Source organism: Homalodisca vitripennis, unplaced genomic scaffold (assembly GCF_021130785.1).
Source record: "Homalodisca vitripennis isolate AUS2020 unplaced genomic scaffold, UT_GWSS_2.1 ScUCBcl_3286;HRSCAF=8731, whole genome shotgun sequence".
Classification (NCBI taxonomy): Eukaryota; Metazoa; Arthropoda; class Insecta; order Hemiptera; family Cicadellidae; genus Homalodisca; species Homalodisca vitripennis.
In genome coordinates, this window is record NW_025779398.1 from 1 (window position 1) to 59912 (window position 59912).

The 59912-nt window shown below is 34.4% G+C and overlaps 2 protein-coding genes across 2 annotated transcripts; one reads left to right on the top strand and one right to left on the bottom strand.

Moving 5' to 3' along the window:
• Positions 1-2792: 2792 nt before the first annotated feature.
• Positions 2793-21177, bottom strand: LOC124372454. Its single transcript, XM_046830856.1, has 7 exons — positions 20796-21177; positions 18358-18455; positions 13730-13888; positions 12807-12880; positions 8475-8636; positions 3726-3912; positions 2793-2809 (listed from the first exon to the last, which is right to left on the bottom strand). The coding sequence occupies exons 2-7, from the start codon at positions 18437-18439 to the stop codon at positions 2793-2795; spliced, it is 681 nt and encodes a 226-aa protein (XP_046686812.1). The 5' UTR covers positions 18440-18455; positions 20796-21177.
• A 188-nt stretch (positions 21178-21365) lies between these two features.
• On the top strand, positions 21366-33057 carry LOC124372455. Its single transcript, XM_046830857.1, has 2 exons — positions 21366-22706; positions 29173-33057. Exon 2 carries the CDS (start codon positions 29768-29770, stop codon positions 30980-30982), a length of 1215 nt encoding a protein of 404 aa, XP_046686813.1. The 5' UTR covers positions 21366-22706; positions 29173-29767; the 3' UTR covers positions 30983-33057.
• The last annotated feature ends 26855 nt before the right edge of the window (positions 33058-59912 follow it).

The window sequence follows — 59912 nt, forward strand, 5'->3', positions numbered from 1 at the left end:
GGAGACCTCATTCTATTTCCCACAAGGGACTCAGCTATAGATTTTCGACAGCGCTTTAAAAGCAAACATCCAGACTATGCCCAATCAGCGTGTAATGACACATTCCGAACTGTGCATTCATTCCTAATAAACTCAACACAACACCTAAAACGAGGAAACACCTACAAGAGACTTTACATCGATGAAGCTCTAATGCTGCACGCGGGAGAGATATTGTTTGCAGCTGTCCTATCAGGAGCTGATGAAGTGATGCTTATTGGCGATTGCAACCAAATACCATATATAAATTGAATAAACAACATAGAAGTCAAATACCACAACATAACAGAGATAGCCAACACCACGAAAACACTAAACACAATCTACAGATGTACAAAAAGTACTACAGCCATAATATCAAAGTACTAAGAACAAGGAATTAAAACAACAAACAAAATAGAAAAAGAGCTTGAGATACGACAGTACAACGGACTGGAGGGTCTGAATCTCTGATTAATTTCTTGGGGCTCAACATCCGAGGCCAACCTTAACAAAATCCTGATCCTCCAAAAAAAAGCTATTAGAACACTTGCAGGCCTAGACCCTACAGATAGCTGCAGAGAAGCGTTTAAGTCACTTAAGATCTTAACCGTCACATCACTCTACATACTTGCAGTTGTCATCTACACCAATCAGCTGGACCTTCCAAGAAATGAAGACATACATTCATACAACACTAGGAGAGCAGCCGACTACAGTCTTCCTATTCACCACACAACAACATTTAGCAAAAAACCTTCATACATTGGCCGCAAAATCATCAACTCATTGCCACAAAACCTTAAGGACAAGAGAGGAAACCAGTTAAAAAATGACCTTCAGAACTGGCTAGTGGAGCGACCCTTATACTCGACCAAGGAGTTTTTTGACCTTTTATAAGATGACAAAACATTACACAAAATTAATAAACAAATAGATACATAAAATTGTAAAGCAAGATTATCACATGTTGACGCCATTGTATTTCTTAAAGAAATTGCAAATAAAGAATATTGTCTATTGTCTAATCTCATCCCCAAAAAAAATGAATATAAATACCTAGCATTTAAACAGTCAGAGAATAGGGAATTAAACAAGCTGGGATTTAAGGCATCCACAATTCATGAATTCCAAGGCAGAGAAGCCAAAAACATAGCTGTTGTTCATCCTCTTTGTTAATGACCTGCCTGGATGTATAGGTGAAGCAGGCCACAATATAATGTATGCTGACGACACAGTACTCACTTTCGCCAACAGAACAACAGAAAGGCTAGAACTAACAACCAGCATGCACTTCCACAGAACAAAACTCTACTGCTCCTCCAATGACCTGGTCCTAAATGAGAACAAAACCGTACAAATGACATTCACCACTAAGTGCAACAACACAAATGTATCACTACCCGGACTACAGACACAAACCTCTACAAAATACCTAGGCATCATAGTTGACTCCAAACTATCCTGGAAACCCCACGTCGATCAGCTTAACAAGAAATTATCCACTAGCATGTACACCATAAGAAGAATTAAGCAAGTATGCAGTCTAGACGTGGCCAGAGTTGCTTACTATGCCCTTTTTGAATCGCACCTCAGATATGGCATTGCAGCATGGGGAGGGGCAATTTAGATAAATTACTTGTAAAGCAAAAAAGAGCAATTAGATGCCTAGCCAACTTAAACTACAGGGACAGCTGCAGGGAGTCATTTAAGGACCTAAAAATACTCACAATAGTATCACTTTATATAAGGGAAGTCATCATTCACACAATTAATTACAACAACACAGCCAAGACACAGAGACCTACATCAGCCCCAGACACGCAGCAAACTTCACTATTCCGCAGCATTGCCTGAGCCTGTTCGAGCGAAAACCATCTTACAAAGGTGCCCTCTATTACAACAACCTTCCAGAGCAACTCAAGAGAGAACAGCCAAAAAACTTCAAGAGGCAACTCACAGCATGGCTTATGGAACGGCCGTTCTACTCAGAGGATGAGTTTATGGACTTGATCCAGTGAATTGCTGAAATTTATTATAATTTTATTTATTGACCATTTGGCGTGTAACTATTCTCAAAGAATATGTTAATAAAGAAATTGTCTAATTATTATATTTTAAAAATCCAAGGAACTCTTTTTTTAGAGAATATACCAATGAAAGTAAAAAACATTGGTTTAATTTGTTTTGTAATTTTATTGAATTCATAACATTATAATTTATTTCTTTCATAAGGTTTTTAAGGGTAAGAAACTTAGAGATTTTGCAGAATTCATTTATATTGGACAAATTTGACTACTTAGTACAATTTTTTATTTAAAAATAGATTTTCATATTTTAAAAAATCTTCCATGATTCATAAGCCAATTGAAAGTTCTGTTGAATTTGAAAATTTTCTTTACTTTTTGAAAATTTATTTTTTAAATTTCATGAAAATTTATAATTTGATTTGAAGAGAAAATAAAAGAGTTCAAATTAACAAAATGGTTCCGAAAAATTTTCTGTTTGGTTTACAAAATTCACTTTTGGTACATTATTTATAGATGTTTTACTCATTTTTTGATGGCTCTGATAAAGTCAAAGGAACATTTTTGCTATATGATTTTATAGATCTGTTTATGATATTTTACACATAATTTACATTTGAATTAAAGAATATATATATATATATATATATATTATATATATATATATAAAAGAATAATTATACATTTTTAAACAACTTGTCTGCGTTTCATTTTATGTTTACTTTTAATACATTTACTACTAATGTTTTAAGGTATACTTGTTTCTAAACTTCTGTCTTTGTTTTCACTCTCCCAAAAAGTTCTGAGGTCTGAATATACATGTATGCAATATACATGCATATAACATGTTTGCTATAATATTTTTAAAAATCTGAAATTATACTCGATTCCCAAATGTGTGGTGACTGGATTCTACATTTAGAAGTACTGCTGCACATCAGTGGCACTTGTCTTATTAAAATAGTCTGTCAATACACATTGTGGTACTCACCTCTTGTCAATCAATTGTGTATTTTAGAACACTAGTCTATTTTACAAATTGGAACATTTCGTACTAGTCTATAGGGATGTCTGATGCACCTGTTAGTTGGGTATATAGATCATACAGCACTTGGCAAAGCTGTTGTATTCACTGTTAGTTCTAGCTTTGCCCTTGTTGACAAAAAGCTATCATAACATTTATATTTATGAATTGAAACTAGCCTTTATTACATTTGCCTTGACATTACTATAAATGAGAAAACTTTCAGTATCATAAATATGCATCATTTGGTCAAAAGTTAAATATTAATGTATTTTTAATGTTATTGACTAAACAACACAAATATGCGGTACTTTTACAAAACCTCAAATTATAAGAAAAAAGTAGTTATACATTGGAACTTAGATATGTGGTAAACATTATACCATTATTCCCAGTCTATATATATAAATGTTGTCTATTTATCCAACAGTCTGTGGGAGTGGACCTAGCTTTGCACATATACAGTGTTCAGAAGCTAAAGTGTTAAAATCACTTATCGTGCACAAATTTATGTGTTTATGGTATTATCATGTTCTAGATAATTAAAAAATTTTTAAGACAAAAGTATACTAAAAATAAAATACTTTATATCTTCAAAATGTTAATATTAGTTCACAGAAGAACACATTTTAACATAATGATTACCAAACACATACCAAATATGATAGCGGAAAATCTTGCAGACATATACAGAGAGTTGTGCATTACTTGTAATAAGCCTTGCAGCATTTGCAGTAACTGAAGATCCGACATCATATTCCTTATTATGCTTCCGAAAAATACATGTATTTTTTGTTGATAATCCTTATTTTGTACATAAGATTGACAACCTGACTTTTTAATCTGAAACAATAAATTACAATTTACATTTAAGTTAACACTTTAGTTATAGTAGGAATGAACAAACTATGTGACAAGGAAAGAGAAACAGAATCCATTATTAACAGGGAAAATCACATAGGAGTATAAAGTACATCGGTTAAAGACATCTTGCCAAATGGTATATTCTTTGTTTGAAGTTTACTTCTGACAATGGGTGGATTATGAAGGAAACAGGATTTTTCCTGACATTTGCCATCATTCAGTGATACAAAACAATCAGTTACACTACATTTAAAAATCTGATCTCTTCTTCAGGTAAATGATTAACTAATGTATGACTATAACCTAGGTTAACGTAAACAAAACATACCAGAGCGTTGTGACACGCAAAGTCATGCATTAGTTAGTCTTTACGTGAAGAAGAGAATAGAATTCAGATCTCGAAACTTAGTGTTACTGATTGTATTGTATCACTGAATGATAGCAAACGGTATATGGTCTACAATATTAATAACTACAATTAAAACCTTAAGACCCTTCCACTAAACAATAATATAGAGTATTCAAATCTATATCATTAAAAAATTACAAAGGGGAAAGCATTTAAACACTATAAGAATTGTATAAAGATTGTTTAAAAGATTATATAACTTACAACTTGTATTGAGAGGAAAATCCATTTTAATGTATCAGTAACATAGAGATTACTTGTTTATTGTAATGTATTCATATATAAGAAAATGATAATAGGTCATTATATAAGGGAACATAAGTACAACACAGTAAAGTTAAAATATTTGGCATTTTACGGTGGAAGAGTGGTTTATTTTATGTTTCAGTATTCTAACAAAGCTTGAGAATAAAAACTGGGAAGATTTCCTCGTTCACTCAAAAGGAGCAGTTACTAGTATAAACATTACGAGAGTAAAAATGAGTATACAAAATATTTAATTGAAATACTGTTTTACAGTTATTAATTTTTATTAAAAAATACTTAATCAGAGGGAATGCAGGTTTATCTAGATACAATATAACTAAATATCCGGTAATACAATATTTACATAACTGATTACAACCTTTTTTTATAATACAGTGTTTTAACGCTTCACTCATGGTAGGCAATATCGTATAATAACGTAAACAAAATCAGAGCGTTGTGACATGCAAGTCTTTACATTGCGCACCTACACTAAGCCTAGGTTTACGTTAACTTAGTTTATGGTCATGAATTAATTTAGTCATTTACCTGAAGAAGAGATCAGATTCCAGGAGTCAAACCTGTGACCGCATAATATCTTAGCCCAATCGTAATTTTCCTGTAACGCTGTGTTTTTTCTGTCAGAATTCGTGAGAGTGCTTGTTTGGTCTTCCATTGTGCCAGTCATACATTAGTTTTTATTGGCTTTTGACTGCCTGAACAAGCACTCAACTTGCCATCTCTATGCTCAAAGCGAGTACTCTCGCTCGTGAAAGATAACAGTTGACCACGCATTGTTTGTTTACATACCTTTATTTTTGCTTTCTGTTAGGACTGTTTACATTCCAAGGCTATAAACAGCGAATGGTGACCCTCATTGTAGGCAGATGTGCATGATGCAACTACTCAACTTTAGATTTGATACTAACTGGAAGTAAGATTTTAATGACAATCAGCATTATCTTAACCCTAGAGTAGACGGGTAAAAAAAGTTATGTATCAGGACGGGCTGGGTTTGACAGACCCAAATAAAAACAATGAAAATACTTAAAATACTACAAAATACTTAAAATATTAAATGTTTTCAAAAACACGTTATCCTTACCATGACGTGTGTATAAAAATTAAACTATACATAATTTTGAAATAAGAAAGACCTAAATAATAAAATAAAAATGTAAAATCTTTCTGAAATAAAACCGATTTCTTATTATATAGGCGTAAAAATTCTACTTTTGCAAATGTACATTTCCGTATACAGAAAAGCAAAATGAAGACAAGTACTGTTCTTACTCTACAAATAGATATTTACACAATAAAACTTATCATTTAATCATTATAACTAACTTAAGAAGAGGGAAAAAATACTAAATTACCTTCACACTCATAGATACAAGCTGTAGGTGTCGGTTGTGTCCTTTTCTTAGATCTACTCAGCGCAATCCCGGCACAGCAGTTCCGCGTGAGACAAGCACAGCCACGCTTTACACTGCTTACAAAAATACTTGGTTTTGCTGTCTTTGCACAAAGAGCACCTGCCTCGTTTTCCTGGTTCAGGGTTTTCTTTTTCAGGAATAGGAGTTCCCGAAAATTTTGCAGCTAAGGCTCGAATTTCCCTAGGTAAGTTGCATTGTTGTGCCCAAAGTGACATGTAAGGTTGTAATAGTGACCGTCCTAAGTCCTTGATAAAGGTATGTCTCACAATGTTGTTTTGATTCCCTTCTAGGACCACATAGGCGTTCAATGCTGTTATGTTCATAAAGAAATAAAATAAACATAGTGGCCAATGTCGTGTACCTCTTGCAACTGTATACTCAGCACACATAGCATCTACAACATCTACACCACTTTTGGTGGAATTGTAGTATGTTATTATCAAAGGTTTTTTTCTGGTCACCTGTAGTTGGATCTATTTCATTGCTGTGGTGCATCGTTGACAACATCATGACACATTTGTTACGTTTTGGTACGCAAGAGACCAAGGTCATATGGTCTTGACCACTCAGCACACATAGCATCTACAACATCTACACCACTTTTGGTGGAATTGTAGTATGTTATTATCAAAGGTTTTTTTCTGGTCACCTGTAGTTGGATCTATTTCATTGCTGTGGTGCATCGTTGACAACATCATGACACATTTGTTACGTTTTGGTACGTAATAGACCAAGGTCATATTGTCTTGAAATCTGAAAATGCTGGAGTATTGTTCTCTTCCCCTTTTTCCACAAAGCATGGGGGTATCTGGGGTTTGTTTTTTTTTTAAAGTCCCAACATTGGTAGTTTTTGGTTTTTCATCATTGGCAGACTCATATGAGGTGAACCAGTTGTCTACGGTAACGTTCCGATTACTTCCCTTGATAGGTCCAACCATCCTATCAACAACATCCTTGACTTTGTTACTTACTGCATAGGGGCCATCCGGTTGTTTTGCACAATAAACCTCCAGGTTTTTTACGTAGTAAGTTTTCGAGCATGCCAGCGTAAATACCTTTACACCATATTTTTTTTGGCTTACTTGGAATATATATCCTAAATTTACAGCCTCCCCTGAAAGGAACAAGAGACTCGTCTAGTGTTGCACATTCCGAAATTGAATAATATTTTCTGCAGTTCAAAAGGAACATATCACTCAATTCTCTGAGTGGAGCTAAATCGTCTTGGCTTTTTCTGAGCCCCCTTGTTTCAATATCGTCAAAGCAAATACATCTAGTCAGGAACCTAAATCGTCTCAAGGACATTCCCGCCCTGAATATTTTCACTCCGGTTCCATCAGTACTCCAAAACTCTTCAATGGTCATTTTACTTCCATGTAAAAACCCACTAATGTACAAAATCCCAAAGTAAGCTTTTATTTCTTCAGTTGTAGTAAGTCTTGCTACATTTCGATCATGAACATAATTTTCTTTTACAGTATTTATAAATATATTTGTTGACCCTACAACCAAATCAATCAGTGGTTCGTTGAAAAACAAAGACCATGCTTCGATGGGATTTTGTACTGTCATTGCCTCTCGTATGCTTTCCGGTAAATGAAGAGTAACAATATTGTGAGCTCTTGTTCTCACATTTTGATTGGGTAGATTTTTTAGCCATTTTGTTTTTTTATCTTTCCCCATAAATTTTGGTTCCCTTCGTTGTCGTACTGGATCAGAATTACGCGCTGTAAAGGGCCTGGTAAATTTATATTGATATCTCTACTTTCTTCACAAACCTGATCGTCAGTATTGTCTTCTCTTTGCTGTCCAGCTTCATTGTCAATTTCCTTTTCATGTTGTCCTGCTTCACAAACTTCATCCAAATCGAATTCACTTTCTGTATCATGGTCACTGTATATTTCAAAGTTTGGATCGGCGTCATCAGATTCACTCTCACTGTCTCGTAACAATAGTCTGTCAATTTCACTGCTTCTTTCAATATATCTATGAGCCATATTTATTTAAATGGTCTAAAACTTCATTACAATAAAAAACAATCGTATATAAACACTTTTTCCAATGTAAAATAGGTGATGAAATAAAATAAGAACAATTCGAAATACCTGTAAAAACGTGGCACCAACGGACGGGCTGGGCCTACCAGACCCAAAACGTAATCAATCACTTACTACGCAGAGACTGAGACGTAGGAAACAAAAGCAATGACGGCAGAGCACTTTGTGGAGTGTTTTGGAAAGTTACACGGAGTCTCGCCACCGTGAGTCACTTTGACCTTGAAGCTCTGAACAAAACAAAACCGCCTAGGTCTCACACACCCAACCCGTCTACTCTAGGGTTAAGTTTTGTTTATCCGAAATAGGCATAAGACCTATCAACTTTATCTTTAAATTAACATAATAGTAGCTTAAAATTATATTATACACCTTTTTAATTATAAAAAAACTTACCCAATCATCAAACATATCTATAGTCAAGTTCTTAACATTTTGAGGTGTAATAGTAAGTGGTGGATCATGGATGCCAGTACTGCGCAATATGACTTCAAGTAGAGACTTTATAGCAATACGCTTATTTACTTTGTACTTCTGAACCCAACCATAAGCCAGTCTCTGAAACAGCATTATTATAAGTTATTTCAGTACTTAAAATGAATACAACAGAATTCATTAATATGATGCAAACTAATCTTCGCACGATTTAAATGAAGGAAATTACCATAAAATTGTATAACTTGTGATCTAGATTAGTTTTTCTAAACATTTGAATATTGAAGGTGGTATCAAGGATGACCTGTTTATACGGTTGCTAAGTTGAGTATATTGTGCTGTTTTGGGTAATTTCATATCAAGTCAACACACTTTAGATACAAATATTACCTCACCAATTTTATACTTTGCTAAAATTTGGTGTATTGATAGAGCGAGTGCTGAGACAAAGAAGAAAACCACATTTAAAATTTTTATCTCAAATTATTTCCTAAATACAGCTATGTAAAGTTTAAAAAAACTCGCCAAAACGACATAAACAGATGTTACTGACATTGTTCTATGAGCTCCATTAATTGACCTATAAAGCTGGTAGTGGTATAATTTTGGACCATTTTTACGCTCTTTCCAGTGATAACCAACAGCATGGGTTATAGTAAAACAAATTTTGTCAAAAAAAAATAAAAAATTTGAGTATATTTTGTTCAAAAAGTAAATAGTTTTAAATACTCAAAACCTTTCAATGAATACTTAGTACTGTTATAAATCGGGATTATGCATTTTATTCTATACAGCTCGCACACACACACACACACACACACGCGCACGCACACACACACACACACACACACACACACACACACACTTTATAATCAGTAATAAATGAAAAATTAGCATTTATAACTCAATATTACAGTAGGAGTGAATCAAAGTGAGTTTTTAATACTTGGGAGGAATAACAAAGCTGTAAATATAACTGTTTATGGAAGAATGGGCTGTATCTCGTACTATTGTGATTGATTATTAGCTGAGCATAACAAAGCCTGTATTTATCGTGGGGCTGGAAAATTTTCATTTCTGTCTTTCTGTGTCTCTATCTATCTATTTGTCTGTCTGTAAGATATCCAAAAAGTAAAGTGATTTATAGTCTTAAAATTTTCCATGAAGCTTAATTTACTTCAGTTACATAATATATGAGGTATGTTCATAAAGTAACAGGAATTTTCATTTCTTTCAAAAATATGTATTTATTCATATTCATTAATAGTCTTACCTGCAAAATAGTCCCCATCATATAATAATACTCTATAAATTAAATATTATACTCTTGTGCCAGCGCTTCATCCAATCCTCGAAACAATTTTCGAACTTTGGATCTTTTAGTGATGCATTTTTAATGTCATCTATGCTTGTAAAACTTTGGCTCTTTAAGGTTTTCTTTATTTATAGAAGTAAAATAATCACACAGAGCCATATCTGGAAAATATAGAGGCTGGGGCATTATTAAATTACGACGATTCTTCTCTGATCATCATAATACGACAATCGTTCATAACCATTTCATCAACGTTTTTCATGTTTTCACCAGTTGTCATCATCTGGTAGTCATCTTCTAACTCCATCTTTGGGATAGCCTTTAGCCCTTTCAGCGATGCACTTTTAGTCATTTATGCTTGTAAAAGGACAGCCTTTTAAGATACTTTTTAGTTTTGGAAAAAAAAGTCATACAGAGCCAAGTCTAGGGAATATACAGTCTTGGGCATCGCTACAGTACTGTTTTTCGCCAAACATTCACAAACAAGCAATGAAGTGTTATCAGGTGCATTGTCATGGTGCAAAAACCAAGAATTGTATTCCCACAAATTCTGGTTTTTTTCTGATTTCTTCATGCAAACAAAAAGGTATATAAGGCCCAATGTAAGTGGGTAAAGGTTATAATTATAATCAACAGAATGACTAATTTTCTTCCAGGATTAAATTACAGTACGACTTTGTTGGCTAGAAAATATTCAAACAATTTATTTTTAATCCTTTAAACATATGTCCATAGCATGCCAAAACAGGTAGTCACTTCAACAAGGAGCGATAGTAACCTCTCACTAGCACGCCTGGATAACCACTGAACGGAGAAACGCAGACATCAAAATAGCCACGATAGTCCTGTCCCTAGCGACCACAGACCAAACACAAGTGATGTGACGTTCCGTGACACGAAATGAAAGTGTTTCCTCCGTGCCAAACATACATCCATAGCCCGTCAAAAGAAATAGTCAATTAAACAAATTTCATAATCGGACTCTCCAAACCTGTGAAATTTTTAAATTTCTGTTACTTTTTGAAGACACCTCATATAGATTAGCTACACTGAGTTCAACAAAGATACATGTCATTCCTTGGGATTTGACTAAGCATTAGCATACATTTTTACATTGGTCTTATGTGTAACCATGATAGAAAAGAGAAAATAGTAGAATAAATAAATTTGTAAACAAACTGAACTCAAACATTTGAGATTTCAACATGTGACTTGTATTCTTAGAGTATAAAGAAAAAGTGGGAAGTCAATGTTAAGACTCAGTGCCAATTTTTTATTTCAGCCCACTTTTGCGTTGTAGTACTCTCCCTAGCTCACCGGAACTAACACACATGTACCTTATGATCTCAACAGATAAATAAAAGATTTGCCACGTAAATAAACTTCACGTCATATAAAAATTAAATTTGACGCACACGTTCCTCTCCACCTACATAGAAATACAAAATCATTTTCATAAAGATTATCCTCTCATAGGGGTTTAAATGGGGTTGAAACCACTAGAAAAACTATATTTTGTTTCTATACATCCAGCTGTCTTAGAAAATTGAAATTTGACACGTGTGTATTAAGCTCTCAACAGCTTACCGGCACCCGAAATAACTTAAAGCCGGAAATATATTATAATAACTAGACCTAAGTCAACTCGCTTTGCGACCGAAGTAGGTGTTTTAGACCAACTTAAATGTTTATTTTTTACACTCTTTCGCGGTTTTTGACGTTATGTTACAGACATAGTGATTGCGTAGGTGTGTTACTGATATAATATTACACATCATTACATTGTTACTGATTTATTCTGTTGTCTACCAGGACATTGTGCAATAAGCATTTCTATAATAACCATGCGTCATGCTAGTTCTGGCATTTTCTACTAAGAGGCGTTGATCCTCTGAGTGATTGCACCTTGGTAAATTTGCTATAGTATCACAGTACAGACGGCTACTGCGTGTTGTTTTGCATGTCACCTGTCCTGGAGTATTTCATGGTTTTATTTCTAGTGTTTAATGTACCATGAAAATATCCAACGCATAAATTGACGATTGTCTTCATTTGCATGATGATGATATAGACACTGATAGTGAAAATAACTTGTATATAAAATGTAAATAAAAAATAAAAAAAATTGAAAAGACACTAAAAATAACTTTTTTTCATACAAATTACATATTTAATTATCTCTGTAAAAAAAGCAAAAGAAAAATTCAGCAAAACACATAATTTTAGTTATCAACAATGTAAACACAACTAAGGTACTGAAATTTCACTGATACCCATAAAAATTGTTTTACTCTGATTTCAGAACCTCAAACATTGTTATTTAAACTTAAATTTTAGTTCTTCTGAAATTAATCAGGAGATTGGAATATCTCCCAATGACAATCAATTATTTTCAGGAGTGTTAATTATTAAGGATATGGCTAAGACTTACATGTTATTCAACACGAAATCATGTCCAAAGCCATGAGTAACTGTGTGTATGCGTGCACGTGCATGTTTCTGTGTGTGTATAATATTTGGTTTATAAATAAATGTTCTTCTAGAAAATGTCACCCACTAAATACAACTAATGTTTTATATTTAATGTTAGTATTTACAGAAACAAACAATTCCCAATTTTGAAGCTGACTATAGCTTAAATTATTATAAACACAATAGTTTAAAAACTACAGCAATAGCTTAATTAATTTAGCTTAAATGTTTTAGGAAACATTTACACACAATAGGACAAAGAATTTATATAGGACTTCATTTGGAATGGTATTTAAATCAAAATTAACAATAAATACAATCTGGTCTAGCCTTAATGGCACCTGTACAAAACCATAGAGATATAGAAGGCAGTTCGCTGTGTAAATTTGTGATTTCAAGATGCTACAACCGAAATTCAAATTTGTATGTATTTATCAAATATACCTAATATTTTATTTAGCTAGATAAACAAACATTTCTTAATTATACGAAAAATTCACACTGACCTCAGGTGGATACAATGTTCTTAAGTGTTGAGATAGTGGCGCTGACGGGCTATACTCAACATCTGGTTGCATAACTGGAAAAAAACATTATGAAAGCAATAATTTAATGATTTTAAAATTAAAAAATGTAAGATCAAACTCTATTTAATTACCACTAGTTCCACTAAAATACTGTGCGGTCTAATGTTAACAATTAAATGACGTGATTAATGTGTTATATTAGGTATATACCCAAATATTAACTGGTGCCGACACAACACATTCTTGTTTATGTTGAATAATTTCTTGTACCATTAAATAAATAATAGATAATGTGAGAATATATACTTTTGAAACTTGGCTTGTCCATTTAGGGCAAAGAAACTCATTTAGTCTCATAATCCCGTTTCTTGAAGGTCAGAACTTTTGATGTTGTCCATGTCTACAGCATTAACTAAACCTAAGTGTAGCAGAGAAGACAGTGTCCGGCTAATAGTGGCCTGAGCATCGTTGTTGATGCCATATCACCTTGAGTCCGGCATAAGCGCTCTCATTATGGTAGCTTAAAGATTAGTTGGAAAATTTATCTGAGGATTTCTGGTGTTCTTGAGGTCCCTTAAGCATAAGTATTAAACAGACCTAATGTAATTTCTGTGTTATAGGACACAGTACCTCAGTTCGCAATATACACTTTTTGATTCAACTCATCATTGCTAACAGAAATTAAATATAAATATTTGTTTTGAATCAATTTTGTAACACTGATTGAGTATGGTAGAACATATGCCAAAACTGCTAACAGTGTTAATGGTTAATATATTTAGCATTTTGGTTATTTCACTCTAAGCTCCTATGGTACTGGAACGGATTTAACCACCCATTACATACTGATAATGAAAAGTAAAAATCTAGTACAAGCTTTCTTGAAATTGAAAGATACTTACTGGAGTTGTCAGTATCTTTTGGGCCTAAGAAAAAACATTCATTGTTACTTTCATTCTGTGCTATGTCATATTTATTTTTCTTATTGGAAATTTTCTGTTCTTCATCACCAATTTCCATCGAATTTTCTATAACCGAGGAACCTGCAAAAAGTAGAAAACCTGTACAAAAACGATAAGAAAATGTAAATAATAGTCTAAGTACAATGTACAATTCACAAATATTGTGCTAATAATAACAAGGTTTATTGATATATATGCAAATATTCCTATTAAGTAAGGAATAACATTGTAGAACATTTATTAAACTTATAAAGTGTTTAATTTACTATCACACTTTAAGATTTACATTTAAATGTTTCAGAACAATGTGTTTGTAAAATAAAATTTTAACAGAGAAAAAAAAGTTTATGGTATTTTGAAGATTTTCAGCCATCCATAGGGTTAATTTTCCAGCAGGAAGGATATGTATAGTAAGAAATATTACTTAGTCTTATAAAGGAACTTGTGTAACATAGATTTTTCTATACGGCTACTATGGCAAACTTAGTGTTTTAGTAACCCTAAAGATAATGTACTAAGAATTTTACACTTTAATATTTTATATTCTGATAATATATAGGGTAATTATGATAAAAGTTAGCAGTTTTCAGGGTTAAATAATCCCCCGAATTTGAAAATCTTTCTCCAAACCATAAACTTTAGATGCTGAATGTTCCTTTTCAAAAAAAGTTAGAGTTTGTTATACACATTCTGTAGCTATTTATGTTCCTACCTAATCAAGAAATTTGTTATAGAATACACAAAGTTACATGAACGAAATTCATGCATGTTGATTACAAACATGAAATGTTCCAAATTTCTTCCATTTCCATGTAATTATCATGCAAAACATATTGTGGGAGTGTTCCATATCAAAACATAAAAAAAATATATGTAACACACCATCACAGATTTTAATGAAATGTTGTATATTTGTTCTACATATGGATATTAGATAATAACACAGTGTTTCGTTATATAGTTTCTGATACACAAATTTTCAAAGTGTCATGAAATATTACTATTTTTGTACTGTTTGTATAAGTGTAGGCTAACAATAATTAGTGGTTTCTTTCTCAAATGTTTATTTTTTATTAAATTACATTTAAAATTGACTTTTTGCTCAGAATTTCTTGCAGTATGATGTAATAATAATACTGCATGTTAATATAATTATATAATATAATTATATAATATTATTATATTTATTCAGTTAATAATTTTCTTTAGGGACAGAATTAGCATAAAGTAGAAAAGGCAGAATTTTTGAAAAACCTGTCGTGGTTCTAAAAAAGAGCTCATAACTCACTTCTGCCATGATAACCTCATATAAGTATATATCACTGGAAAGAGAACAGTAAGAGCATAAAATAAAAAAAATATATAAGCCAACTTTTGAATGTAAAGGAGGTTATATACTATCAAAAATACATTGCATATAAAATTATTGGTTTTCAACAAAATAAGTAATGTAACACTTAACCTTGATAAAAAATAAACACTTGAAAATACAAATTAAATACTCACTCTATACATTAGTCTGTAGAAAGCATTTCTGGAAAGTGTTTAAAATATTAAAAAGTTTTGTTTCAATGAAAACTTCATAACTTTTAAAAACTAAAATCTTGTATGGGCGAGTTCAAATATATCTTTCACGTTCTTTTTATTAAGAATTAAAATTATTGTAATAACTTCAATTTTATTTGAAATTTGTTTACTAGTGTTGCACTTATCAATTTAAATCCTCAAATGTTTGTTTGGTATATTTCCTATTTTCTTTTAATTGTTTCTTTCGAATTTTGGTCAATATTGTAAATACGTTTCAGCTGTGTTGTCTGTAGAGCTTTTTAAACCCCTTAACTGCTGAGCAATACAGCAAGCCGAACACCTCCAGCACTCCTCTCTTGTTTACACATTCCAACGCATCGCGCCCTCACTGATATTCGTGTTATAACATTTTTAGACATGGCTGGTTATTATGTCCTATTGACTGCTGTCTGGTGGCTACTTTTAGTACTACGAATACTGAAGCGCTGTTTTACAATAATGTTTTAGCCTGATTTAAATCTTTAGTATAAAAATCACTATTTATTAGATTCTCATTAGTGCCTGCCCTTACACCACCATCAACTTTAATTATTCCACAACAAATTATACAACTTAGTATATATGCAAAAAATTATAACTATATCTACTTATATATATATATATATATATATATATATATATTGATTTGCATGTGTGGTTCTCACCGACAAGCCTTGTATGGCTTGGTGGGGCCAAGTCTATGTATAAGAAACGAATAGATCAAAATGAAATGAAAAACTATGGTACTATGTTAAGAGCACACGTTTACATCGAAATATTAGCTCTTGTCTAACCCCAATTTACTAGAACCGTGTATATTTTGTTGTGTGACGCTTTTTGTAATTTGCTTATTTTAGAGTGTGAGATGTCTAATAACCACAATAACAAAAGTAAAATAAGACAATTTCTTAAAGAATGCATTTCACAGTTAAACAATTTAAACACCTGGTTATCGGAAAATGGCAGATGTTACAACAGTATAATATAACTAGTTACTTTTTAATTAAAATTTATGCAAAGCAAACTTTTTTTAAGTAAAACAGTTGATGAAACAGCATGTCAACATCCATGATATAATCTTGTACTGGCTGATCCGCTATTCTCCCATTCAGTTGCAGTAATGGCTAGGTAATACTAAACATGTTAACATGTCTACAACTGTTAAGGGGTTAACCAGGCAGAGAATGTGTTTAAGAGCTCTTGTACACCTGTCAGCATAAATATTATGTCGTAGTCTCCTTCATCATCATTCAACATCTCTAACCATTCCTATCCACCCATTTGCCTTGTAATAACATGGCAACTGGTCAGTGTCTCCATGATGAAAAATAACAAAGGTATCACCCACATACCTCCACCAAATCTTCGGTTTGAACTGAGCTGAAGCCAAGGCTTTTTACTCAAATTCCTCCATAATGATATTGGCGAAAATAGGAGACAGTGGAGAACCCATTGCCATTCTCTCATCTTGATGGTAAATTTGACCCTCTAACTCAAAATAATTGCATTGCGTGCATTATAACCTGTATTCTGTAGTTCAGTTTTGATAATTAGTGTTGCATTTAATTTTTTACTAAGTGGATGTTTTAGAGTTAGTGAAGTTGACACATAACATGGTGGTTGTGATTCCTGACTTACGCGTGTCACAACGCTCTGGTATAATTTGCTTATTTTAACCTAATTTGTAATTATGTCTTAGATTAGCTATTCACCTGAAGAAGGGATCAGATTGCAGATCTTGAAACATAGTGTCACTGATTTTTTGTATCACTGAACGATTGCAAATGTCTAGAAAAATCCTGTTTCCTTTACAATCCTTCCATTGTCAAAAACAAACTTTAAACAAATAATTTTTACCTATTTTTAACATCCACCTACTGATTTTTGCAACAAACTTCACAATTTAAAGAGGAGTCAGTAAGGTTCCTTGGAGGTTTCCAGAAACTTGACTATGGAAGAACTGGAAAAGGTAACCACAGCTCTGTCAGGAAGAAAGTTGGCTGGAATGGACAGCATCTTTACAGAATTTTGAACAACATTGGCACAAAAGTAAGACCTGGGCTTTTGACTGTCTTGATAATAATAGTCTTGAAGCAAAGCAAACTGAACATTACGGCCCAATAATTCTCAATCCCATCATCCCTGCTGAACAAGCTGGGTACAGGTTCAGACCTGGTCGTAATTCATGCGACCAGGTTCTAGCATTAACAGCTTTAATTGAGTAGGGTTATGAGAAAAATCCAAGATGTCGCGTTCTTGGATATTACAGTGGCTAATGACAATGTCTGGAAGAAGAGCCTTCTTTATAAATTTTACAACTTTGCCCCATGACCTGTTCTTATGCAGCTTCTCAACTCTACGTTAAGTGGCAGAAAGTTCAAGGTCTTCTTGAAAAATAGGGAGAACCCTTTCAAAACCCTCGAGTGGTCAGCCTCAGGAGTTAAGTTCTTGAGAGATATGTTCTTGATTCCCAATTGAACAAAAATAGTGGGTAGTGTGGTAGGTGTCCCTCTCAGAGAATGGACTTTGTTGACAGTGTGTGTATTGGAAGTTTAAGTGAGGTCAGTTCCCATTGAATTCCGAAACTGCAGAGGCAAGATCCAGACAATGCGTCATGTAGTTAAAGAATGTCTAAAGAAACAGTGTTTAAGTTGTATTTGATGATGTTTAGATTTAAAACGTTATTCAGTGTACAGGCTATTGCATGTATATTTAAATAAAGAAGTTTTCAACAGATTTCTCTCTGTAGATTACACTTGAAGTGTACAGTGCTCTACACCTCTTTTCTTAATTAAGTGAACAAAAAGTATTTTATGGCTCTCAATAATAACCACAACAAGATGCCAAAACTGCTGACAGTGTTAATGGTTAAGATATTTGGCAATTTGATTATTTCACTCTGAACTCCTATGGCACTGTAACAGAATTAACCGTTCATTGCATACTGAATGGGATAGAGTAAAACTTTAGTATAAGCTTTCTTGAAACTAGAGAATACTTACTAGATTCATTGGAAACTTCTGCAACTTCCATTGGCTCCGATTCGTTAGCCAATTCACTGTTAATAATCTCATCAATCTCCATTATGTTTTTAGGAAACCTACAAAAATAGAATATATTCATACAAAAATACTAAGATAAAAATACTAGCGCAAATACAATGTGTAACGGTAGTTAAATAATTTAAAATAGGCCTAGAATGATTAAAATATAATGAATGTTTTAACATTTTTACTTTAAACCTTCACAGACAGACGCAGATAAACCCGGTAAAGGTTAGATTTCTCATGGATGGTTCATTAATACATCCCTGTTAGTGTCAGATCCTTACAGCTCTCGAAGATGACCCTGGAGACTAAACACTTTCCCAACTAACACCCTAAGAGTTGACACCAACAACTATAGGTGATCAATGTTATATAATATTGACAACTATAACTAGTCAATTTTATATAACCCTTTAAGTATCTTATAGTTTTCTTATGGCTTTTAAATATGAGACTAAACACTAATGCTTTTAGGGGCGGTTCACTAGCTCGGGATTTTAAAGATCACGGCTATCGTTAGTTTGGAGCTAAGAGGATCTGCAGACTAAATATCGGCTTCGCGAGCTCGAGACCAATTCAGATCATCTTGAGATTATCTTGATTTGTGATCATCTTAATCCTACCCATTCATGCAAGACTATTGAGAGGGAATGTTTTGTCCTGGATTAAACCTGGCAACAGGTTCGCCACTAGCTCAATTCGTTTTTGCTGGTTCTTTTGATTTGACAAACATAATATCCAAACAGTGGAGGTGGGGCTGAAAAGAATCTTTGACGACTCAGTTTGCTTTCAGTAACCAGTCAGGTAGTGGTGAATGTGCTCAAGGAGACACATGCGAGTTAATCGGGATAATATATTAGATAATATATAAAAAGAGTTCAATTCATTGTTTTAGAATTCAGTATTTTGTGTGTATATAGTAGGATTTTTGTATTTATTAATTAATAACAATAGTAAAGTTCAACCGGATGATAAGAAGAAAATAATCAATTTCTTTCCGAAGGTGAATTACACAACATGAAGGAATTAGTTTTAAAATATCCGATCATAGAGCAAAAGGCGCATATTTTACTTAATCTTTTCTATTTACTTTGTGACTGACTGTTCCTTAATTTCATTTTCACCAGGTTATTCTTAACCGTTTACTTAATTGAAATTTAAATCATAATTACACCAAGTGAATTAGCAGCTACTTTTTAGTCTTTAGTTAGAAATTTAAAATACCAATGTCCATTTAACCTTTACAAAGTATTTAATTTCTGAGTAAATTTGATTTTTGTATTGAAAATACTGTAGTTGTAAACAACTAACTACAGCTGTTGGCTTTAAAGCCTACCATGATAAAAATGGTTATTTATAGTTTAAACTGCATTTGAAGTGTTTAGAAAAATTTAAAATGGTATATGTTCTAGGCCCTATCTTGAAGAATAAAATGAGAGTTTGTTGAGTTAGTCACAACTAATACTTATAAAGAAGAAAAGTGCACAATAGTTAGTTCACTTAACATTTGGGTAGGCACTTATCCGTGACCTGAGATCGAATTTAGGTACTATCTCAAGAGAGAAAGAATCTTTTCTTGCTTTTGACAGAAGTGTGAGGTGGCACCAAGTTGCCACTGAAGCCCGCACTGATGGCAAGGTGCATTTCGATTTAGGCTTTCTCACGTGATCTGTACTTGTATTTAAATACTATCTCAAGAATGGTTTTCTTGTTTTTTCCAGAAGTGCAGGGAGGCATAAATGGTGGCATAAAAGTGCAGCGAAGCCCGTACTGATGGCCAGTGGCATCTCCAACGTAATTTCTGTTGTTATATCCCTTTTATATATATTTTACTACTCTCCTTTACGTTAATTATCTTATTTTAAGTTGACATTTTCTACAAATAGTGTGAAGTGGCTGAAGTAAATATTTACAGTTGATATGAGTGTTGTGCGCTTATCATACTGCAGCGCACAAACAGCCTACATAGGCTACATTAAGTAGTTTATTTTGCAAAATTTGTTTCAATATTTCAAAATAAGTTTAAGACAAGATGGTAAGCCTAATAAAATAAAAAACACATTACGTTAGGCCTAAATGCTAATGTTAAGGTAAAACATGTCAAACTAGTCATACAGTAGCCTACACAATAGTTGTTAGATTGTTCAAAGAAAATTATTTAAATCAACGCTTCAGAGCTCACTTACTATCAATGATTTCATAAAAAAACTTAATCTTGTGATGAATCAAATTAAATGTAAGGACTGAATCTAACTTAGTAGACTATTAAACAGAAAAGAAGTAGGAAAATTTAACGAACATAAAAATTATAACTTGTTAATAACCTGTCCTACGTTAAAATATACACTATAACACATAGATTTATCAGTATAATGTACAACTGTAAAACTTACTTCTTCCAAAGTTATAATAAAGACCGGTAATATGTGATAATAAAATAATTATGCAATATTATTAACACTTTCAGAAGACTAGTCTACTTATTTCGAGCTTTCCACTGACGCCAATTTTACTGTTTCCCGCTTATTCTGATATATGAAACGTATTTTTTTTCTGGTGTACTAAAATCTGGCTTGGGGAAGCAGTATCAGTCTTGTAACTTTAAAAATAAGTCAGTGTGTGACTACAAATACATCTACATATATTTTGTTGTCTTTAAAATCTGTAATTTCTCTAAAACTGTTAATCACATCAAAGCAAATGTTAAATTGCCTATCAGTAAATTGTTACTACGTTAAAGCGAAAATTACTATGATGTTTTCTTACAACTAAATTAAATGGTGGGATAAGTGATCTTCTGCTAGGTGCCAGTCAGGCCAAAAAAGTAGTACAAAATAAACAGAAACCATAAGGTAGAAAAACAAATATGTAGCTAAAAACAAAAACAAATTTTATAAATTTAGATTTCTCTTTCTAGATAATTTAAATAATGATTTATTTCTTCCGTTTTATACAATTCTATATCTTTTGATTTTGGGATTTTATATACATATAAACAAAAATATCATGCGCGCGCGCGCGTGTGTGTATTATGTATAGCAAATGCCGTAAGGCGTAGTGTTTCTGTCGACCTACAATGCACTGTTTCTGTTTTTCTCAGCTGAGTCTTTTTAGAACTGAGGCCTTAGGAGACCCCATAATAGACAATCCTACCTTACCGAAACTATTATAATCTTACATTGCTTAATTGGGACTGTTTTCGTCACAAGCATTGAAATATTAGTAATAATCTATGACAGACTCTTGAGTTAACATATTTAAGTTTACCTAATTTTTATTCAGTTATTATTTATAATGTGTAGCCATTTGCCTAATATACTGAGAAAACGTTAATTTTTATAGTGTCATGGCTGATCTAAATGAGTAGTCTTTGATTAGGTATAAGATTCTTAGTGTCATGGCTACTTTTGGGTTCTATAACACTGTATATATGTTTACTAATGAGTTTAAAGGGTCCAAATATATTCTTAGCCATGTCTATACTTGGACCAGTTATTTATGGCCAAACCTTTTTAACTAATATGTTTTAATCGTGTAACATGACCATAGTGTAATGCCCCGTTGGTAAATCGTTACCGACAGACAAAATATATGTTAACTATGATTTCAGAATCAATATAGTATATATTTATTGGTCACCTAATTTTTCCATTTTAAAAGAAATCCATTTTCTAAATAATAATAGTTAATTTGACTCGTCACCAACTAAGTAATTTAAGGTTTGAGCCCAGAAACTGGAATCGAATATTATTGCAATAGAAATAGAACAAAGTTATGGAGCTGGAATTGTGCAGCTAGCCTCGTGCACTGCTGATACAAATTGCTGACTCCAGGGCTAGCTAGCCTCTCACACAGGCCTAGTCCTTTTTGATTGGCCACGGCCGCTGAGGCGATGACCGCGGCTTGACCTGCTGAGCCGGTGATCGTCAGTCGCATTCAAAATTATATGTAGTTAACATCTCGGTCCGCGTCCTCTCTACCTCCGTAATTAATGTAGCATTGGTTAAAATCATCTTCTAAATTTAGTTTGTTTCTAAAGTATTACTTGTATTATTTTATAGCATGAATTTGATGACCGATTGTATTAGTGAGTAAAAATTCGAAATTAAACTTATTTAATCAAATCCAATCGCCACGTGAGTAGTTATTTTACCTGAGTCAAAGCATCGGAAGTTCTGATTAATTCTTTAAGCGGGTTCAGTGGAGTTACATTGGTGTCAGGTGTGGGGTTCCTGTGCAAGAATCGGGACAAATCGTCAGAAATCGTGAAATCTGCGCTGAACTTGAGATGTCTTTGGATAAAGGTAAGTACCAAATTGTTTCAACACGTGGTGCAATCTTTTACAAGTTCCATACAAGTAACGTAAAGTAAATAAATAAATAAAAGTTTATTGTAATTATTTAATTGATTTAACCAAACAAATTCAGTGCGACTCTCGAGATAAAATTTCTATTCTCTGAATTATTCTGGAATTTTAAATATATATATGAGTTGAAGAAGGACGGATGTCCGCCATTATTAAAGCTTAAAGATAGCGTCTGTTCCCCCTCTCCACTACAACGAGTAGTGTTATACAAATCCTTTGTCTTGTAATCTTGTAGATTAAGATGGCCGTCACTGCCATCTAGATTGTTATTGTTGTAACTTTGTGGAGTATCCTAATTCAATGTGATATAGAATTCTGATGGAATTTCGTAATTAGCTAACTATATTGACAGTTGAGAAATATTTCAAATTTAACTAGTCTCATATCTGAATCAATTTTACTAGATAAAAAAAAACTTAGAATATATTTATAGTTGTACTTTTTACTAACAAAACAAATTGCTCGGGGCTAAATTAACATTACTTTAAAGTAAGTTAAGAGTGATTCTAAGTACGCTGGGTGAATAGTTGGAAGCGTGTTTGAAGGGAGGCACGTAAATACATGAAAAAAAAATAGTAATACTAAATCAATTTACTAGAAAGAGATTGCATGAAATTTTGCGATCATTTTGTGCCATACCTTTAAGCTCTGGTCACCAACTCCAGGGTATTTGTTTCACTTAGCCGTAGTTCTACTTTTATAACATATGGCGGGAATCGAACTTTGAAAATATTGAGTAGGAAATTAATATCAGTAATAACTGTTATTTTAATGGTTTATCTAAGGAGAAACAAAGATAGACTTGATTGAGAATAGTATTTTTTGTGTGTGAATAATATTGAACTGGAGTAATACTGTGAATTACTCTGTCTTGCCTTTGAAAATTTTTTATCGACGATCTTTATCTTCGATTTTTGACGCTAACCGGCCAATTGTGTCAGATAACTGTGGGTTAACAACATTTAATTAAGAATTAAATAAAAGGAGGCGCGGACCATAAATTATTTTTTTTTTAAATCAATTTATTTAAATAATTTGACACCGCAGATATGGCAGGCCGTGTTAGCCTCGGAGGAACGGACATGGAACTCCAGGAAGCCCTTACGCTTCTGGAGACTGAGCTTCGTCAGTCTCGCCGCGAGGCAATAGCGATGACGCTGGACGAACTGAACCAAACTATTAGGGGGGCCGCGGAACCGGCTGCTCCGAGAAAAAGTTTCGACTTAGTAACGTCGATCGAATCCTTCAGCGGTGAAAGGCCAGAATCATTGTCACATTTCTTTGAAAGTATAGACAATGTCAGCGACTTATGTCACTGGGACGAGGGTGATAAGCTGCGAATAGCGAAATTAAAACTGACCGGAGCGGCCTTGCAATTTATCAGGACAGAAGACCAATCAAATTTAACAACATACGCCAACCTTAGGTCTTCTTTAACTGGCAGATTCAGCGACAAGGCGCCGAGTCACTGCTACTTCCAGCAACTATCAGTGATACAACAAAGGCGAGGCGAAACCATTGAGGCGTTTGCTGACCGAGTCCGTGTGCTAAATGAAAAAACAATTCGGGTCACCGACAACAACGAGGTCAACAAAGCTCTCCGAGAGGAAGCTGACCGTCGTGCGCTGGATGCGTTTGTGAGGGGTCTGATGGGTAACGTTGGTGAGCAAACGAGGCTAAAGCTCCCTACCTCGTTGCGAGAAGCGATAACACTAGCTATCGCCATTGAAAACATAGCAAGGCCAACCCATGACGTTACTCGGTCCACCCCTGAACGACGCGTGTTTCGTTCAGAAACGAACAACGAGACTGTTTGCTTTAAGTGCCATAAGAAGGGTCATATTTCGCGAGAATGTAGGGGTGAAAACAACGCAAAACCTCCACCGTCACAAGGTAGCTTGAAGTGTTGGGGTTGTGGCAAACTAGGGCATGTGAGGAGGGACTGCCGCTCCTACAAGCCTCGGTATTCCTCTGGACAGACGGCGGGAAACGAGACCGGGCCCAGCCGAGTCGCCACAGCCGGGTCCAACCAGTAAGGGAACCAATTAAAGGTGTCTCCAAGGCGAAACAATCAGATTGTAGAATGCTCGAAAAATCTGTCAGAGTGGTCCCTGAGGTAAAGAACTTAGCTCAGGAATTAGTAGCAATAGGGCGTATAGAAGCATGTGAAGGCAAGGTGTTGGTAGACACCGGTGCTCAAGTATCCCTCATAAAACGAGGTGCATCTTCTGCCCAAATGGTCAAACCCGATGTGATACTAAGAGGTATCTCAGGGCGCACTCTGAAGGTGTATGGACGCCAAAAGGTGTCGTTGTCACTGAAACCCGGAGTGCAAGTGCCTGGCGATTATGTGGTAAGTAATCTCCCGAAAGGTTACATAGCTGTTCTCGGTTGTGATATACTCCACGACGGGTTTGGAGCAATCGATGTTGAAAAAGGTGTAATGAGACTGTTTGGAAAAGAAATTTGGCTAAACCGTTTAAATAAAGGCGAAAGCGTGCCTGATCCGAGGCGGAGGGCACAGGCACCTGTCCACGAGATGGAACCAGCCCCTGTCCCACCCTCTGTCAGCCGCCAACGTAAACTTGACTGTGGAAACGAAAGAGAGTCTTATGTTTATTGTTGCCAAGATACTAAAATCCCTCCCCGATGCGAAAAACGTATTCAAGTGAAATTAAACAAGATTTCGGCCAAAACTAACGAATTGGAAGGGCGGGAAGTTGTAATTGAGCCAGTAGCGCTCGCAATTCATGGTGTATACCTGGCTAGAACTCTCTCGAAAGTAGTCAAAAACCGCTGTTGGGTTAAAGTAGTGAACGTCAGCGAGGAGGAATTATTATTTTCAAAAAATATCAAAGTAGGCCTACTGGATGATGATCCTGTCGAGTTAGATGAGGCAAAGAAAACCCGAAGCAAGGTGTTGATTTTGGCTGATAGCCACGGGCGTGGACTACAGGAAATATTGTCCGAACGGTTACCGAGTGATGTTGAAGTACGAGTGGTGTTTAGGCCCAACGGAAAATTAAAACATGTGGTATCTAATTTACAAAAAGAGATTGTACAGTTAACTGATAATGACCTAGTTGTTATAATTGGAGGAACTAATGACGTTGACAAGTCTGCAACTTATGCTCTAACGCTACAACAGGCGTTCCGTTCCTTGCCTGACACGTGGAGGCCGAGGATAGCTGTGTTTCCTATCTTTGACCGACACGATGTGAATGTCAGTGAAGAGCTGAAGGATGCAAACATACTTGTCAAGGAGCTTGTTCAGAGAGCAACAACACAAGAACGGGGAGACATCGCGTTTTACGGCGTCCAGAAACAATTATCCAGAGCAATGTATACCAAACATGGGCTACATCTAAATGAACAAGGCAAGATTAAATTGGCTCAGATTATACGTGAAATTATTTTAGTAGGGCAGAAAGAACGTGTCACTAGGGTTGGCAGGGTGGAAAAAATTAACAATGAAGAGTTTGAATCCTGTTTAGATGCGAAGTTAAACCACCTTCCGCGCGAAGATAGAGAGCGGGTGAAGTCTATCCTCCGTGAGTATAAGAGTGTATTCTCGCATAGTGACGACCAACCCTTAGGCTGTACATCTGCGGTAAAGCATGTTATACGCACCGGAGACGCAGCGCCTGTATATAAGAAAGCATATCGCGTACCTTACCATCAGAGAGCTGTTCTGGATAAATTAATTCAGGATCAGCTGGATAAGGGGGTCATAGTCCCCAGTCACAGTGAGTGGGCTTCTCCGGTAGTGATAGTTCCAAAAAAATCTCCAGATGGAACACCGAAATACCGCTTTTGTGTAGATTACCGTGTCGTTAATGCTATAACTACACCCGACGTGTATCCCCTACCAAATATCACCGAAACATTGGATTCTCTCGGAGGATGTTGTATGTTTACGGCGCTTGATCTTCGCGCTGGGTACCATCAGATTCAAGTTGATGAAGAAAGTAGGGCTAAAACTGCCTTTAACGTGCCTGGTGGATATTATGAATACCAGCGTATGCCTTTCGGTCTTAGTACCGCCCCGGCTACATTTCAGCGTCTAATGGACTCGGTACTGATGGGCCTTAAGGGTGAAAAGTGTTTGGTGTATTTGGACGATATAATCATATTTTCCAAAGACATGCCATCTCACCTGGCAGCGCTTAAGGAGGTTTTAGAAAAATTAAGAGAAGCTAATCTCAGTGTACAACTCAGTAAATGTAATTTCATGGCTGCCGAAGTGAATTATCTGGGTCATGTAATTACTAAAAGAGGAGTGGAGCCAGACCCGAACAAAGTGTCTGCTGTGCGTGATTTTCCTGTGCCGAAAACTGTTAAAAAATGTCCGATCATTCCTAGGGCTAGCGGGGTATTACCGGAGATTCATAGCGGGCTTTGCGACCATTGGCAAGCCTTTGTTTGACTTAACGAAACAAGGATGTGAATTTATATGGACACCAGAATGCCAGAAAGCTTTTGACGAGCTAAAGCATATGCTGATCTCCGCGCCTGTCTTGGTTTTCCCAGATTTCACTAAACAGTTTATTCTATCCACGGACGCAAGCACACAAGCTCTGGGCGCTGTCTTATCCCAGGTAGTGGACGGGCAAGAACACCCCGTCGCATACTGTTCAAGGACACTTTTTCCAGCCGAAAAGAATTATTCGACGACAGAGTTAGAGCTTCTTAGTTTAGTGTGGAGTACCAAGTACTTCAGGTGCTACCTCCTAGGTCGTCCGTTTAAGGTCATCACAGACCATGCAGCTCTCAAATGGATGCTGTCGTTAAAAGATCCGAGTAGTAGGTTGATGAGGTGGGCTTTGCGACTAGCAGAGTTTACCTACACTGTAGAGCACAAACCTGGCAAGAAACACACGAATGCTGATGGGCTCAGCAGAGCTATGTGCGCAGCGGTTCGCAGGGACGAGTTCCCTGTGATCGACCTTGCCACGCTTCGCGAGTGCCAAAATAATGATCCTCACTGCCAGGAGCTTAGAAAAGCAAAGAGTTTCAAGATGAGCCCTGAAAAAATCTTATATCGAGTAAATGGTGGAAAGAAAAGTCTAGTGGTACCAATCAATTTAACTAGTGAAGTGATTCGATTAAACCACGATTTGCCTACGGCCGGACACGCCGGCGTAGCAAAAACCCTAGAACGTGTTAAAGAGAAATTCTGGTGGAAGGGGATGGTTAAAGACGTTTTGGATTATGTGAGGACTTGCAGGAGTTGTAGTCAACGCACAGACTATGGAAAAACAAAGGCTCCCCTAGGGACCATCTTCAACGAGCCGAAGGCTCCATTTGAAGTAATTGCTGCAGATATAGTGGGCCCTTTGCCTACTAGTGCATCGGGAAATGTGTACATTCTGAGTGTAATGGACCATTTTACGAGGTACTGCGAGTTCGTTCCCCTACCCGACCAGACGGCAGAAAGTGTAGCGCGAGCAGTTGTACAGCGCGTGATTACAAAGTTTGGAGTCCCAAAATCACTAATCACAGATCAGGGTGCAAATTTCACTTCTGATTTAATATGTCATCTCTGTAAATTCTTACATATACGCAAAATTCAAACTACTGGGTTTCACCCACAGTCAAATGGGCGACTGGAAAGAGTGCACTCAACGATTGCACGTATGCTTAGCCATTTCGTTAATAGACATCAAACCGACTGGGATGAGTACATTCCCTACGTGACGATGGCTTACAACTCCCAGGCCCATGAGACTACAGGGTTCTCCCCGTACGAGATGGTATTCGGTCGAAAAATGGAGATGCCCATGGAGGCTGATTTGACCATTACAGAGGCCAGTGATGTGTATAATAATCACGTGGAGGACCTGAGGAGTAAACTTAAAGAGACTTTTGAACTAGCGGCGAAGCGTAAAAGTGCTGCTCGTAAACGGTACGAACGTCAGTATAACAAAAAGACTAATAAAGTCGAGTACCATGAAGGTCAGATGGTCCTGTTGCATGTACCGAGTGTAGGACGTCACAGGGTTAAAAAGCTGTCGAAATTGTGGAAAGGTCCATACAAGATTTTGAGGGTCCTATCTCCACTGAACGTTGTTCTGAAGATCAGAAAACGTGAAGTAACAGTCCATGTTAACCGTATCAAGCCATGCCTGAGGCGCGCTCCAGTGGCCCCTCAGCCGGCTGCCGATACGACGGAGGTCGATGAATGGGTAGATGAACAAAACGTGGTCGAGAAGGACGAGCTTCCTGTCTCACAAGAGACACCGGAACCCGTCCCAACAAGTTCAAAAAGGGTCCGAAGGAGGCCAGGATATCTCCTTGATTACACTAGCTAGGCGTGGAAGGTGTATGGGCGCTTGGGAGAATCCAGGGTGAAGAGAGAGGAACAATTTAAAAATTGAATGTAATTTTGAAAAATCTGTTGTAGGAATCATTTTGTTTGTATTGGGGGCAGTGTGCCGTTTGGTGAGCTGCTTCCACCAAGGTATAATCTTCGAAGGAGGGCAGGAGGTCCTCTTGACGGATAGCCACTGGAAGATATCATTGAGGTACAACCTAACAGAACTTCAAGTACAAGGCCAAAATCTGAGTGGTCTGGTGGTAGAGGTAAAAGAGTATCTGGACCAATTCTACGACCAACTTTTGAGGGATAACGTAAGTATGCATTCCCCACTACCTCAACTCGAGGCAGGTTTCAGATACGAATTCACCGGTATCCAACAGAATATAAAAGAGTATTTACGGGAAGTGAGTGAGTTAGTAAATTTACTTCCTAGACGACGTGCCAAACGTGGTCTAGTGGACGCGGGCGGTCACGTTTTAAGATATCTTTTTGGTACTTAGATAGTAGCGATTTGGAAGAAATTAACAGCGATGTAAAACATCTGTATGCAGCTTCTGACAGTATAATCCATAATAGTCAGGAACAAATAACTATTCTGGCCAACGTTCAGTCAGAATTAGTGAGTCATTCTAAAACAATAAATTCCATATTATCAACCGTAAAAGCTTACCACGCGGTAATGCATCAAACAGTTAGTAGGCTTTTCAAAAATGACCAAATAATGCAACAACAGTTAAAAAATTTGTTCTGTTATTTGAAATTAAATTCGGCAGTTACAGAAACCAAGAATACAGTCCTAGAGGCAATTCGTCAAATAAATCAGTTCTATAATGGAATCGAAAAATTGGAAGGGAGAAAGTTAAGCAGTGACTTACTTTCGCCGCTGGAGTTTCTAAAGATTCTGCAGGAAGTAGAAAAGGTTGTACCCACCCCGGCTAAATTGCATTTGCCAGTAAAGCTGGAAAATATGCATGAGTATTATTCGGTTGTCATTGCCCGTAGCTATGTAATGGAGCAACCCCTCAGGGTTCTGCTGCAGTTGCCGCTAAAAAGCGACGATAAATTGTTTCAGGTATACAATGTTTACACTTATCCGATATACGACCACACACTCAAAAAATGGTCCCAGTGGGATATGACAAGACAAAATTTTCTGGTTAGTAAAGATAGATTGCAATATACTTTGTATGATGAGACAAAATTCAGTAAAGAATGCCTAAACGGGCGACTCATTGTGTGTCCGTTGGAGCATGTTCTGATGAGTGTGGCCAAACGACCGAGCTGTGTGTCCGAGCTGTTTATCGGAAAAATGCCCTCTTGCTGTGCACGAAAGTTAATAACTGGATTAAGATCCCCTGTACTATTGAAGACACCCAACCACTGGGTGTACAGCACCTCCGAACCACACCGAGTAACCCTAAATTGTTATGAGAGCAACGGTAGAATAAACGTGACTTCCCTGCTGATGAGTGGCGTTGGAATAATTACGGAATCGTACAAATGTGATGTTATCACGGATGAGTTCAAAGTGCCTGCCCGTATATACGGCAGCAGTACTCATGTGGGACAGTTAGGGAGAATGGTGATCCCAGAACTGAAATCGATGTTCTCTGACGATGAGACGAATCTTATCACTGTTGATGTGAACGCCACTCTAGAGGTCCTGAAGGGCCTGGACGATGAGCTGGGTTCCGTGGGTGTTAGGGAATATCCCCTAGAATGGGCTCTTTTTCATTTGCGGTCCCACCATGACTATAGGCGCAGGGTGCAGAAAATGTCAGTTGTAGCAGTGATAGGAACCTGTATTGTTTTGAGCCTGATCCTGCTGTGTGTGTTTTATAGACACTGGACGAGACTTGCCACCTGGTGCCAGAGCTCCAGACTCCGTATATGAGAGAGGAAAGCAGCGACTCTGACCAGTGTGCTGGCGATGAGCGAGGCGGCGATGCCTGATGTTGAGATGGGTGGTGGAGCCCAGACAACTGACGAAATGGGGACTGCAGCCCCAGAAGTAACTACCGCTGGTGAACCATAGACTTGGATACCAGGAGTGTCGTGAGTAAGCTAACCTAACGAGAGACAGAGTGGACAAAACGAATTTTTAATTAACATATACGGGATTAAACTAAATAGAAGCAAAGGATATTGTGCCAAGACCGAACCGCGCACCAGGAGAAGAGCGGCGGGGGACGCCCTGCATATGTCATTGAGATGACAAGATTCTCACAAGAGTTGGAAAACTGTGAAGTTTGAGTAGTAGTATGTGTAAAGACGTACTGAATGAACTCGGGAACTGTGGATGAGTTTAGTTCAGTTATATTGGTTGTAACGTGGTTGTAATATTAATCATTAATAATATTAGTAGTAATTTTGAATTATAATAGCGCTATTCCATGTGCAAAATACAAGTAAAGGCTGGTAATGGAGGATTTTCTATTTGGTTCCACATTAATTTGAAAAGTTAGATTTTTGGACAGTAACAAAAGGGGGGCAAATAATGATAAAGATAATATTTGACGAACGAGGTCGCATCTGATATCCCCAGGAAGGTATGGCCAACCCCCAACCCTAATACCCTATCCTTTCGACTCCACAAGACTGGACTGAGGGTGTCTAGAAGCGAACCCGATAAAAAAAGGGTAAGAAACTAATTTCGCGGATGATCACGAGAAAGTGAGTGTTAAATGCCTTGCTGGAGGGACATTCCGGACCCCATCAGCAAGACAGCTGAATTAAAATTACCAGACCTGTCTTGACCTTGTTATAAGTGTTTTATTATAGTAAATTAAGTCCAGTTGAGTTAAGCATGTTAATATTGAGAGATCCAAAAGAATACCGAGTTTGTTTCTGAATGAGTTCTTAGAAAGTAAATTTTGTAAATTTATCGTGTAAAGATCGTGTACTTTGTCAAGTTTGTAAAATGTAAGAGCATTGTTATAAGCATGATATTTAATTTAAACTAGATATGCATAGATTAGGCTGTAGAGGCTTGACACAGTGTACTGTAGGTTCCACCGCGCGGGGTTGTTGCTGACGTAGTATCCAGCTGATAGCGGTGACCTACAATCTGAACTGGGGACTTGACACGCGCGAGGAGTGACTGACCTACGGCGACTCCAAGTGAACGCTTGTGTGCGGCTTAACCAAACCAAGCTAGTAGCGTTCTAATTATACCGGTACTGAACAATTTATTCCTTTTATGAGACACTAACTAATTATTAGAATTTAGAATTTCAGTGCCAAATTATAAATTTTAATCAAACTTTAATTAACCATCAAGGGACTTAGATCCTGCCCTCAAGTCATCCCATACACATAAATTGAAGGTTCTTGAAACCGCCTGTTACATATTGTTACAGGTAAACTCCCTTTAAACTGTACTCTCGCTACGTACGAGAATGAATGCTTATAGGTCCATATAAGATTTAGAATATAAGTTTAGGTTATAAATATAATGGTGGTTTCAGAAGTCTTCAAGCGTGTCAAAAACCCTGATAGAATTAGAAGGTATTTATTTAAGTATCCTTTTAGAAGCTTGATATGTAGGGTATATTATGTATTTCGTTTTTGGTGGATATCTATATTGGTTAAGAGAAATAAGTCATCAATGAGATTGTCATAGTATAATAATAAGAGAGGACCCGGATTGCGTTTTCTTATTTTATATTAAATATTATTTTATGTAATCTCAAATTTTAATATGTTGGCTGAAGAGATAGTCGATTCGCGCTAATGAAGGTGTAACAATAAAGTACAACATAGTTTTCCAAATTGCCCCTGAGAAATCTGATTCCAGATGTTCTGCGGCTCGTTAGTTAAGTTAAGTTAGATGTAAGATGTTGGTATACACAACTGGTGTCAGGGAGAGGGACTGAAAGTAAATCCCTCTAAGACAGTAGTTGTACCATTCACTAGAAAAAAGAACCTAGAGTCTCTTTCTAGGCTGAAACTCGCATCCACTCAGCTGGAGTGGTCAAAGACAGTCAAATATTTAGGACTGACTCTAGACCATAAGCTTACGTGGAATGATCATCTTAATAATATCCTGCACAAAGCAAAGTGGGCGCTCATGACGTCCAGGAGACTTGCAGGAATCTCATGGGGCGTAAAACCCCATATAGCACTATGGCTTTACAAAGCAGTTGTAAGGCCTCAAATCACTTATGGTTCATTAGTCTGGTGGACAAAGGTGAATCAGGTAACTGCCAAAGCCAAGCTTGAAAGCTTACAAAGGCTTGGCACAATCTTTGTAACCGGAGCATTCAGGAGCAGTCCCTCAGCGACCCGCGAGGTGGCTTTAGGACTTCTACCTCTTGATGTTCATATAAAAGCTGAAGCGCGTAAGTCAGCTTATCAGCTGATGGTTGCTGGCTTGTGGAGGAATGGCGCGTCTAACGCGAGCCATGGCGCCATCACTGAAGCTGTAAACCCAAGCGCTATTCTCGAAATGGTCTCCGACACAATGAGAACGGAGTTCGTATTCAATAAGCCATTCTCTGTTGACTTCTACTCCAGAGATGAGTGGAAATCGCAAGATAACATCCCAACAATAAGAAAGAGCTTTGTCTGGTACACGGATGGCTCGCTTATTAAGGGTAGAACTGGATATGGAGTGTTTAGTCAATCCCCTAGAACTGCCCTTAGCGGCAGTTTGGGTCGGAACTGCTCCATATTTCAAGCCGAAATCTATGGTATCCTAGCCTGTGCCAACCTAGGCCTCACCAGAAGGTACCAGGAAATGAACATCTGTATAATGTCAGACAGTCAGGCAGCTCTTAAAGCTCTTGACTCCAACAGCATTTCATCCAAGCTTGTGTGGGAGTGCTTTAACACTCTCTGCAAGCTTGGATCACGCAACTGTGTGCGTCTTGGTTGGGTACCGGGCCACACAGGCATAGGTGGCAACGAATGCGCCGACAGGCTTGCCAAAAGCGGAGCAAGCATGCCATACACCGGTCCAGAACCGAGTTGTGGTATAAGCAAGTCAGCCGCTTATCAAAGTATAAACAAATGGTCCAGGAAGACACACCGCTTGCGGTGGCAGAGTCACCAAGGACAAGCACTCGGCAAAAGACTGCTTGCCGATTCTAGCTCCGGATTCACCAGATGGCTGATGGGGCTGGGGAGGGATCGGGTTAAGCAAGTGATTGCCTTGATCACTGGACACGGCCACTTCAGGAAACACCTAAACACTCTAGGTTTACGAAATGAGGACTCGGAGTGTAGACTCTGCAATAAGTCTGAAGAGACTGCAAAACACATAATACTGAACTGTGAGAGACTGGGAGCAAGGAGAAGGGCTCTTTTCGGTGATAAACAACCAGGCGACGAACCAGATGCTAGTATCGGGGAAAAGCTTCTTAGCCTAATTAAGGGCACGAAGATAGGCTTACCCCTCTAACATCAAAGGGGCACACAATAAGCTCAGGCTGACGTGTGAGGATCTAGGAATCCACCCCAATATCCCAAAGGAAAAAAAAAAAAAAAAAAAAAAAAAAGATGTTGGTATCAAGAACGGGCAGTGTGGAACACGTATTTCATAGTTGAATCACATCTGCTGAACAACTGTCGACAACATGCTGAGGCCAGCATGGACTAAAGAAGGGGGGAGTGTAATGCCCCGTTGGTAAATCGTTACCGACAGACAAAATATATGTTAACTATGATTTCAGAATCAATATAGTATATATTTATTGGTCACCTAATTTTTCCATTTTAAAAGAAATCCATTTTCTAAATAATAATAGTTAATTTGACCCGTCACCAACTAAGTAATTTAAGGTTTGAGCCCAGAAACTGGAATCGAATATTATTGCAATAGAAATAGAACAAAGTTATGGAGCTGGAATTGTGCAGCTAGCCTCGTGCACTGCTGATACAAATTGCTGACTCCAGGGCTAGCTAGCCTCTCACACAGGCCTAGTCCTTTTTGATTGGCCACGGCCGCTGAGGCGATGACCGCGGCTTGACCTGCTGAGCCGGTGATCGTCAGTCGCGTTCAAAATTATATGTAGTTAACATCTCGGTCCGCGTCCTCTCTACCTCCGTAATTAATGTAGCATTGGTTAAAATCATCTTCTAAATTTAGTTTGTTTCTAAAGTATTACTTGTATTATTTTATAGCATGAATTTGATGACCGATTGTATTAGTGAGTAAAAATTCGAAATTAAACTTATTTAATCAAATCCAATCGCCACGTGAGTAGTTATTTTACCTGAGTCAAAGCATCGGAAGTTCTGATTAATTCTTTAAGCGGGTTCAGTGGAGTTACATTGGTGTCAGGTGTGGGGTTCCTGTGCAAGAATCGGGACAAATCGTCAGAAATCGTGAAATCTGCGCTGAACTTGAGATGTCTTTGGATAAAGGTAAGTACTAAATTGTTTCAACACGTGGTGCAATCTTTTACAAGTTCCATACAAGTAACGTAAAGTAAATAAATAAATAAAAGTTTATTGTAATTATTTAATTGATTTAACCAAACAAATTCAGTGCGACTCTCGAGATAAAATTTCTATTCTCTGAATTATTCTGGAATTTTAAATATATATATGAGTTGAAGAAGGACGGATGTCCGCCATTATTAAAGCTTAAAGATAGCGTCTGTTCCCCCTCTCCACTACAACGAGTAGTGTTATACAAATCCTTTGTCTTGTAATCTTGTAGATTAAGATTGCCGTCACTGCCATCTAGATTGTTATTGTTGTAACTTTGTGGAGTATCCTAATTCAATGTGATATAGAATTCTGATGGAATTTCGTAATTAGCTAACTATATTGACAGTTGAGAAATATTTCAAATTTAACTAGTCTCATACAATACTTCCTCTGCAAGCCACTCACCATTCTGAGACTGCCGTCACCTGGCTTGATATCATCGCTGTCTATGACCAAACCCTAGTTGCGCACTACGGGCAACTTCCTGCTCCTGGCTTTTCCAAAGATGGCCTTATTTTTCTTGCTTATAAACTAAGAACCCCCAATATCAAACCAAAAGTTATGTTTGATAGAAATTACAAAAATATCAATCTTTATTCCCTACTTATCGATGCTTCTTTAACTCCATAGCATGAGGTCACATCGGGTGATAATGTGGACATTATGGTATCAAAATTTAATTCATTAATGAATGGTTTTTTTTATAAACACGCTCCATTTGTTTCAAAAAGAGTAACCAAACAACCTGCTCCATGGATCTCAGAATTTATTCGACACCTCCAGAAGCAAAGAGATAGAGCTTTCCTTAAGGCTAAGCGGTCCAAGTTACGTCATGAGTGGGCTGCATATGAAAAATTAATGAACAATGTGCAACAACAAATTAGAAATGCCAAGATCAGGTTTTACTACTCTTTCCTGTCTAAAAATCAAGTTAGCAGAATTTTATGGTCGAAACCAAAAGATCTTGGGAATCGGCAAGCCTAACACTTACTCCCCGGTTTCCCTTAATCTCGATGATATCAACAACTTCTTTGTTCAGATTCCTGTTGATCAGTCTGGGGCTCAGGAATATGTCTCCGAGCTCGAAGATTCTACTGTTGATAAACCTGAGTTTCAGTTCTTTTTCACTCCAGTGACAGAGATAGATGTGTTAAAGGCTATTATAATGATGTCCAGCAACGCAGTCGGGGCCGATGGCACTGCTGTAAGATTAATAAAAAATACTTTTCTAGTCGCCGTTCCAACTATCACTGCTATTTTCAGTAAATCTCTGGCTACTTCAATGTTCCCATTGGCATGGAAGTCTGCCTTAGTTCGCCCACTTCAAAAATGTTACTCTCCACTAAATCCTTCACAATTCAGGCCAATAAGTATACTTCCTGCTTTATTAAAGTGTTTGGAGCGGATTGATCATCAGCAATTTTCATCTAATATACCTTGAAAGTAAAAACATTTTATCAAATTTTTAATCTGGTTTTCGCTCCAACCACAGCACTACTGCTGCACTTCTAAAAATATTTGATGATATACACCTTGGAGTTGATGAGTCAAGTAACCATTCTAACTCTTTTCGACCTTTCAAAAGCTTTTGGCTGTGTTTATCAAACTTAGGAAGGATGGGTTCTCTGATGGTAGTATCAAGTGGGTCAAGTCGTATCTTTCAGGACGGCGCCAGTCAGGTCGGTGAGAAGCAGTCGAGATGGAGATCAGTTATTCATAGAGTTCCACAGGGTTCAGTCTTTGGGCCACTTCTATTTTCACTGTACACCGATGACATTACTACTCAGATTACTCATTCCAATTTTCACTTATTTGCAGATGACTTACAAATATACCGCCACTTTTCTATAAGAGAAATGCAAACTTGTGTGACTCTCATGAATTCCGATATTGACGCTGTTACTCACTGGACTTGGAAACATGGACTAAAATTAAACGTAGACAAAACTTAGAGTATTATGATAGGTTATTCAAAGCTTGTTCGTCAAATTTACTTTACTACGGCTCCCAAATTAAAACTAAATGATCATGAGTTAGAATACTCTGAGAAAGTAAAACATCTAGGACTTATTATTGACGAACACTTAAGATAGACTGAACAGGCTTCCTTGATATGTAATAGGGTCTTTGCCGATGTTCACAGCCTCAAGCGGCTGGCTTCATATCTACCACAGCAAGTTAAAATAATGCTGATAAAGACTTGTACTGCCTCACTTTAACTACTGTGACATAGTCATTAATGGCATGATTGTGGAGCTTTCAAATAATCTCCAGCGTGCTCAGATCTTTTGCATTAAGTTCATTTTCAATCTCAAACGTAATGATTACGTAACGCCCTACTTCAAACAATTATCTATCTTACAATTACAAGATCTTCGAGACTATCACTCACTCATTCTTTTGTACGCTCTTTTAAATACAAATTGTCCCAGTTATCTTTCAAACAACTTTCAATTTATGTCTGAAAATAATAAGTGAACGAATATATATATATATATATATATATATATATATATATATATATATATAATTATTTATTTATTTATTTATTTAATTTCAATAAACATGGAATCGCAAAAAGTACTTGCTCCGCCGGGAGTCGAACCCGGATCTCTCACTTGCCGGGTCAATGTGCTACCATTACACCGCAGAGCGCTCACTTTTTCTGATTCAATTATTTTGTATTTGACCGCATCTGTCACATATGCGTTTAAATAAGCAAACTAACATATGATCGGAAGACCAAATACCTGTCAAACGACTCCCGACTTCTTTTTATTTTTTGAGAGGAGAATTTTTTTTAGTTTAATGACATGTTATGATTTTTACTTCTTCCACCTACAATTATACTCCAGTTGATCAACATCCACACAGGAGACTTTAGCTGGCGGGGTCCGGCTCGACCGGGTAAGACACAGAGTTTCAGGATAAATCCGCCGGAGTTCTCTTCAAGGGCTGAAGCGCCTTACAGCGGACGGCTCAGGTACTACAGTACGTAAGTACGCTGTGCCTGGCTGACTCGCTCTCTCGGTCGGTGTCTCTCACAGTCGGAGTCGTCAAGTCGGAGTCGCCGCCCCCACATACGACACGATAAGGTGCAAGTAAGTCCTAGCCGTAGTAGGTACTTATTACCTACCAAAACACGTTTTTACCTGCACTTACCCAGTCACTGACGATACGATAAGTACATGATATTACGTACTTAAGCTGCTAATAGAATATTATTTTAGATATAAAGTATAGCTAGAAAATATATCACGTACGAATAGAATTAGATTCTATTACTAGTAACGAGGAGTTGTAATCTATTCTTATTTAGCTTATCGTTTCGTTTCGAGGCCGCTGGGTTGCTTGACGTACGTTGGCACCAGCGTTCCTGAATTTTGGGCTAGGCGTGATTTAATTTAGTTTTACTCAGTTTATCGTTTCGTTTCGAGGCCGCTGGGTTGCTTGACGTACGTTGGCACCAGCGTTCCTGAATTTTGGACTAGGCGTGATTTAATTTAGTTTTACTCAGTTTATCGTTTCGTTTCGAGGCCGCTGGGTTGCTTGACGTAAGTTGGCACCAGCGTTCCTTGCTTTCGAGCTCTAGGCGAGCTAGGCGCGATTTGAAGCGAGCTAGTGTTTACATTTAGTTTTAATTTAGTTTATCGTTTCTTTTCGAGGCCGCTGGGTCGCTTGACATACGTTGGCACCAGCGTTCCTTAGTTTCGAGATCTAGTTGAGCTAGGCGCGATTTCGAGCGAACTAGTGTTCGCATTTTTTATCAGAAAAATCTGAAACTTCAAAAACAAGCTAGTTCTACTTTTTCATGAAAATAACAACATTTTCAAAATCTACCCCAATCATCCCTTATCTTTAAACTCTTATATCTCGAGAACTATTGGAGCTTTTTTGATGAAATTTGGTATATAGGATCAGTAAATATTAAGGATTTTTTTAAATCATCACTTCCGGTCCATGACCTTGAAATAGTTTTTTCCTAATATCATCCCTATTTTTCAAAATTTTTTATGTAATTTAAAATGTATACTTTTATCAATGTCTTTAACAATTCTGTAAAGTTTTAAAATTATCCGATGAATAATATAGAAAATACGATGATTTTTTTCAACAAATTATTTAATTTCCCTAATATTGTTTTTTATTATGTCATATTCAAGCAATTTTCAGAGACAACAACAACATAACAAATCGCGTTTGTAACAGCATTTTGAAAATCCATATTGATAATTATATCGTTCTTTGAACCAGAAATATTTGTCAAACTCTTTGTTGTATCAATGACATAAATGGGTCTATTTGCTATAAATTCTTTGGGATTGTAATAAATTTCCATATTTTTGTAGTAAACTTTCTTAAAATCTCGATACATCTGATACATAATTCTGAAAAGACCTCCGGAAATGTTTAAATTTTGTAATTCATCTGGATAATAAGAACCATTCAATTTTACTCTGATATTTTTACATTGAAACTATTGAACTTTGTTTGAAAATCTATAATAACGAACTTTGGATTGAATATATTTCTATAAATATTTGTGATATCGAACGAATAAGTTATTCCAGTAATACCTTTTCGTTCAATACATTGCCAATCTATAAAATTAAACATAATGTTTTGACTTTTTGTAATTTCATCAATCAACCTAATTTTACTCGTGGTTTTATGATCAATCATCGGAACTCTAATGAAAAACTCGTGAATTGTAATTTTGCCATCGGTGGTTTGTCCTCAATTCTTCCATACGAATCAAAATAATATGCATTCTTATCATTTTTATAATAGCAAATCCAATGCGTTCCACTTCCCATAATCGAGTCTAAATTCACAATTCCACATTCTAATTTCTTAACTTTTTCAGGTAATGTATCACGAATGAAAATTCCTCTAAAATGTTTAACGTTTTTGCAGATTTCTTCCAATTCTCCGAATGTTAATGGTGTGATTTTAAATTTTTTTTTATGTTTGATTTAACATAATTCAAAGTTTTTGACGTGACAACGTCTTAAATTAGGTTGCGGCTCGGAGTCACTCATGAAAAAGTGTAACGCCCGGTAACGTTACGATGCCCGTCCAGTGGGTCCGCCGCACGGGATCCGCACGGGATAAAGCAGATAACTATGTTTATTCGTGAAAATGTGGAGTGCTTAGATTCGTCATTTACAACAACTACAACAATAAAGGTAAATAATTGTACACTGATATTTCATTATCGTAAACTATGATTGATTGATTAATTGTTAGATTGACACAAAAGTTGAGAAACTGAGTTTATAGGTTATGTCATACTATTGACAAATGTTGATAGTGTTAAGTAAATTATTAGTTTAAATCACTCTGCAATCAATCGTAATTCAGTCGATTGAGAAGAAACAGCGCGTATTGCTAGTCAAACATTTAAAATAACAAATTATAACCTCTAACCTGTCATAACAGTGCGACCAAACAAACGAACTAAACCGACCAATCACCACGCGCGGAGTTAGAATTTAACTGCGTTTAGCAAGAATTTCAAATTCCAATTTTAGTAAATGTTTTATTCAACTTTACCATTTACAATAACAAATTTTAATTAATTTCAAATTATGTACAATGTTTTAGTAAACAAAATATATTTCTATAGTTAAAATTTGTGCAATTCTTATTTTCATTCAATTCCTTGTTCCTATTGTGCAATTTAATAATATTCATATCAATAAATATTCTACCGAGAAAAAGACGTTGTCACGTAAAATCTTCACCCGTAAAACCGACTTTACAGGCAACCATAATTTTTTTTTCATCTAATCCAGATCCTGTAACATCTTCCAACTCTTTATCTAACCAATTAAAAATATTTCTAACAATAGGAATCACATCTTTTTTTACAATTGGAGCAGCTTTACGAACATAAGGAACAACATTTTTAACAACTGGAATATCTTCTCCAAAATCTAACAAATCTTTCAAAAGTCCACCATTTTTAAGTTCTTTCAACTGATTATAATAAAATTCTATTCTGGTTCCTTTATTGTTTTTCTTATGTTTTCGAGTTTATTGTATTGTCTATTTGTTAAAAATATCTTATCTTCGCCAATTTTTAGTTGATCTATTTTAAATTGAATACTAACAGGTATTTTCTTCTTAAAAGCGGATTTTATTTTCTCTTTCTGAGTTTTACTGAAATTTACGTTCACCTCCATTTATATAGCTAAAATTTCAAGTTCTCTTCGATTCCCATTCCTAATTTTCTTTTTAAAAACATTGCTCCAGCTGTTGGAAGAGCAATAAATCTTTCACCTAAACTAGCATCTTTTGATAAAAATCTATCCATTGCTTTATCTTGCAAAATCTTATCTGCTATATGTCTGGAATTTGTGTCTCTATGTTTTGCATAAAAAACGTTGTGTTCTATTGCAGCTTGATCTAATTTATTCACACCAAGATCTCCTTTTTTTAATCTTTGTTCAAGCTTTGTCCCAGGCCCAGATATTGATAACCTAGTACGTGTAATTCAAAAGGTAAGTTGTTGATAAAACCATTCAAAAGTCCACTACCTTCAATCATAGATGAACTTATTGCTGGTAAAATGCGTTTTAAATATTTAATTCCATCAGGTTTTTCAATCATTTCATCAAGTTTGTTCGAAATAAAATCTTTAATCGCTTTCTTTTCATTCAAAAAATTGTTATTTCCAGCCTTTTTCTGAGCATAAATATAATTAATAATTCCATCAAGTTTTGTCAAATCATCGATATATCTGTATTCAATCTTATTATCACTGTACTTTCTTACACCAGATCCTTCGATTCGTTTTTCACAAATTGGTTTAATTAAATTCATATATTTTTTACCTCTAATTTATTTAGGGTTTTTAGTTGATGGATCATTATTTTTGTAAATTGAATCAGATTTCCATAAAATTTCAGTATACTTTTTCAAATCTTCTTCAGAATATAAATCGTCTTTTGGAACATCATTGTCTGTTAATAATCTCCACAATCCTTGAGTACCTTCATACGTTTTTTCATTAATAATTATATCATTATTTTCAAAATTCACGGGTAAATTTCCAATCATAAAACTTTTCTTTTTTCTATCCCAATACAAACCAAATTTATCATCTTTTGCTCTAGGAAGGAATTTTTGACCAATTTCACCAATTATTGTATCCGTTGTCCCAGGACTGATTGGTTCAACTGTTATAGAATCTTCAATGATTCGGGGTCTAAATGGTGTTGAAGATGGTAGTTTTGGTAATTCAAATTCTTCTACTTCAGATTCTGGAATCGAAATATCAGCAAATTGTCGTACAACTGGAACCAAATCCATCATATTTTTATTTTGATTTAAAACATTTTCAATTTTACCTTCAACATTTTTAATTGCAGAAGTTACAGGTTGATTAATTTTTTGAAGAAATTCTTGTTCTTTTTCATCAATTCTAATCTGTTCTTTAAATTAATTTCTTTTCGATTTGATCAAGTTTTTTCGCTTCTTCAGAAGTTACGTTCGCCATTTAATTAGAACAATTTTGAAACGTGAACGTGGAACGTGAAAACGTGAACGTGGAACGTAAAAAACGTAAGAGATTATCACACGTTTATATTAGAAAATTTATTCAAATATTTACCATTTTTAGGCTTCAAAGTTAGATTAATTGTTAAAAATCCGTAGTCTTCTTTCCAAATTTTATCACATAACTCATAAGTGGTTAAAACTCATATCAGATCCCACATAATTGTTGTAAATCTTTCTCGAATAGTGATCATCTTGCTTAAAAACACACAACAAATTCAAATTATTTCTTATAACTTGTATATCAATCTTTGAAAAGCATTGAGAAAGATAAATGCAAGAGATATTTTTATGACAAGACATTACGAAATATTCCTTAATAACGTCTTGATTTTCTAAAATACAATCATCGAAAACAATTAAAGAATTTGGTTTACATTCGCTTAATGGAACTATGTCCTCAGAAGCATTATAAAAATGTGATATTTTTTTGCTTAAGTTCTTCTCAATATTTTCAAATCTTTCCTGTAATTTTTTGTATGCATCTTGTTTTAAAGATTTACTAAAAACATATAAATTTTAATAGGGAATTAATCTATTGTAGATGAAATTCAATAATAAAGTTGTCTTTCCACATCCACTTGAACCAACAATTAACAATCTAATAGGTTGATCTTTCTTATTTTCTTCAAATGTTTGTAGTTTTATTTGATCTTTGTGCTTTAAAAATTTCTCCATTTAAATACCGGTAACGAAAATGAAGCTTTTCAAGTTGACTTCAGAAAGCTCTAAATTAGTTTTAAACTTAGAACACCCTATTCATTTAGGCGAAGAATCAAATTATTTTATCGGTTTAAGTGGTTTTTATTCTGATAATTTTGTAATAAATATTAGTGAAAGTTCTCCTTATTGTATAGGATTTAGTGAGAAGAACATAAAAAAATACTATGGTTTAAACAAAATATTATACCTTCGATCAAATAAAAAATTCCTTTAAAAATTATCTGAAAACATTCAAACAATCTGATAAATCTTTAAACTTTGACGAAAACAAGTTTGAAATGCAAAAAAATTATCTCTTTAACCAAATTCAAATAAAATCACCAGTAAGAATAATGTTTTCAGCAATTATAGTAGATTTATTAGGGTTTCTTCAAGAAACTATTGAGCCAAATCAGGTATATTTAGGAAATAAAACGCCAAAATTTAGACCGTTCGATGTAATTGAAGTACATTGTAATCTTGTTGAACCTAGTTTTGAAAATCGTTCTGAACATCTTCACAAAGAATCTGAAGTTTTATACACTTTTTTCCCAAATGTTGCTTATGGATAAAAAATCAGTGAAAAACCGAATGAAATCGATTATATTCCAATTAGAAAAAATATTAAAAGAATTCAAAAAATCGTTCTAACTATTCAAGACTCTGAAGGAAATTTATTGAATAATGAGAGTAAAACAACAATATATTTAAGATTGAAAAAGGAATAAAAATGAGTTGATAATGATATTTCGACTTAAAATCTTTGGGGTCACTCGAGTGCCCCCAAAACTTTATTAGAAAAGATACTGTTTTTATCAATGAATCTGGCCTTTATTCTCGAAATAAAAATTACTAGTTAAATTTCTTTTCTATCTAAATGGAGTCAGTTGTAGACCTACTCAATAATCAACTTAGATTTGAAAACAAACATATCTTTACAATTTTGGATGATAATAATGAATTTTGGTTTAAAGCAAAAGATATTGCAGAAATATTGGAATTTAAAAATACGATGAAAGCGATTAGAGATCATGTTAAAGGAAAATATAAAAAAAGCTTCGAAAACATAGATTCAGAAGGGGGGAACAAATCGTTCTTACCTTCAAACTTTCAAAAAAACACTATTTTCATTAATGAACCGGGCATATATTCTTTAATACTGAAATCAAAAACGAAGATAGTAGAAATGTTTCAAGATTGGGTTTTAGAAGAGGTTTTACCAAGCATTCGTAAATTTGGTGAGTACAAACTTGAAAACAAGATTAAATATTTAGAGGACGAAGTTAAACACTTGCAAATTAAAGATGAAATAAAAACGGGAATAATCGCAAAACAAAGTGTAAAAATTGACTTAATGAAACCAGACCTTGTTTGTAAAGATTTTGATAAGAAAAAAACACCATGTTTTTGTATTAATTAAAAAGAATCACATGTGGGAATATCCTTATTACGTTATCAGAGCTCAAAAAAGAGAAATACCAAAAAGATTGAAAGAACTTGAAATTGATTACCCAGAAATGGAAATTTTGTTAAGACATGATGATCCAAATAGTATAAATCTTTATAATCAAATGAAAGAATCTTTAAATATTTTATATAACGGAAATCATTTTACCTCAAATATGACTAAATCTTGACTGATTTATAAGATATCTAAATTGCACGATGAAAATGTTAATAAATTTTACTAAAATCTTGAATTATGATATTTTGTTTGTAAATGTCTTTTAAGATTATAGAATTGTTGAATTTCTCTTCCGCATACACAATGAACTGGTCTAGCAAAGATTTCTCTAATACATTCTTTAAAATATGCTTGTTTTTTGTCTTTACTATAATGGTGATTATAAAATTCTGAAATATTCTTAACTTTTTTACACCGTGTGCACTCTTTCTCTTCTAAAGTTAATTTTTCCATTTCATCGTATAATTCTTTATGATATTTATTATGACAGTCTTTACAATTATATTCAAATCCATATTTTCTTTGCTTATTCTTATAAAATTCTTCAAAATCTTTAAATTCTTGACACTTTGTACACTTCTTTTGGGCCTCCATTTATATAGAAAAAATTTTATAGCTTTGACTTTCTCAATTCATATTCGTAAAAACTTCCGGTTATTTCTTCATTATTTAAATCTTTTATACTATAAGTTATAGGATCTGTGTTATTAATTTGATAAATTACGAATACTTCTCTTGACCAATTGTTCTTATATTTGTTCGAAAATGTTTGTTTTTTACTAACAATTTTTACATGATCATTGATTTTAATTTAGTTTTCGTGTGAATTTCTGGTGGAATATACTTGAAAACTGTCTTTAATAACTCCTTTTCTGCATCTCTATCTACGTCTGTAGGCGCCATTTTGATCGTGCTATGAACAGTATTATTATAATTTGTGACTATTTTTTTGAAGAATATCAATCCATTTAAAGTTTTTATTAATCTCAAAAATAACTTTCATTCTATCATTTTGAGTTCTGTTATATCTCTCTACAATACTTGATTTCTCTTCGTTTTCAGTATGATAAATCTTAATGTTATATTTCCTCAAAACATCGTTAAATTCTTTATTTTTAAACTCTAAACCCTTATCTGTATGAAGAAGATTTGGAGGTTTATAATTGATCTTTATCGCATCTTTTACTATATCTTCGAAAGCTTTTGAAACATCCTTGCCGTTTTTTCTTTTAATCGCTCTTGACCAAGCATATTTTGAGAAAGTATCAATAACATTTAACATATACTTAAATTCATCATTTTGATCCGAATAATTAGACATTATAACTAATCCTGCTGCCCATAAATCATCAATTACTAATGTTATAATTTTTCTCTTTTTAAATTTCTTTCGTACAGGTGCATGAATTTCTCTAGCTTCAATCTCTATTTCCTCTTTGTTCTTCAATTCTTTCTTTACTTGTTTTTCATAAGGATTCTTTATAAATTTACTCTTATTTGTCTTACATTTTGAACATTTTGCTGCAATTCTATACAACCCGTTTTGAGTTTGAACAATCTTAGAATCTATATTTTTGTTTTCTTTTTACATTTGTGACAGTGAATCAAATCATCTTCCATTTATAAAGTTTCCAAGTTTATTTAATTCGTCTAATATATCAGATTTTGCTTCATTTTTATAGCCATACGGTACTGTATCGGTCTTATTTTCTAGGACAATTATCTTATCAAATTCTCTTATCATCTTTAGCGTTCAGTGCTAACTTGTTTATAGTAACGGTGTACAACTCATGTTTGTAGCTTTTGATTACTGTCATCTCCCTAAATTCTTCTTTATCTTCGAACAAACATTTCTTCAAGTTTTCAATATTTATTGTTTTATTTACAACGCTTCTCTTAATTCCTTTACATCTTACTGGATTTTTGTCTAGATATTTGTACGAATACATTTTCGATCTCAATCCACAAAATTCTTCTAAAACTTCGCTATTTAACTCATCTTTGAATTTTCCAATGACTTTCTTGTTTTTGCTAGTGAAACATTCGTGATCTTTTGGATAATCGCTCGTATCAAACTCATTTATATTTTCTTTTATAATCTTGTAAGGATCTCGTTTCAATTCTAGAAAATAACTATCTGTATCCATGTAACACAGATTCAAATCTGGATCATATTTCTTTAATTTGTCGTAATAAAACTCATACATTAACAATTTTGAAAGGTCAAGAACTGAAAATCCTATGTAGATTGGTTTGTTAAATTTAACTTTCTGATTGTACATATGACTCGCTATACAGTTGTCGTCAAAGATATTAAAGCATTTGAAGTTCGTTTTCTTGGCCTGTTTAATTGAAAATTCTTCATTTCCTAGTTTGATATCGCATCTATTTCGAACATTTTCCATACTTTTTCCAAAAACTGAGTTGTTCATCAACTTATAAAAGTCCTTCTCGAAGTCACTTGTAGCTTTGGTTCTCATGTTCGTATTAAAATCAATATATTCTTTCATGAAAGGCTTCTGATCAAATGCAATAACTCTATTCACATATTTTAACACCATTCCTTGTTCCAGATAGAATTTCAAATTTCTTGAATGAACAACGTATTCAGTTTTATCCAGTAAAGTTGTGCAAAGTTTCTTGTTAAAATGTTCTGGAGAAAGAGGCAAATCCTTGTGATTTTCATGTAAATTCGTTGGATATCCTAGATCAACTTCGAGAATATAGCCATAATCTTCTTCTCCAGTGAGTTCTAAAATTATTTCTTGCCATTCTGCTGTTGTGTAAGTTTTTGGATCCATCCACTTAATATCGCCATATGGTAAATTTTGTGATAAAGCCCAACCATAAAGGTTGTTTGCATCGACGTACAACAGATAATTTTCAGGTTTTGTCTCATCGAAATCTTTCAAATATTTGTTATTTGCTTTCACATATCGTTTAATACATTGAGAAATACCTCCACGAATGCCTTTTTCAATCATCAAATACATATTATAATCGTGTATTAGTTGAAGCTCGATTTTCGTTAATTTTAGCATAGCGTCCCATGCGAGACTTGGAGCTGTTAGATAATGTGCCGGATCAAGTTTATAGCAATTTAAGCAAATATTTCTGAAATTTTCAAATATATCAGCAAGCAATAAAACATCTTGGATATTGTACAAATTAGAGTAATTTCCTAGATTTTTTTGTTTTAATTTGTTCCAGACCATTAAGTAGTGTTGAAAATCCTTCTCAGATATGCTCTCATCTGTCAAAAGCGAATAGAAATCTCCATTTTTCAGCTCTTCTGTGTAATCAAGTTTTTCAATACTATCGATAAATTCGTAAGGAAATATGCCTTTTCCAGACAATATTTTAAAAATCTCGTCTTCGTCATTTGGCAGTCTTTCTATAATTTCATTCAATATTCGACCATCTTGTATAAAATGATTTGTATGCTTGAAGTCACCTTTCTTGAGATTTTTAACTAATTTTTCAATAGACGATGCCATGAATCTAAATGTGTCTACGAAAGAAAACTTAACAAACTTTCTAGGCTTATCATTGTCAAACTCATAGCCATAGCCAGAATTTACTGAATAATTTATATATCGTTCATCGGTATTTGCGATCAAATCAACATTTCCATATTGTTTAGCCAATTCTTTTATGTACAAATGAGTATCGTAATTTGACATATTATGACAGAAAACTAGAATATTTTGTGGAAATTTCAAATTCAGATTGCAACATGAATGAGCTGCGCCTCGAAATTTGCCGGTTAAATGACAATGATCTCTCACTCTTTATTATAACTCTTATCTTTCCAATTATCAGGAGTAAAACCATACTGAATTGACCCAACATCATAAGCAGACCATTCACAGATATGACAAACGTATGAATTTTGATACGAAATTTCTTCTTCTTCAGTTAATTTCATAGGCTTCATGTTCTTTGAATTATAGTTTTTAGCTATATACTTCGATAATTTATTGAGCTCTTCAAACAATTTTGTTGGGACATTTGGCAAATCTTTCTCATTTTTAGCGCGATAACATATCGGTTTGTACATGCGATTGGTTACATTTGACACCAAATATAGAGTAAAACCATAAGGAATATGCTTCTGAATCTTGGTTGTAGTCGATCTTTGTGGATTGTTCTTACATGTCGAAATTTTCTCTAATATGCTTTCAAAATCCATATAAATAACGTACGGATGGCTAAACTTCTTTTGATAATTAGTAAAGTAAGTTGTTTGTCCTGGAAATGGCATTATTGGCTTACAAACTTCATGTTGCTTGCAAATTTCTAAATGATCTGTTAAATCTCCAGATTTGTAGAAATGGCTTAAACATCTCCTACACAAAAATTTCCTTTCTTTGTGTTTAGATAACTGATAGAATACTAATCTATTTAAATCTCTTATCAAGACATAATGAGATTTGTCTTCTTGTTTAACATACAATAAATCGATTTCTAACTCGGCATTATAAACTTTGGAAATTTGCAACGGTACAATGTTGAGTTTTTCGTCATAAGTATAGATATTTATAGACATTTTTGGATATTTGTACTTGGAATTGACTTCGTTTTTCAAATAATTGTATATCTTTTAAAGACATTGGATACTCAAAGCCCGAAAATATCTCGTCATTTACAAATTTTTCATATTTTTTTGATCTTTCACAGTCTCTTTCTGGTTTTTCAATAGCACATCGGATAGAATAAATAAAGCAATAGCCATCTTTATTTTTAATATTTATACAAGCTTTTTTATCTTTAATTTTCTTTGGTAAATCGATATATGATCCTGCGTTCATCATTTCGTGTTTATTAATGCACAAAACTAGTTGTTTGCAGCTTTTAAATGTCCATCCAGAACCCTTATTTGGATGATTTGTTTGTTCACGATGTTTTAATTTATTAAATTGTTTGGTGATAAAATCGTTTACATCGAAGATTTCGTCTGCTTTTATAGTAAAATACATTGGACATGTTTGTGGTTCACCGTTCACTAAAGTTCGTTCATATTCACATTCCAAAGAGAGATAACCCTTCATATTTTTTACATTTTCTTGAATTGCTCTATTAAACTTTTAATTTCTGGTCGCATAATGGAAAGATATTTGTAATAATTGACATGGAATTATCGTTTAAATTTGTTAAAATGTATTGCTTGAAAAGATTGTGTATATAGGATAAAACTTCGACATCAATGATATTTTCATTAAGTTTTTAAGTTAAGAGTTTTATCAATTTCTTCGATCATTTCAGACTTAGTTTTATCGTTTGTTTCAACGGACAATTTTTCAGCGATTGAATTAATTTTTTCATCATTAAATAGATCTAATTTTTTTTTTCTACTTTGAAATTTCTCTTTAATTCCCTTAATTTTTCTATATTATACATGTTTTGGTGATCATCAATTTGATTTTCTCTAGCCCAAGTCCTCAAATAATTCAATTCTTTCTCATAAATGCATTTGTTTTAATAGGAAAAAACTTTATTAGAGATTTTCTAAATTCCATTTTTATAGTGATTTTTCGAGAAATATCGTTCAAATTATCAACTTTAAAGCTAAAAATCTACTGAATTATCTCTAATTATTGCAGATTTTTAGCTTTAAAGTTGATAATTTGAACGATATTTCTCGAAAAATCACTATAACAATGGAATTTAAAAAATCTCTAATAAAATTTTTTCCTATTTAAATGGAGCTACTAAAGGAATTAAATGAAGTTGGCGAACTAAGATTTAAAGAATATAAGAAATTAATTGATTTAGAAGAAAATAAGAAATACAAAATTGTGACATTGGATAAAATGAAAGATAAATTCGGGCTTACAATCATAGCAGAATTGGAAGATTTCAAAGTACATTTGCCAAATAGATTTTTTAATGTTTTGGATGAAAAAAAGATATAAAGAATTGAATAAAAATGATAAATTACACTTGATTGTTACGGGTAAAAAGATAATAAAAGATACAGAATATGTTACAATTAACTTTGTAGAATAAAGATTAAGATTTCGAAGATTTTACATTGATTTTAAGGAGATTTAACAACATTAGCAATATACATTAAAACAGCTTAAGAAAGTAAGAAAACAGCTATAGATTTGGTTATTTTTCATTCGTGATTTACTGTTTGATTTAACAGATTCGTTTATTGTCCTTTAAACAGCATTTTTCATTGATTTTCAGTCGGCTCCAAAAGTGCGCTAGGAACCCCATATTTATATCTACTAATACATGAATATACAAATGAAAAAAGTTCCAAATATCATTCTACACAAACTTTTGAATTTATAGTATTAATATGATTCCAACTTCTGTTCCACTTTAGGAGTAATAAAACATTTTTACTAAGAAATTACCACATTGTGGCTGACAAGGATTACCGACAAAAAAGTTGTTTCACACTGCATCCTGTCACAGAGGATCACATCTTGTGTCATGTTTCCAGTCTGCGGGGGGGGGGGGGCTCTGCCACCGGTTGCGATGGCATTTCCGCTGAAGTACTTAAATTGAATTTTAACATTATTTGCAAACCTATACTACAGTTAATTTATTTGAGCATTAGTTCTGGTATTTTCCCAAATAGTTTTAAGATAGCTAAAGTTCTTAATCTCAACCAATTCATAAATCTGTTGAATATTCTGAAAAAGTAATTTCCAACCATTCCCTTTGTTAAGTGTCCTGTCTAAATTAATAGAAAAAATAATAAAAGAACAGTTTGTTGAATATCTTGTTGCTCATGATATTATGTCGAAAAATCAATATGGGTTTCGGTCAGGCAAAAACATTTCAGATGCTCTATTTGAAGTCTGCAGAGAAATAAATTTGGCAAAATCAAGTCAAGAGCGGCCAATGTTAATTTGTTTTGAACTAAAAAAATGTATTTGGTTATGTAAACAGGAATAAGCTCTTAGATAAGCTCAAGGCTGTGGGTGTTTGGGGTGGCACTTTTTCCTAGTTCTAATCCTACCTCACTGACAGGTGACAGATTAAAATGGTCTGTGGAGTCAAAAGTGATCAAATGCCCATTAATTACGGAGTGATCCAAGGGAGCACACTTGGGCCTTTATTATTTTTAATATATATATATATATATATATATATATATATATATATATATATATATATATCTTTCCGTAACAATAAATTCGTAACGTGTAAGAACTATCTCTACCTCCTGGGGAACAATAAATTATTGATTAATGTCAATATTTTCAAAATATGAGTGACATACCTCATTATGAGGTATTTTTTTTAGTGCAATATTATAGTCTAACTATAATAGGTTTTATTTGATTCAATGTATGATTGCTTCATTTGATTGTTAAACAAATCTCATTACATGAGCAGCTATTACCCATTACAAATTAAAGGAATTAACATTTTAACATTTTAAATTAAAATTCCACTTTTAACTTTTTACTACAAATGCATATTGCCAGAACTAGTTGACCCAAGATACCCTCGAGGGCTTCCTGTGAGAGACAGACTAGATGTTTTATAACTACAATTTTATGTTATTATAATGCTATGTTAATATAGTAATTCATTTAATTCACATGTATACTTATAATATCCCTTAAAGTCATGGAGACTAGTGGTACCTGTTAAAAAACAAACTACACAATTAAATATGACAGATAGGTCCGTATGTGTTATTAGTTTCAATGCAACATTAATATTTTTGCGTAATGAGGGTAATAGAAATTGTATTTTTATAACTAAAATGAGTTGTTTCCAAAATTTGAAGAAAGATGTTAGAGACATTTAATTCATTTTGCATCTAATCCAGTATACAGGGTGAGTGGCTCTTGGTGTGACAAAATTTTTTGGGTTATAATGCAATGTAAATGTGATACAATGGTGGTTATACAAAAGTCTAACTCCAAAAATTAGGTCTGAAATGAATTATTTTCAGTTTTTCTAAAAAAACCCGCGTTTTTGTACGAAAAAGTTATCGGTTCAAACGGTAAGAAAAGAAAATTAAGCTTCAGGTCGATTCAAATGGCAAAGTTGCTAAGTTAAAGAAAAACTGAAATATCATTGAACCCCACCTTTTTACCACACCCTGTACACAAGAATGTGTCAAGTCATATTCAAACTTTGCCATATAATAGGCTTTAAAATGGTATGCCATATGACCATAGTTAAGTATTCTGTTATCTACTTTTATCGCTTTGAATATTAAAAACACGCAAGCTACAAAAAGATTAAAACAATTTAATAACAACTGTACTTAATTTTTATGTTTTATAAAATGCCTCATAAAACAAGGAATTGAAGTATTGTACATTCATTCCTTATCTTGTTTTGTAAGAACAGTGTCCACATGAACTACTTCTACCTCCAATAAACTATTTTTCTGCTCAATTTAGTCAAGTGTAGGCTGCCATGGAGTTCACTCCTCGAGAATACGCTGATATGCACTTTATTTACGGGTTTTGTGATGGAAATGCGCATTGAACTCCATGACAGATTTACGTACAAAAACACGGGTTTTTTAGAAAAACTGAAAATAATTCATTTTAGACCTAATTTTTGGAGTTAGACTTTTTTATAACCACCATTGTATCACATTTACATTGCATTATAACCCAAAAAATTTTGTCACACCAAGAGCCACTCACCCTGTATATACTCAGTGTAATATACTCAGGTAAATTTTTATCCTATACAATTAGCTAAGTAAAAACTGCAATTTCTCTCATGTTGGTCTTGTGATATTTTGCTTGATTGTAATTGTAATGTCTTGTTGTGACTTTGTTTTTTGTTGCTGAATTTTGTTATGTTACTATTGTTCAATTCTGTAAAGTTTATTGTTGTTACAAAGTTATAATTACATTCTAATTTGGCAGACGCACAGAGAGTGACATGTAGCTGTGTGTATTAAGTCGTAAATATATGAACTGAGCTCATAAAATATGTAATATTTTAATATACGGTACTGTTGCTGGTAGCGTGGTTAGTTAGTCTTAAAAATCTTATGTGATCTGATAATTCTAAAAAAAAATGAAAGAATGATTATATTTACAAGAAAATGTGTGGGTTTACATTATGTATCAAAGAATTAATAAAATTATGTTGGTTTTGTTGATAACATTAAAATTATTTAAATTTTCTATGGTTTTCATAACAATTCCTGCCTTGCCCAGTTTTTCCACGTATTCCAGATCGGTAGACACTCTGACCTGACAATATCACTGGAATGATTACGTTTCTGATCGATTTCAAATATTTCAGTAGACCGAATTTAAATTAACAAAAATAAAATATATTTTACTAAAACGTTTTATTGCATAATAATAAAAGTATGTTGTACCAATGAGTAACGGTAGGAAAAGTACCGGTTACAGTTTCATACTGATTTAGCCGATCTCCACACTAAGTGGCGCGAGTGCGTTGTTACGAGCCGTACGCCACCGAACGCATTTTCTTTCGGCAAACTGAGATGCTCCGTAGTCCTGATACTGCGATCTCTGGCCTGTGGTACGTCGCAGTCTTAACAAATTTAAAACATGTACTGTAATAAAAGTGAAAGTGTCAAGTAATGTCATTCACATGTAATATTTGAAGGAAGCCACACCCAGTCTGATTTTTTCTATAATATTTTACGTATCATGTTTTGCCTAAATTATACTACAATATTTTATATATGTTTAGCGATAGTTTTCATCTGTATCTTTGTGTCCATTTACTGTCAGTATATAGGGGCAGACTAATGTGAATAAAGCATAGTCTGCTCTATTCGCATGTGGCGTGGGTAAAGTGGCTGAAGAGTGAAAGGCCTACTAGCCCATCCCTGTTAAAAACGAAGCTGTGTGCTCCAGCGCGTGTGTGAGTCGGACGTCGAGCACCTGGCTCGGGTCCCCCGCTTGGCAAATGTCGGAGGCGCTCGGTAAGTTCCGATCCCTTCCACAGCAACTACTCATTGCCCTCCCTACATCCGATTTTGCCAGCGCTCCAAGCGGATTTTTGAAACATCGTACTGCAATTTCTGGCCTGTGGTAGAGCGCACCCTTAACGCGCTCGCTGGAAGAATTGAAGGCGGTGGACGTTTCATTTGGATTTATATATGTTGTTGTTACCGGATCCCGGCGACCTCTCTCACACACACTAAACATCTCACTTAAAACATCTACCACATTAAAATATACCCCTTTATTACATCTGAAAAAGTTTGACGGTTTAGGTAGTGTTAATCCATATATTATAGCGAAAGTGAGATATTTTAGATATTTTTATTGATTGTGATAATCTAAAATATGAAGAAAACACAGTTTTTGTTTTAAATTTAAGCTTTTTCCAATTTAACTCCTCCTAATTCAAAAATAATTACAGTTAAAAATACAATACCGGTATATCATTTGTTGTATGTCTCTTAAAGAACGACATACTGATAATTTAGAGTTCTAAGTTAATAATTAAAGGCGTAACAAGTTTTTTGGGAAACTCATTAGACTTGTATTTATTTATAAATCACGCAATGCTTATTACTAATTATCTTTACTTATGAGTGAGGGTGCAGAACAAGCGGGGTACACAGTAACTGTGCCGGAACCTTACTACAAGATGGAATGAAACATACCAACTTGCCACGTGTGCCAAAAACACAAGATAAAATATCGACAGTAGTATTTTCACACAAACCACAACAGGAAAATGTTTAAATTAGGCTTGTATGATTCTGGTAAGTATATTAATTCAAGGAAAGGCAATTAAATTATTTATTTACCCAAAACAAACATTTAATTAAACTTATATTCGTAAATTCACTAACAGATAATTTCCTCAAAGCGAAGCGGCCGAATACCTTCCATAATCTTATCGTCATCATCTTTGTTACCGGTGTTATATTTTCACTGTTTACCTCATGTTCACTGACACAGCCTTCCGACGAATATCTGTCCCCCAGTCAAAATATTAGTTGTCTCTCTACAGCCTCCCCAGCAATCATTTATTGGTCCAAGCGTTATCAATAACTATTTTTTTATTCTCTACAACTTTCATTCAACAATCAGGTGTAGTCTTTTCCAAAGCTTCTTTACAAATTATGTGATAGAAGTAATAGTGAACGACTTATTATTTTTGCGATATGTAAATTAATTTGAGCCCATATTAGTTCTATCGCGTTATCATATCTGAACTAAAGTGACTCCTTTCTAGTAAACCACCCTGTAATTTCTGCCTTACATCTTTTGCTCCTAGGTGCTTTACTTATTCATTTTGAATTATACAGTATATTATACATAGCAATGACTACATCTTTCATTAATATAATCCACCCATAGGGGTAGAAATGGACTTGGAATTCTTAGAAGAACTTCCCTATGTCCTATGTACATAAAATGTGGCACACACATGCCTTATGACTTGCACAGAAAAACAAAAGCGTCTTTATGAAGTTCAACTACCATAGCGACTGAAATATAATTATTGCAAACCCTAGAAAAAGTATATTATTATTTTTCATCTTCCCGCTATCCGAAAAAAGTTAAAATTTCACACACACAAACACACACATACGCACAGTTCTCGTCATATAAATTGATTACAAAACGTATATTAAAGAAGATAAACCCAGATTACTGGTTTACATGGAGGTTGTACCCGCTATAAAAACTACGTTTTGCTTTGTAAACTTCCCGGTATCCTATGAATGTAAAGTTTGACATACATGTGTATTATGCATTAATGTCAAACCAACTCGGGGAGCCCATTGTCTTGATAATATTATTTTAGTCTGCCTAGATCAGGTTATTTCATGCAACATCTTTGATTTTTCTTTCTCGGATCGTAATGGGCTTATTTTAAATATTCAAAAGAATACTTTGTCTGAAACATCTAAAACCTTGCTAAATCCAAAAGTAAAAGTGACTCATTTTATTTTAATTTTTCCAGAATCCTCTATTGATGGTCTGACAAACCATTTGTTTTCACATGATTGGAATGTCTTGCTTAGTAATGGAAGAGTATTCTCTACCCAAAAATTCGTTCATGCATATTTCTCCATTTTAGTTAATAAACAAACATTTTACTCTACAGTGAAAAAACAACGTTCCACAGTTAGTGAGATTAAAGGTCGAAATCAAAACGATTGGTATAGTGGGGAACTGGACCAAATGAAAGAAACTTTTGTTTTTGGAGAAATCGACAAAACATTCTACTAGTGATAGGCTTCATGTTAACTATGTAAATCTCGAGAAATGCTATAAAAAGTCCGTAGAAGAGGCAAAGCTTACTCATAATGTCGAAAAAATAGAAAATAGCAGTAACCAATATAAGGCCTGAGGATTTGATAAACGAAAATACAAAAATTTAGTATTTCAATCAGCATTATCAATAAATGTCACTCCAGATAACTTAAACCATTTGTTTTATCAATTCGGTTAACACCAAATAAAGGGTAGTATAAAAAAGCCTCATGTTAATAGATTGAGCTTAATAAGAAATTACCATATTGAAGAAAACACATTTATCTTTGTAGAAGTCTCGATTGATGAGGTCATTAAAGCTGTCAAAAGAGTTAAAAACTCAGAAAGCAAAGACATTTATAACTCATCTAAAATTATAATATTTTAACGAATTTACCATACGTTTTTGAACCCATTAACTATATGTATATCTGCCCGATTCTTAAGAAAGGGTCTAGGAGTCTCCCTGAGAGCTATTGCCCAGTATATATTATACCTGTCCTGTCATAATAGAAACCGTTTTACATGATGAACTTTTTGCGAATTCGGAAAATAACAACAATCTAAATTTATTACAATAGAAGAGGTATATACACCATTGATGCAGTTTATTCACTAATTAAGGAGGTCCTAAACACTTTTGAGATTAAAGCCTTTGCTCAGGCAACATATTTTGACTTCAGCAAGACCTTAAAACTTAACTATTACGGTATTAATAGGAGTCTGGCTTTAAATAGTTCTATAAAGACTATTTATCTAACCGCAGGCAAAAAGTTTGTTTGTATTAATGGAAATCGGTCCAACAATTTGGTGATCAGGAATGTTGTACCTAAGGGTCAGTCCTGTGCCCTATTATGTTTTTATTATATACAAATTAATTTCCTACCGTTGTTAAGTTCAAATCTCTTTCAAATGCTAACGACACAACTCTGTAGAATATCCATACAAACTTTGACAAACTACAAGTTCTTGTCATTGAATCAGTTGAGGAAGCCTCAGTGTGGTTTAGATCAAAAATGGATCTTTACTAAATGAAGTCAAAACTCAAAACATTTTGTTTACTTTACGACAAACCCCTACAATTGACACACCAAATTATTTCTTTTCTTGTGCTAAATTTCTAGGAATATTTTGGTAGAGTAATTTTTTTTACTTAGACGTATTATAAATTGTGTTACTGAAAAATATGTTAAATCTGCATACTACGCCTATTTTCAATCAATAACAAGGTATAGCCTAATATTATGGGGTAATAGCGCTAAAATTAATGAAATCATTATCCTGCAAAACAAAGCTATCAGAATAATAACAAAATCACAACCACTAGAACACTGTGAACCACTTTTTATTAAGGGGAGCAGACCACTTAAAACTCAATTTTTTTGGGTTTTTCAGTTTTTAAATAGCCTAAAATGTCCTCTTTACAATGGTATATAACAAGTATATGTTTTCTTTTGATAAGTTAGCTTAAAAAAAAATTTCCTAACGGCTTGCACGCACACTTCAATCCTCACAATCAAGAACTGAGCGCGACGCAACCGTCGTGCGTTTCTCTTACACCAGTGCTATTATTTACTTGTTATAGTACTACTTGAATGGAACTGCTACATGATCAACAGTATTTTAGAGGCATTGTACACCACGGCTCTTTTGACAGCTGAATTTTGACAGCTGTATTTTTGTTTTGTTTTTTACAGTTTGTGTGGTGGTGTTGTTATTTGGTTTCGGACATGTTAATTTTTTATTTATATAGCCTAAGCTATATGTTAACAACTGTATATTACACTTTAAAAATTAAATAGCATACACATTCAGACCATTTTAGATCAGAGGTATTGAAGAAACAAACCTAGCATTTTTTTCTGTTTATTTTACTAATTTTTTTGGAATCTTGCAGAATACGAAGAATAGAAAAAAACCTTAGAGGAGCTTTACAAGAGGTACATCAGCAAAGAAACAACTGTAAAAGACAAGAATAATGAATAAATATGCAATAGAGAAGCTTCAGGCAGTATAGTTTATTTACCTGGTCATTACAACTTTTTAAGTGTTACTTTTCAACATTTTCTTCATTTTCCGAAACTATAATTTTTTATGTATATATACCTGTAACTCAGTAACCGTTAATAGTAAAGACATGAAATTTTTTACACAACTTTAAGCTATCATAATACAACTTTATACCAGAGGGTTCGTAAAAATATCACTTACAAAAAAAAAACAAAAAATGTTCAAAGTTATTTTTTAGGCTTTTTTAACAATATAAAAAATTAAAAAATCATAAATATAAAAGTAAAGTATATTTTCCAAACTCCTCTGGTGTAAAGATGTATAAAGGGTGTATATATGTACATGCAAAGTTTCAATTCTGTATCTATTACAGTTTTTAAGTAATAGGTACATAAGTTAAGATGCCGGAGATAGGGATATTAAAAGTGGTCTGCTCCCCTTAAGCTTTG

Coding starts and splice junctions, on each gene's coding strand:
- LOC124372454 (XM_046830856.1), bottom strand. CDS start 18,439: ATGGAGATTGATGAGATTATTAACAGTGAATTGGCTAACGAATCGGAG. Junction 13,889..18,357: donor AGAAGTTTCCAATGAATCTA/GTAAGTATTCTC, acceptor GTTTTTGTACAG/GTTTTCTACTTTTTGCAGGT. Junction 3,913..8,474: donor TAGATATGTTTGATGATTGG/GTAAGTTTTTTT, acceptor TTATTGTTTCAG/ATTAAAAAGTCAGGTTGTCA.
- LOC124372455 (XM_046830857.1), top strand. CDS start 29,768: ATGCATCAAACAGTTAGTAGGCTTTTCAAAAATGACCAAATAATGCAA.